At 39.3% G+C, this 72,089-nt stretch overlaps 6 protein-coding genes across 6 annotated transcripts; all 6 read left to right on the top strand.

Annotated features, from left to right (window-relative positions):
* Positions 1-749: 749 nt before the first annotated feature.
* On the top strand, positions 750-1,688 carry LOC110167103 (olfactory receptor 11A1-like). Its single transcript, XM_020932406.2, has one exon. It carries the CDS (start codon positions 762-764, stop codon positions 1,686-1,688), a length of 927 nt encoding a protein of 308 aa, XP_020788065.2. The 5' UTR covers positions 750-761.
* Positions 1,689-6,835: 5,147 nt separating this feature from the next.
* LOC110167104 (olfactory receptor 11A1-like) lies at positions 6,836-7,777 on the top strand. Its single transcript, XM_020932408.2, has one exon. It carries the CDS (start codon positions 6,842-6,844, stop codon positions 7,775-7,777), a length of 936 nt encoding a protein of 311 aa, XP_020788067.1. The 5' UTR covers positions 6,836-6,841.
* A 3,744-nt stretch (positions 7,778-11,521) lies between these two features.
* Positions 11,522-12,460, top strand: LOC110167105 (olfactory receptor 11A1-like). The gene has a single exon (XM_020932409.2). The coding sequence runs from the start codon at positions 11,528-11,530 to the stop codon at positions 12,458-12,460; it is 933 nt and encodes a 310-aa protein (XP_020788068.2). The 5' UTR covers positions 11,522-11,527.
* A 27,193-nt stretch (positions 12,461-39,653) lies between these two features.
* LOC129407242 (serine-aspartate repeat-containing protein C-like) lies at positions 39,654-41,140 on the top strand. The gene is made up of 3 exons (XM_055147836.1): positions 39,654-39,721; positions 39,805-39,838; positions 39,927-41,140. The coding sequence occupies exons 1-3, from the start codon at positions 39,710-39,712 to the stop codon at positions 41,138-41,140; spliced, it is 1,260 nt and encodes a 419-aa protein (XP_055003811.1). The 5' UTR covers positions 39,654-39,709.
* A 17,939-nt stretch (positions 41,141-59,079) lies between these two features.
* LOC110167114 (uncharacterized protein DDB_G0290685-like) lies at positions 59,080-60,292 on the top strand. Its single transcript, XM_020932417.2, has 3 exons — positions 59,080-59,159; positions 59,241-59,274; positions 59,385-60,292. Exons 1-3 carry the CDS (start codon positions 59,148-59,150, stop codon positions 60,023-60,025), a joined length of 687 nt encoding a protein of 228 aa, XP_020788076.2. The 5' UTR covers positions 59,080-59,147; the 3' UTR covers positions 60,026-60,292.
* Positions 60,293-64,422: 4,130 nt separating this feature from the next.
* LOC110160304 (putative olfactory receptor 52L2) lies at positions 64,423-66,355 on the top strand. The gene is given in 3 exon segments (XM_020924932.2): positions 64,423-64,805; positions 65,688-65,963; positions 65,965-66,355. Coding segments are annotated over 3 exon segments (1,050 nt in total).
* Positions 66,356-72,089: the final 5,734 nt, after the last annotated feature.

Below are 72,089 nucleotides of genomic sequence, written 5' to 3'. Positions count from 1 at the left end.
TTGCTTTTATTTGATTTGAATGGTTTTACTGTTTTAGGACTGGTATGACCAAATTTTTGTATTTTACCTTTTTGTTGTTTTTGTTTTATGGTCTCTGTGCAGCACTTTGGAAACTGCTTTGTTTTGTAAAAAAAAAACAAAAAAAACATTAAATCATTTTATAATATTTTTTATAATATTTCATGTATTTGTTGCTTATTTAAGGATATATAATTTAACTTACGAGCAACACTTTGCATTTATTTTATTTTCCCGTTTGTATAATGTTAAAATAAATTGTTAGTTTAATAAAAACACAAATAAACAACAAGAAAATGGTTTTGCATTTTGTTCCCATACTGAACCAAAAATGAACCGAACCGTAACCTCAAAATCAAGGTACGTACCGAACCGTGATTTTTGTGTACCATTACACCTCTAATATTTACGTGAGTGGTTTCTTGATGTATCTGCGCTTTGAGTGAACGTAGAAAAGCGCTGCATAAATGTAAAGAAATAAAAACGTGACTTTATTTATTTATTGTATATTTTATCGTTGAAATGATCCCCAAAGATTTCCCGTTTGTTCAGTAACACAACACTTACGCTGACGTAGCTGCCCCGGCCTCTCTCCGCCCCTCCTGGGAGTCGCACGGAGAGGTTAAAACGCCCGGTCGTCGGCGTCTTGCGTCAGAGCCGGCTGCGGGGGCTCTCTTCACTCCGCTCTGCCGCTCTCTGCTTTTGAGGACATGAGCCGCTGTTCACAAACCAAAAGGAGAGCCATGGTCAACTCCAGTCAGGTTTCCCATTTCACCCTGGGAGCCTACTTTGACACCGGTTCTCTGAGATGGCTGTATTTTCTCATCATATTGTGTGTTTATGCCTCTATACTGTTTTCCAACCTGCTGCTTATAGTTGTCATATGTTTGAACAGGACCCTGCACGAACCTATGTACATTTTCCTCTGCAGTTTGTTTGTGAATGAGCTTTGGGGCAGCGCTGGTTTATTTCCGTTCCTTTTGGTTCAAATGCTTCAGGACGTGCACACGGTCTCGTATACGTTTTGCTTCCTTCAGATTTTTTGTCTCTACGTGTACGCCTCTACGGAGATGTTCACCCTGAGCGCCATGGCGTACGACAGGTATTTAGCCATATGCTTCCCCCTCCAGTACAACGTGCGCATGAACACGTGCAAGATCTCCGGCCTCATCTTCGTGTCGTGGCTGTACCCGCTGTGCGCCATCATCACCGTGCAGATTTTGGCCGCGTCTTTAGACTTATGCGGAAACGCGATCCCGACGGTGTACTGTAATAACTTCTACATCGTGCAGCTGGCGTGTGGTAAAACCGTCGTCCATAACATCTTAGGTTTGGCGAATCTGTTCGTGACCGTTTTCTGTCCCCTGAGCGTGATTTTATTCTCGTACATTTGTATTCTGCGGGTGTGTTTTAACGGATCCAAGCAGGCCCGGCAGAAGGCCCTGAGCACGTGCACGCCTCACATCGCCTCCGTTATAAATTTATGTTTTGGGATGCTTTTTGAGGTCGTTCAGAGCAGGTTCGACATGACCAACGTGCCCAAACTCATGCGTATACTGTTGTCGGTGTATTTTTTGGCCCTTCAGCCGTTATTTAACCCTGCCATGTACGGACTCAAGCTCACCAAAGTCCGAGTGCTGTGCAGAAACACGCTCAGACGCACAAAATGACTTCATCGGGAAAGTTCAGATCATTGCTTATTTAACGTTTCTGTAGTGACATACACCTGTCAGAGTAAACATGTCATTTATTTTGTCGCATACAGTGTTGGGGAGTAACAGATTACATGTACCGGAGTTACGTAATCAGAGTACAAATTATGAGTAACTGTATTCAGTTACAGTTACTGTTTCAGTGAGTGGTAATTGGATTACAGTTACTTTGTTGAAATAAATGGATTACATGGCGGTATTTTCCTGTTTTCACATTTTGGGCTATTCCCTTTTTTTTTTTTTTTTTTTTTTTCTGTTTGGTAATTCCACTTATTGCCGGACACTACACCAGGTCTAAACCAGGACTAAACCAGGTCTAAACCAGGACTAAACCAGGACTAAACCACCAGGACTAAACCAGGTCTAAACCAGGACTAAACCAGGACTAAACACCAGGACTAAACCAGGACTAAAACCAGACTAAACCACCAGGACTAAACCAGGTCTAACACCAGGACTAAACCAGAACTAAACCACAGGACTAAACCAGGGCTAAACCAGATCTAGACCAGGACTAAATCAGGACTAAACTCGGACTAAAACAGGATTTAACGTGTCTCTTCTTCTATCAATAATATGTTTATTTGGTTCAGTAAAGTCTGGGCTTTTCATTGTCAGACAAAACATATTATGTGAAGATTTCCTCGTCTTTGCTTCTCTACAGCGAATCGAGTAATCCAAAGTATTCAGATTACATTACTCACTTTAAGTAATTTAATGGATTACGTTACAAACTACATTTTGGGGTATGTAATCTGTAATCTGTAGGGGATTACATTTTAAAAGTCACCTTCCCAACACTGGTCGCATATGAACTTTTGTGGTTCTGTATCTGTGAACTATACCACCAACCGCTCCACTCTCGTGTTCATTCATAAGCTACGGTCTACCACTTCATTACCACTTTGATTTCAAATGACAAATTTCAGACCTCAAAAGGAGAAAGAACATATTTAACTCTCACTCCAGGGTTTCCAAATCATGGCCCAGGTGTTTTTTTTTTTGTTTGTTTTTTTTTACCTCAATAGCGTCACATTGCAGTGTAACACAGCCCTCAAACTACTGCTCCAAGTCTTATTAAAGGTACGATAGGTCTGTCAAAGTTGAGTAAAATGCACCGCTTCAAATCTACCCATATGGGAAAAAAAACTGGAAAAAAAATATAAGAATTTACCACTGTCTTTGTAGTAAATCTTTATATAAGGTTCATATGTGTCATGTGGTTTACTCCTGAAAGTGGCTCCTTTTACATTTTTCTCATACAACTATATTATGAAAAACTAGTAAAGATAAAGTGAACATTTTGCATGACATTTACAGGTAATGTGCATGATAAACTACATTTTCTTTGTATGTTCCATGTAATGTTTGTATTCTTTAATTATATGTTGTAGTTAAAAAAACAAAACAAAATCTGAGTCAGAAGAGGAATTTGAACCCAGGTCCCCCATGTGAAAGTCCAGTGACTCACCTGTTAAATTACCCAACTGTTACTAGTTGACTGAGAACTACAGCAGATGTTGAGACAGTTACAAGTTAGTATCCTGGTATCCCACAAGTAAATGGCTCCTCAAAGAGGCAACAAGGAAAGGAGCTACAGGATTTTGCCGAGTAAAAATCTTTTTACAGCCTGATGTTTGTTCACTGTGACATCAGTGGAAGAGTGTGTGTCTTATGTGTTTTAAGGTTGTAATATTTGTAATATTTGCATTACTGTGTTTACCCCCATGCCGCCCAACACACACACGCACACACACACACACACACACACACACACACACACACACACACACTGTGATCATTTTCTTTCTCACTCTCATACACACACAACACAGCAATCGAGTTTAAGGAAACAATCATCATTTCACTTGTTTTTCAATGATTCTGTGGTAAAAATGATCTTTGTCCAACACTTGTGAGGAGATTGTGTGTGGGATTGTGGGATGATTTGTCTATACCTTTTCCACATGGGTATTTCTCCATATGGAAAAGATATAGACAAATCATACACCATTTGAACATGTTTTATCTGAATCCTAAAAGATTTGTATATGACAGTGAAAACAGTTACAAGATCTTTGGTAAATATGTGCAGCATGAAACATGTAAAACTTTGTAACCTGCAAGAGCTGAATATGACACTAATCCCAAGGAGCCATTTACTTGTGGGATACCAGGATACTTGTAACTGTCCTCAACATCTGCTGTAGTTCTCACCACTAGTAACAGCTGGGTAGTTTAACAGGTGAGTCACTGGACTTTCACAAGGGGGACCTGGGTTCAAATTCCTTTTCTGACTAAGATTTGGTTTAGTTTTTTAAACTGCAACATATAATTAAAGAATACAAACATTACATGGAACATACAAAGAAGATGTGATGTGTTAATGTCTGGTCTCACTTATAGCTAAGTTTGATAATGATAAATCTGTTCACAGTCTTTGAGGTGACAGATGAACTTGTGCAGTACACAGAGTGTGTTTGCCTGAAATCTTCTGATCCCTGCTGACACAGACAGATTACACGCACTTTCCCGTCTCGGCCTTTTCAGTACTTTAACCACAGGTGTGCCGTATATAATGCACTACAGTACACTTTAAAGTGTCACTTCCACTGTACAGGCATCAAACCTGCACGTGAGCCTGTGAGTCTGTGCACGTCATGACACACTGTCTGTCGATGTCCTCATCATGTGACTCATCATCTGTGATCTAATGTCCCAAATATTTGTATTTGTAACATACAGTCAAAGCATAACCACAATACAAACTTGACATATTTATCATCCTTAGTTCTACATTAGGTGGTTCACTTGAATAAATGCAGTCACACAGCCTGTTGAATTCTTTTGACAAATCCTCCATATACAAACAAAACAAAATAGGAAACTCTTTGCTTGACTCTGTTACTGACACTGAACGAGTCTGACTCATTGTTGTTCCATTTCACCTGCATTTACCTGGTGGCTGTAATAGGCTAAAATTCTCACTATAAACTGAGGCATCTCTGACTCATTTCCAGTGATTGATATGAATGCTTTAGATGCATCAATAAAACACATTACAACACATGATTTTTATGGTTTCTTTTAAAGCAAATATAAAGTGTTTCAAATCTGCTCTGTAGTTGAACTTGAAGAAGACATTATGTATTTAGTATTAAACAATGTAGATCTTTATTTATTTCAGTTTATAGTGAAAATGAACCAAAAAATATAAAATGTCTTAAGTAAAGACATGGATCCACTGACTTTCAGTTGAAAACAGCAGAACTCATAGACAATCTGTTCATAGTTTAATTTCACTTTAGCAAACAGCAGACTTGTCTTTATTTTATAACAGTAAGTGTTGAAAAGTAGAATCAAATGAAATACAACTGAGTAATCTAATCATGTGGGAAACTTGTCATGTGGTTAAAAGCTCATAAAAGTCTATTTGACATAATCTGTCTCCTTTGAAACAACTCCCCATATGGAAAAGGTACAGACAAATCATAAACCATTTGAACATGTTTTATCTGAATCCTAAAAGATTTGTATATGACAGTGAAAACAGTTACAAGATCTTTGGTAAATATGAATGAAACATATAAAACTTTGTAACCTGCAAGAGCTGAATATGACACTAATCCCACACACAATCTCCTCACAAGTGTTGGACAAAGGTCATTTTTACCACAGAATCACAGAAAAACAAGTGAAATGATGATTGTTTCCTTAAACTTGATTGATGTGTTGTGTGTGTATGAGAGTGAGAAAGAAAATGATCACAGTGTGTGTGTGTGTGTGTGTGTGTGTGTGTGTGTGTGTGTGTGTGTGTGTGTGTGTGTGTGTGTGTGTGTGTGTGTGTGTGTGTGTGTGTGTGTCTGTGTGTGTGTGTGTGTGTGTGTGTGTGTGTGTGTGTGTGTGTGTGTGTGTGTGTGTGTGTGTGTGTGTGTGTGTGTGTGTCTGTGTGTGTGTGTGTGTGTGTGTGTGTGTTGAGCGGCATGGGGGTAAACACAGTAATGCAAATATTACAAATATTATGACCTTAAAACACATAAGACACACACTCTTCCACTGATGTCACAGTGAACAAACATCAGGCTGTAAAAAGATTTTTACTCTGCAAAATCCTGTAGCTCCTTTCCTTGTTGCCTCTTCGAGGAGCCATTTACTTGTGGGATACCAGGATACTTGTAACTGTCCTCAACATCTGCTGTAGTTCTCACCACCAGTAACAGTTGGGTAATTTTAACAGGTGAGTCACTGGACTTTCACATGGGGGACCTGGGTTCAAATTCCCTCTTCTGACTCTGATTTTGTTTTGTTTTTTTAACTGCAACATATAATTAAATAATACAAACATTACATGGAACATACAAAGAAAATGTAGTTTATCATGCACATTACCTGTAAATGTCATGCAAAATGTTCACTTTATCTTTACTAGTTTTTCATAATATAGTTGTTTGAGAAAAATGTAAAAGGAGACACTTTCAGGAGTAAACCACATGACACATATGAACCTTATATAAAGATTTACTACAAAGACAGTGGTAAATTCTTCCAGTTTTTTTTTTTTTTTTTCCATATGGGTAGATTTGAAGCGGTGCATTTTACTCAACTTTGACAGACCTATCGTACCGTTAATAAGACTTGGAGCAGTAGTTTGAGGGCTGTGTTACACTGCAATGTGACGCTATTGAGGTTTTTTCCATTTGGATCATCCCAATCAACAGTAATGACGTCTACATTCATGAACACATCTAGTAGAATGTCGAGAGGAGTATCAAAGAATCCTACAAAATGACTAATAAAGTTGATAAAGGTGTGGTTGAACACATGAGGAAATGTTTGAGTCTCTGTGGGCCGGCGTCACTGTTCAGGGAGTTATAGAGTATATATATATGCACATATAGAGAGAGGAGCCAACACATTCTGACTATAGCACATCTGTTTTATGTTTGTTTGTATTTGTACTTTCTTTAACTGAAGACAAAAACTATAATGATATTTGACAACTTTTAAAGAATAACTTCATGAGGGTCTTCTGCTGCACTGATGTGTCCTCATCATAAATCTTCAATGGTTGGATGATCAGGTCCAGATCTATGTCTGCCAAAAGGAGGACCATGGTCAACTCCAGTCACGTTTCCTATTTCACTCTGGGAGCCTACGTGGACACTGGGCCTCTGCGGTGGCTCTATTTTGTCATTCTATTGTCTGTGTATTTTCTAATCGTGCTTTCCAACCTGCTCCTCATCACGATCATCTGTCTGAACAGGACTCTCCATGAACCGATGTACATTTTTCTCTGTAGTTTGTTTATGAACGAGCTTTACGGCAGCACTGCGTTGTTCCCGTTGCTCTTGTATCAGATTCCCGTAGACGTCCACACCGTCTTACCTTCCTTTTGCTTCGTTCAGATCTTCTGCATCTACTCCTATGTTTCTATCGAGTTTCTGACTTTAGCCATCATGTCTTACGATCGTTTCCAGTCCATCTGCTTCCCTCTGCACTACAGCGCTCACATGAACTTCACTAGAGTCTTCCTTCTTGTTGCCTTTTCCTGGTCTTATCCATGCATTTCTATTCTTCTCCTTATTATTTTAAGTATTCCGCTCAAACTGTGCGATAACGTCATTCCTAAAGTCTACTGCGATAACTACTTTATTGTAAAAATGGCTTGTTCTGACACGAAACTCAACAACATATATGGACTCATCATTACCACAGTGATCGTTCTGGGTCCTTTAGGGGTGATTTTCTTCACTTATCTGCGTATTTTAAAGGTTTGTTTCAGGGGTTCCAAGCAGACGCAGCAGAAAGCTCTCAGCACCTGCGCTCCTCACCTGGCCTCCATCGTAAATTTCTCTTTTGGAGTGTGTTTCGAAGTCTTACAGAGCAGGTTCGACCTCAAGAGCGTCCACAAAGTGCTAAAAGTGGTTTTATCGCTGTATTTTCTGGCAGTTCAGCCGCTCTTTAACCCACTGATGTACGGACTCAAACTCCCCAAAATCCGAGTGCTCTGTAGGAATCTCCTGCATTCTGCTCTCAGTCATCGGTAAGACGGCTTCAGTGATACGTAAAGTTTGTAAAAATAAATTACCCTCATTTAAATAAACTGCTTAGGAATCTTTACAGTCAATACAATTTCAATTTCAGTTCAATATATATTTACTGCAATACTGTCATTCATTTTTATTTATATTTTGCGTTTGTTAATAGTACTTACAATGAATCCTCCTACATAGATTTGTTTTTTCTTTAGTTTATTTTGAACTCAACTCTGATTTTCTGAAATGCATTGTACGTCATGAATCTGTGTATCATTAGTTGATTTGTTTTTCAAAATAAAACCAAAAATTTTAAAATGAAAAAACTTTTCTTCACTATTTGACTCCAAATCCAAAATGAAAAAACAGGTAACGATTCAGTTTTTTCAGTTTTGGATTTTGTGTTTAAATGAATAATGGAAAAAATGGATAATAGATAACAGCCGTATCCTGTTTCTGTGGACTAAGGTCTAAAACAGGACTGAACCAGAACTGAACCAGGACTAAACCAAGACTAAAACAGGACCGAACCAGGACTGAACCAGAACTGAACCAGGACTAAACCAAGACTAAAACAGGACCGAACCAGGACTGAACCAGAACTGAACCAGGACTAAACCAAGACTAAAACAGGACTAAACCAGGACTAGAGCAGAACTGAACCAGGACTGAGTGTCGGGACGGGCCCGGAGGTAGACCATCAGGTGGCCACAGGTGAAAGGACGGTGCAGAGCTCAGCGCTCATGGGACAAAGCGCAGTCGTCGCCTGATCATTCTTTGCGGACACCCTGCTCCACAGGGTTGGGATTTTCTCTCTCAAGTCCAAGATGAGTCCTGGTTTAGTCCTGGTTCAGTCCTGGTTTAGTCCTGGTTCAGTCCTGGTTTAGTCCTGGTTTCAGTCCTGGTTTAGTCCTGGTTTCATTCCTGGTTTCAGTTCTGGTTTGTAGTCTAGTTCAATTCTGGTTTACTGGTTTAGACCTGGTTTAGACCTGGTTCAGTCCTGGTTCAGTCCTGTTTTAGACCTGGTTCAGTCCTGGTTCAGTCCTGGTTTAGTCCTGGTTTAGTGTGAGACGCAAAAGTCCGGCATCGCAGGAAAAAAACGTCCGTCACCCGTTTTTTTTCCATTACTCATTTAAACAAATAACAAATAATGAAGAAAACAGTTGTTTTTTCATTTTTTTATTTTTGGTTTTATTTTGAAAAACAAACGACACATGGGTTATTATGTCTACCTTGTATTGTGTATCATATTCTTAATACAGAAATGAAACTTGAATCCTTTTTTGTTGTGTTAGTTTTTGAAATGCAGACTGTAGGCCTTAAATGGAACGGAATAAAGTCCGAGTTACAGTAGAGCCTTGTCTGGGACCCGCCCCGAGCCACTTTTAGTCTCTTTTATTTACCGATTTTATTATTTGTATTCAGTGGTTTTATTATTATTATTTATCTATTGTTTCTATTAGTCCCATTTGTTCAGAACATCATTCTGCTGCCCTTTTAGAGTTAAAAGTTTTACACAGCACTTTGGAAACCGTCTTGTTTATAAATGTGCTACACAAATAAAGTTGGATTGGATTGGAGAGTATAAAAATTGATTTAAAAAGTTATAAATAGCTCAACAAAAGCAAAAACACAGCGTGGGCCTTAAGGGAAAAACACCAGGAGGTATTTAGAGATCAGAGAGGCGGCGTTACAAGCGTTGGGGCGTCTGGACTGATTGAGTTTGATTAATATCGAAGAACGTCCTCGATGACTATGCAGCCGGTTTAGCTTTAATATTTTCACGATTCAGAATTTCACTTAAGACATTTTTGGTCCGTCTTTACATTTGAGCTCAGATCTTCTTTCGTTTTGATGAAGACCTGGTTTTTGTCATTGTCATTTATTCATTTTTATGTTATTAGCCTTCACATTTTGGTAAATTTTTTTATCAACTCTTCATCTTAACAACGCTGCTGCAACTGAATTCAAATTGATGCGTGTTTCAAGTAAAAGACTCGACTCGGAAGTGTTCTTTTATTGTAAATCCGTTGTTGTTCTCTTTGAAAACCAGCGGAAACAAACGAGATTCACTCAAATGTTTTTCTATACGAGTAAACCGCGTGAATGAATTGTTTATATTTCTGTTTATCACAATGGCATTAGACAAGACAGATGCGTTGCTTTGAGTGTTTTAGCACAAGTGGTAGTTTTCAACACCTGTCCATATAAAAATATAAATTACACATATAAAAACAGAGAATACAAGACACATGAGTTACATACAGATAAAATATATACAGTACATTTTCACTGGATGCATTTTTGATTGGAAATAATTTTGATTTCCTTATAAAATTTGTTGTTATTGGTTTGCAATTTTAAATCAGCTGGTAAACCGTTCCACAGACTGTCCCCTTTAAAAGAGAAAGACTGACCAAGAGCCGTCCTGTACATAGGAACAACACAATTACCACGAGTAGCTCCTCTTGTGTCCTGGCAAGTTCTGAGTACAGTGGTGTATCGCAGTTAGACACTTCAAAAATAATTTAAGATTATTAAAATTGGTAAAGTGATCAAAGTTAAAAAGTTGATGTTTCTTTAATATTTCACAGTGGTGCCAGTGTTTGGGTTTTTTGTCAAGGACATTCAGGGTCAGTTTGTCAAATCAACAAAGCGGTTTGAGTGTGGTTGAGGAGCCTGGGACCATGAGGTGATACAATAAGATCAATGAGAGAAGATCATTACGTTCATGAAGAGTTTAGAAGTGTGGAGTGTTACATCTTTACTTATGAACTGAGACTAGTTTTAATCTTCTTTGCCAAGTATTTTGTGTTGGGGAGTAACAGATTACATGTACCAGAGTTACATAATCAGAGTACAAATTATCAGTAAGTGTATTCAGTTACAGTTACTGTTTCAGTGAGTGGTAATTGGATTACAGTTACTTTGTTGAAAGTAATGGATTACATGGTGGTATTTTCCTGTTTTCACATTTTGGGCTGTGTCCCTTTTTTTTTCTTTTTTTTCTCTCTTCTTGGTAATTCCACTCATTGCCCGACACTAAACAAGGTCTAAAACCAGGTCTAAACCAGGACTAAACCAGGACTAAACCAGGTCTAAACCAGGACTAAACCAGGTCTAAAACCAGGTCTAAAACCAGGTCTAAAACCAGGTCTAAACCAGGACTAAAACCAGGTCTAAACCAGGACTAAACCAGGTCTAAAACCAGGTCTAAACCAGGTCTAAAACCAGGTCTAAACCAGGTCTAAAACCAGGACTAAACCAGGTCTAAAACAGGATTTAACAGGACTAAACCAGGACCGTGTCTCCTCCTCTTCTATCAATAATATTTTTAATTTGGTTCAGTAAAGTCTGGGCTTTTTATTTTCTTTTAGCAGATAAAACATCTTATGTGAAGATTTCCTCGTCTTTGCTTCTCTACAGCAAATCAAGTAATCCAAAGTATTCAGATTACATTACTCACTTGAAGTAATTTAATGGATTACGTTACAAACTACATTTTGGGGTATGTAATCTGTAATCTGTAGGGGATTACATTTTAAAAGTCACCTTCCCAACACTGTAAATTTGAACTTTTGGTCTAGAATGAGGCTGAGGTATTTCACTTCACTGACTGCTTGAATTTTCTCATTGTGAATAGTCACTTTAAAGTTTTTTGTTTGCGTACGCACTGAACATAGAGAAACAGTTTTCTGTGACACTCTAAGCCTTTTTGAGACAAGTCGGAAAAAGCGTATGCCTGTTACGAAAAGAAAGACGATGGCGAACTCCAGTCAGGTTTCCCATTTCACCCTGGGAGCCTTCTACGACACCGGCTCTTTGAAATGGCTGTACTTCGTCGTCATATTGTCCGTGTACGTTCTAATGATGCTCTCCAACCTGCTCCTCATCATCGTCATATGTTCGAACAAAACCCTCCACGAGCCTATGTACATTTTCCTCTGCAGTCTCTTCGTGAACGAGCTGTTCGGCAGCACCGCCTTGTTTCCGATGCTTTTGTTTGAGATTATCCGGGACGTCTACACCATTTCGGTTTCTTTTTGCTTCCTGCAGATCTTCCTCGTTCACTCTTACGCTGCGACGGAGTTTATGATTCTGGCCGTCATCTCGTATGACAGATATTTGGCCGTGTGCTACCCCCTGCGGTATAGGACGAGAATGAACGGCAACAAAGTGATGTGTCTTCTTGCTTTTCCCTGGTTCTACGCTTTCGGAATTGTTCTCGTTGTGGTTTTGTTAACGTCGCTTTTACAGCTTTGTGAACAGACCGTCCCTAAAGTCTACTGCAATAACTATTCTATCGTTAAGCTTTCCTGCTCTGACACTTCCGTCAACAACATCTACGGACTCTTCGTAACGATCCTCACAGTCTTTGGGCCTTTGCTCTTAATGATGAGTACGTATATTTGTATTTTAAAGGTGTGCTTCAGGGGCTCCAGGCACACGCGGCAGAAAGCTCTCAGTACCTGTGCTCCTCACCTGGCCTCGCTCTTGAACTTCTCATTCGGAGTGTTTTTCGAAGTCTTAGGGAGCAGATTCGACCTGCAGAACTTGCACAGCGCCGTCGCGTTGGTTTTATCGCTGTATTTTCTGGCAGTTCAGCCACTGTTTAATCCTTTAATCTACGGATTTAAACTGACCAAAGTCCGAGAGCTGTGTAAGAACATGTTACATTGTACTGTCAGTCACTAATACGCTTCAGATTCAATAAAGGCCATTATTTTTAAATATAAATGACTTCTTAATTATTATGTTTTGCGCAGCCAGTCGTCACTTGTGTAATTTTATGTTTGAAAGTGTGAAAGCGAGGGTTTGTCAAGGGGGATTCTCACTGGAGGCAAAAAAAAAAGAATGAACATGACATGTAGTAGACAAAAATCCAACTAAAAATAACTCCCACTTCATAACGAAGCTCAGAGAGAAAGCCGGGAGTTTGCAGAGCTTTGCAGAATTTGTATTTATTTATTTTTTTTAGAGTTGAGTTATTTAAGTTTTTTCTTTTGTAAATAATTCCATATATCTTTCCTCATGTATGTGATGTCTAGTCCATATGTCTAACACAAAGAAAAAACAACATGGAAAGAGAATGTAAATCTAAACTTTTGACTGGTGTTGTATTTTAAAAATGACAAAAACATGAAGATAAATCTGAGGTTAAGTTATATGTGCAAAGAGCATGCTGAGTGTTTTATTCACCTCTTATGTCAGTTACTTTGTGAATAATGCACTGACTGTACACTCCTTAGGTCAGTTTCATATTTTATATTATTTTGTTATTTCATGGAAACAGAGAGAGTCCTAAAATGTGTATGTACTAAGTCAGTTCTTTATGATCAGATTGTGTTAAAACAAAGCTCAGGTTAAAGTCTGATTTGAGTAACAGCTTCAGTCAGAGCAGTGCCTCTAGTTAGTTTGGTGTTGATGCCATCAGCCGCAAAGTATCAGTGAGTTTGTGTTTTGTATGAAATGTCCTTTAACAATAGATAATGGTAAATAAAGATGCCTCGTTTTGTCTTGGATGTTCAGTGTGATAATATTTGAAAGTGAAAGTGAACCCCACCCAGGATGAGCACAGGCTCAGCACAGCTCAGGCAGGAGGCCCATGGGCACAAGGGAAGGCACTGGACAGATGGAGAAACCAGCAGACAGATGGGCCAAGAAGGAGTGGACGAGACCAAGACACAAGAGTGTCAGAGACCTGTTCATAGTGCCATACATGTCTTATGTGTCCAGTGTGGGAATCTGTGGAACAGTTGTCCACTGACACTGACAGAATGTCCTACATACAGCTCTTTTAAAGCTAATTTATATATATATATATATATATATATATATATATATATATATATATATATATATATATATATATATATATATATATATATATATACTACTATATATCTACTTTTACTCTCGGGCTTTTAACAGTGTGTGAGTTGTGTGCTCCTCTGTGTCTTTTATTTATTTGATTGGTTTATTTATTTATTGCTATTCTATGTTTATGCTTTTATTTTATTTTGCTGGTTTTATTGTTTTAAGACTAGTATGATTAAACCTGAACATTTATTTGATCATTATATTATTATTGTTGTTATTACTGTGTATTTGTGCAGCACTCTGTAACTGTTTATGAACTGTTCTATAATAAAGTGGATTGTGCAATGTGTGATTGTTTGGCTCCGTGTGACCCCAGCCCTGTGGGACAACAGATGAAGATGACTCTTTGGCTATAAGCCAGTGTTTTTCCATACATGTTATATCATGTCTGTCCATTAACAATCAAATAAATACATACATAAATAAGGACAAGACAAGGAAATGGATTCTTAACAAAAAAGTTAGGGTTAAGGTGAACATTTTGACTACCAGTCGACTATACTCAGTCCCACTGAGGACAGACAGCTGCAATCTTTTCATCATTGTTTATTGCTCTCACTTTAGCCACACTTGCTGCTCTGCTCCATTTGAAAACAGTGTGACCATAGGGACCAATCAGATACAGCGCTCTGGTCACATGTCCACAGAGGGACAAAATAATGATGTCCCACTGGACCAGTGCGCCACAGCAGGTCATTAACTAACACTTCATCAGGATGGAAACATTTTTAGACATGTATTTTACATTATTTGACATATTGTCTTGTAAGAATCATAAGACAATATGTCTAACCCACACAGACAAAAAGCTCACACACTGGCACCACTGCCAAATTTGAAAGAAACAGCCTGTTCTTAAAGTCTTTTTGAAGTGTCTTAATCGTGATACATCACTGTATTCAGAATTTGCCAGGACCATAAAATGTTCACACAGAGTCAGTACAAGAGCTGTTACTAGTGGGCATTGCCTGGGGGTCCCTCAGGAACATATAACACACAACATAGGTTCCTACCCACATATTACTACATCCCCCTTTCTTATCAGGAACATTTCATTTTATATTCAGAAATATTAAATGCATGAAAGCAACACCGTACTTTTTTTTTTTTTTACTGTTTTTCTGTATCTGCACTTTTTTTTTTTTGAACCACAGATTCTTATAACAACATAAACCTATATTCAGCAAAACACTATAGGCCAGAAAATGGTTTCTTCCAACTATATGGCTTCTTCTTCTTCTTATCTGTATCTGTAACTTATGTGTTTTGTCTTGTCTGTTTTTATGCATGTAGTTTATATTTTTTTATATGGACACGTGTTGAAAACTAACACTTGTGCTAATGTGATTATGATGTCTTTAATAAACATAAATAAATACAAAATTACACTAGTGACCTAATGAGTAAAGTTCACAAACTGCCACTTAACTGATGAAAACTATGATGAATACTGACACAGGCACCGAACCAAACAAAGTAATAGTTTGAAAAAATGTAAAAACCTGTCATGTAAGTGTGAAGGGAAATTTCCAGAAACTCTCCGGTAAGTACTAGAATAAGTTCATGTCAGTCTTACATAACTACATAGTTATGTACTTCCTGATCTTGTATCATAAAAATTATCATATTGTAATAACTGTTGATTTCCTTTTATGAATCCTAAACGATTTTTAGTGTGAAAAATGTGTGAATTTGAGTTACATGGACACCAGATTTTTTTCCTTTTGGTCCTTTTGATCAATAAAGTATTGAATAAAGTATTGATTTGATATTGATTTGAAGCCAAGCAAAACTCAAGATAGACTCCGCCAAAAATGTGATAATTACGACTGCGTCACTGTAGACACCTGTTTGTTTGTGTGACATTTATCTGCTCTCTAATTACGTGTTAATGATAGTGTTAAGGCTCACTCTTTGTGGAAACTTTGTTGACAATTTGTTTAACCTGATTGTGTTCACCGCACTCTGATACACGGCTTAAAAACATTTTTATCCTCTTGAGCTTGCCCATTTTGCTCTCAAAAGGTCACATACTGAGTGTAGCTCTGAGTTATACTTGTACAACAACACACTGTTCATACTTGTACAACAACACACTGTTCATACTTGTACAACAACACACTGTTCATACTTGTACAACAACACACTGTTCATACTTGTACAACAACACACTGTTCATACTTGTGTGCAAACTCACACTGTTCATACTTGTAAAGTTACACCAGTGGTGGGCCTCAGGGCCTGCAAGGCCTTCTCTGCTGGCCTAAAAAAATATCTGAATCACAGACTTTTGTGAATGATATTATTATTATTAAATAATTCCAAACATTCTGTCCTCTTCCTTTTTGTGCTGCTTCCACACATGTATTTTCATATTAAATTATTTGACCAATCACATTTCAGCTGTCACTTGTTGCCAGGCAGAGTCAAAGCCTTCAGAAGCTGTTCTGAAGGCCCTTGAACACAAAATAAATGTCCATGAAACTGTTGCTTCAACTAATCAGATTTTGAGTTGGTGTCACCAGGGTCTTCTAGCAGACGTACGACATCACCAGATTCAGAGCCGCTGATTGGACAGTCAGAGAGCGAACCAGCAAAAACAGCAGCATCTGTAGCGGAACCAGGAATAAACCAGGTCTAAACCAGGTAAACCAGGACTAAAACCAGGTCTAAACCAGGACTAAACCAGGACTAAACCAGGTCTAAACCAGGTCTAAACCAGGACTAAACCAGGTCTAAACCAGGTCTAAACCAGGACTAATCTTGGACTTGAGAGAGAGAGAGAGAGCAAGTGAGAGAGTGTCTGCAAAGTGCGATCAGGCGACAGCTGCACTGAGCCCCGGGCAGTGCGGAGCATCGGCCCCGGCGCAGTCCTTTCGTCTGCAGTCACCTGACAATCTACGCAGGCGCACCTTCAGGCCAGTCCCGACAAACAGTCCTGGTTTAGTTCTGGTTTAGTTCTGGTTTAGTTCCTGGTTTAGTCCTGGTTTAGCACCCCAGCGCCCCTCACTTCTTCTCCGTGCACCGTGCACCCCCCTCTCCTCACTTCTACCTGCACAGAATCTCCACGGCTCTTTATACTGTGTTTAATGTAACCATAAAATAGTTATTGAAGAGGAGTATTGAGGATTGTTTCAGACAAAGCACTACTGAAGGTCTAGATGTGAAATGCACGTTCCAATGCATGCTCCGCCACTGACTGACACACTGTTCATAGTTGTACATCTACACACTGTTCATACTTGTACATCTACACACTGTTCATACTTGTACATGTACACACTGTTCATGCTTGTACATCTACACACTGTTCATACTTGTACATCTACACACTGTTCATAGTTGTACATCTACACACTGTTCATAGTTGTACACTGTGAATTATTGCACTGCTAAACTTTGCTGGGTTTCTTTTGGACACTACTCCATACGAACACTGTTCCCATCATAATCCTCATAGTTTTCTTGCTGTACATCTCTTTTTTTCTTGGGACCCATATTTTAAAAGTCACAAACCATTACTGAACATTAATGAGGCTATTTTATTGTTGACTGAGTGATCGTGTCTCTGAACATTTAGTATTACTCAAGTTTGAAACTATGAAAAACAGTAATTGAAGCAGCAATAAAAGGATCCATAAGTCACCTATTTGGACATTAAATGTAGCCTGTTTCTTTTTCTTTTCAACATTCAATTGAACCAGTAATATTAGAACATGATAGTCAATAAAATAATTACAAAAAGATTAGAAATTATACAAACCATGTCTTAACATTTCAACATTTCTAATGAGATAGTTGGGTATGTCTGCGTTTTTGTAGCACGTTTCAGTTCAGGGTGCAAGAGGAGAGTACAACACGAATATCAAGCAACCAAAAAAAAAAAAAAACTCTTGCGACTCACCTGAGGGTCATGATCCAGTCTTTGGGAAACAATGATCTACGTAACCCCATTATTTTTAATTCATTAATTTCATTGATTTGTTTATTTTGAGCAGATTAATGAACACAAGAAATATATATGTATCTAGTACACTTAACACACATTTCTCCACACACACACACACACACACACACACACACACACACACACACAACACACACACACACACACACACACACACACACACAGGTTTGTTTTTTTGTTTGGAGGGGGGTCTGATTCTTCTTGATTCATGATCGCACTTCAAATGGATATCATACTGATGAAGGAAATCATAGCTCAGGTCCTTTAAATAACAACACTTTGAACTTCTGAACCTGTCGTGAAAATATTCCACTTTTATTTATCATCTCCTTTATGAAGAAGATAGAATCTGTGAACCCACGTCAGGTCACGCCCTCTCCACACCTTCACCTCACAATAAAAGCAAAGTGACTGTTGAATGACATTTCCCTAAACGTGAGACTATAATCAGTGGTTTTGACCGAGACATGTGAGACAGAGGGAGGGGGACGCCCCACGCAGCATCACATGCTCACGATAAAGGCTTAAAATAAACACTGTGCCGTCACTCCGCACATGCACATTACACATGGCACACAGGACACCAAGAGTTTACGGGGCATCATCAAAACATCAGGCTCGTGAATCCTCAAAACTATCCATCCAAAGTGTGTGGAGAGAGACGAGAAGCTGGTGCCAGCGCCAACACAATCCCCCGAAATCTCTCTTTCTCTCTCCCTCTGTGTCTGGATGTCCACACATGCACAAAATAGAGTCTTCAAGGAGAAATTTTCACTTTCAAATTCTTATTTTAAGCTCCTTGATTGCGTAAATTCTATTGTGCAAGTGTTTATACTTCTGTACATTATTTACCTAGAAATGTGCACATTATGACTTACAAGGGTACAGACATATAGTGTTTATAATGTACAGTTCAGTGTTCCGGATGCAGTCACAAATCTTTGTTTATGGTGGTGGTATTTATTTATTTATTAACCTTTTTTAATTTTTTTTAATTTAAACTTTCATGTTTGGTGTATTTGTTTGGGAAATAAAGTGAATTGCTCTGATTAATTGTGAATAATTGTTCATTCTGGACGTGACGGAGAGGGGTGGGGTGGTGGGGCACCACAAATCATTTGCGCTTCGGGCACCCAAATAGCTAACTACAGCCCTGTGAACACACACACGCAAAATAAAAGTAATTACAATGATCTCTTAATTTAAATTAGAAAATGATAGTCTAAATTAGGTGATCATATTGAGGCAGTGCATCTTTGCAGATTGAGCCAATCACTGTTTCAAAGTTTTATATTTTTAAGTGTGCCTATGATGTGTGTGTGGAGACTAAACTATTTACACACATAGATGCATGCACTCCTATAAGGAGGAGGGGGCTGTGAGTGTGTGCAAGAGATTTAGATTCAGACCAAATGTACAAACACATCAGACACATATCATGCCCTATTATTCTGCCAATAAAAGTCCACAAGGAACAACCACTTGCTGCTGTGTGTGTGAGGGTCTCTGACCTCTGTGAGTGTGGGGATCTGAACTGTGTTGTGTGTTGAGACATCTATTGTAAATCTGTCTCCATCAGAGACTATGTTACAGAGCTCCATGTTACACAGAAATGCAGGGGATATTTTGGTCATGTTGGGCCAGTAGACTTTGTGTCGTTGCTTCTAGTACTTCAAAGCTTGGCTCCTGTGCTGCGTCCCAGCAAGGGTTTTTTCTCAGGTCCACTTTTTATTTCATCTTCTGTGTTGGTCACAGCCACAGTGTTTTAACTATAAAAAGTCTGGTAAATGGTCACACCGTGGACTGACCAGTGATGCCCATTGTCTTGCACTCAACGAGATATGTGTGCATTTTCTCATGATTTCTAGATCACACCTTACTCAGACTCTGTTCACTTCTGCCTCTCCATGAGTGTCCTTTCTGCAGACTTTGGGGAGTGCATACGGTAGGGTCCGAGCTGCTGTAGTGATAAGCAAAGCGCTGCATTTAGGAGGAGTTTTGTAATCCCTGGGCGTAGCGCATTGAATGCTTTGTGCGGCAAGTGTAAATGAGGCCCAGGTCTGTACATGAACTTGCAGCTTGATGGCAAATGTAACAATGTTCTGTGTTCTGTCCCTTTTAAATAAAAGAATAAATATTTCAAACTTTGTGCCAGGTTTTGGTTCATGTGGATAAGCCAGACCAGCTACCCTGTTGGGCAAACTCATTTATAAGCGTCATTTATTCTCATTAGTGACTCAAAGTAATTCACATTACAATATTACTGTATTTAATGTAATTACTACACTGTACTTAAGTTAATCTCACCAAAACAACTGAGCGAAGATGCTGAACTTTTCTGCCGGGACCAGGCTGAACCAGGACTGAACCAGGACTAAAGTCTAATCAGGACTGAACAAGGACTAAACCTCTAAACTTAAAACCAGGACTAATTTGGCTAGAACTTGGGCTTTGCAGACAGGGTTTCCGCAAAGAGCGATCGGGCATCAGCTGCGGTTCCCTGTTGAGTGTGGAGTTCTGCGTCTGTCCTTTCGCCCGTGGTCACCTGACGGTCTACACGGACGTGTCTCCAGTGTTTCACCACAGCTGTTATCGTGGTGATTTTAGCGAATTTGTATGAAGAAAAACCCACCACTTCAGTCCAGGTTAAAAATGCACTGTGACACACTTTACTGACATTTGTACCGAGTAAAATATATATTTTTTTATTTTCCTGTAATGCCACATTACTGCGTTGCAGCAAAAAGCAATGCATTACAGTACTTTGTTACTTTTATAACACGTTTCTCCCAAAACTGTAAACTACTGTATGTCCACAAACTTGAGTCTGACATGAAACAACTATTTGCTCTACATTCTAGAATGTTGTGATGTGACATGAACGTATCCTGAGCCTCAAGGTTTTGTACAACATGCTGGAACTCCTAGATTCAAAATGTTATGTTTTGCATTTGACATTATTAGCTTAGTCTGAGAAAAACAAAAAATGCCCTAAATAGATTTCTTTTTATGGGGAAATATGCTAAAATGTATTTAAAAGAATGACTGCTGATGGGACAAAGCTGTTCCTGCCACCAAGTCAAAAGTCAAAGATCTACTCCACCTCATCACTAAAACTGTGATCATTACTAGTGTGTCACCATAGACACGCGTTTGTTTGTGTGCACATTTGTCTGCTGTCTGATCATTTGTTCATAATAGACAATTCATTTTACAGGTAAACACATTCATAATTTGGGACTATGTAAATGTAAAATAAGAGGCAGTGGAGATGTAGGTACTGATCCAGCTAATCAGAAGTAGCTCCTCATCATGACGTAAAGGATTACTACTGTAAAAACATCTCATGTGTTCAAATTAAAATTGTAGGTACATTTTATTCCTTTGTTTTGGCCAAAAATGTAATTCATTCAAAAAGAAAAGAAAAGAATAAAGGTAACCAATATCTTTTGCGAACAGATCATATTTAAATATTTTTATTTGTTTATTTAATGGTATTTCATGATTTTTGGTAGTGAGTCCCTGTCTGATAGCAAATCTAATAGCAGAGAAGTGTGTAGAATGTGAGTGTTCATACCACAGCACACGTGCTCTTGATTTGGTTCATTTAAAGGTTGTTAAAATACACACTACTAATCAATACTAAAACTAGTAACTAGTATTGAAAGCAGATACTACTTGGAGTTTTAGCAGGACTAAATTTGACCTTTCCTGAAGGGTTTTAGAATGATCTTACACTGGATCAGAACTTGTATAGTATATTTACCAGTGCAAGTCCTTCTCTGCTGGCCTAAAACATACCTGAATCACAGACTGATGTTAATAACTTAATAACAGCTTAGTTAATCACTTTCATGGCTTTTTTGGTTTTGCTGCCTCCAGACATGTATTTACTAGGGCTGGGCAAAAATAAAAAATATTAATTGCATCAATCACATGAGTTCGAGTGTGATTAATCGCTTGTTCTTCGCAAAACCAATTCATGAATTAAAAAGTAGAGTATAGTGCACTTTTATTGGAAATGAAAATGAAAGAGTCATACATTTGTTGTGCAAACAGCATTTCTTTTAGAGTTGAACCCTCAGAGTCTTCAAGGTATTCAGTGAAGGCTCAAGGAAAAATATTGAATTAATTTTTGTACTACTAATATATTTTTTCAATATTTTTTATTCAGTGAGTAATAAACACTACACTAGTAATAATTTCTAGATGACTGTTATAAACTTGGACTGATATTTCTTGGGAAACAAAGGGTTAATATAATGGAATGGAAATGGACCAATCACATTTTTTCTTGGAGTGGTCTCTGGGTAAATCAGTGACTCCCCCTGCGGCACTGAACTAAACAAACACCTGCAGGACCTTCGGTGGCTGGAAAGAAGTTTGAGATTGTCAGTTGTTTTAGCCAATCATATTTCACTGAGTTATGGGCGGGATCATAGCACGAAATCTTCCGGGCCTTCGTGAATACCCTGTGAGAGCATTATGTAAGAGAGACCCGCAGGGATGAAAACCACACTGGGGCATCTGTAAGAAGGAGAAGAAAGGGAAAGACCCGTGAACCAGAGCCTGCGGGCTCCTAGCTCCAACCGGGTCTTTCTCTTTCTCAGAAGCTCAGAGCCCACTGCTGGTCCAGCCCGACACGTTGCATCTCACGTGGTCAGAAAAGAGTGAAAAAAAAGTGTAAAGAAAAGACGTCAAACTTAAAGAAACTCTCACGGTGGACTTTTTTCAAATAAAAGCCAGTGAGCAACAGACGTTTACCATAAAAAAATAAATAAACTGCATTAACGGTGTTAAAATAATTGTTGGCAATAATGAATTAATTTGTTAAACCAAAATGAATGTGTTAATGTGCCCGGCCCTAGTATTCACATATGAAAACATTTGGCCAATCACATTTCAGCCATCACTTGTTGCTAGGCAGAGTCAAAGTCAATGAAGTGTGACTGAGACCTTCACAATCCGTTCTGCAGGAACTCAACACAAAATAAATGTCCATGAAACTGTTGCTTCAACCAATCAGATTTTGAGCTGGTGTCACCAGGGCCTTTAGCAGGTGTATGACATCACTGGATTCAGACCCGTCATTGGACAGTCAGAGAGTGAACCAGCCAAAACAGCAAACTGCATCTGTAGCAGCTATGCCAATCCAAATGATTATTACTATCTGTGTATTACTATTATTTTTTTAAGTGGGGGTACGCGATTCGTGACTGAACTAGGATTAAACCAGGTCTAAACCAGGTCTAAATCAGGACTAAACTAGGACTAATCTTGGACTTGAGAGAGAGAGAACCCTGAGCGCATGGAGCAGGGTGTCCACAAAGCGCTGAACTCTGCGCTGGTCCTTTCACCTGCTGTCACTCGACGGTCTGCGGACGCACCTCTGGACCTGTCCGACACTCATCCTGGTTTAGTTCTGGTTTAGACCTGTTTTAGACCTGGTTCAGTCCTGGTTCAGGTCACTATAAGACAGTGGTACAGATTTCATGAGTGTGTGCAGTTTGTTTTCATCATTGCCAGTAGCTCTGGTTTGACATTTAAGTTGCAGCTATTTTATATTTGTTATTTTTTTCATATCTCACGTCGGGAGAAGTGGGTGGACGGTGTACCCCCACGTACCACACCCACTATACCCCTGATTGTGGCTACAGGAGTTATCTATCTGTGATGCAATAGCTCTTTATACTGTATTTTCTGTACAACATATAATAAGATGTCTTTAAGAACCATAAAATAGTTACTGAGGAGTGGATTGTTTCAGACGGAGCACTACTGAATGCCTAAGTGTGAAACGCACGCTCCACCACTGATATTTACAGTAAAAGACCACACGGTAACTTAAAGTACTATTGTTAGTGTTCTAAATTCAGTGTTGGGGAGTAACAGATTACATGTACTGGGATTACGTAATCAGAATACAATTGATGAGTAACTGTATTCAGTTACAGTTACTGTTTCAATGAGTGGTAATTGGATTACAGTTACTTTGTTGAAATAAATGGATTACACAGAGTTATTTTCCTGTTTTCACATTTTGGGCTAAACCAGGTCTAAACCAGGACTAAACCAGGACTAAACAATATGACACTAACAGTAGGTGGACATAATTAAAAGGTGATCTCATATAGAAATAATTTCTCTATGAATAATATTTTTAATATGTTTAAGGAAAGACTGGACTTTTTATTATCTTTTAGTAGACAAAACATCTTCACCTTTGCTTTTCTACAGTAAACAAAAGTCTGTTCATGGAGACTTGGGCTCAACAGACAATTTGAAGAGAACAAACAAAAATGTTCAGGATGTTGGTGCTACATTCATGTAGTTTTAAAAAGCAAGACAATATCAAGTAATCCAAAGTATTCAGATTACATTACTCACTTTAAATAATATAATGGATTCTGTTAGAAACTACATTTTGAGGTATGTAATCTGTAGGGGAATACATTTTAAAAGTAACCCTCCCAACACTGTCTAAATTACATTCTATTGTCTTAAAATAGTTCTTTTTTGTTACTGCATTGCTTTGAGAAGACAGCTGTAGTGTAAAATAGTGAGGCGCATGTTTTTCCCACTCTTCAGCATTGAATTATTTTGTGTATGAATTATGCTATACAAACAAACGTGCCTCGCCTTGGTGTATGTCAGTAATTATGAACATGACATAATATGTGTACTGCAGTATGCATTATTTTTAAAGTACCACTTTCACAGTAATGCAGTTGGGTGTGTTGTCTAATACCCTGCAGAGTTAGATAACATTCTGAAAGTGCACGTGACATTATTCATGGTTTGCAACTTATTTACTGTTAGTAAATACACAGTTACCTCTGGTCCCATTAATTTGTATTAATTTCAAACACACGTACACACACACACACACACACACACACACACACACACACACACACACACACACAACACTGGCAGATAGAAACATGCACTTCCATCCACGAGTCAAAAAGTTTGCCCACCCCTGATTTAACCAATCACTGTTATTTGGTCGTGACGTATGTAATGCACCGCAAATGGGGCTAACTGCTATATTAAGCTTTTCCCAAATCCCGTAGGAAGAAGGACAATAACGTCTTGATAAAATTCACCGAACATTCTTTTTGTTCCGGCTTTAAATCCTCGATCTTGTGAATCGTTGCCAACACAGAATATATGACTCTTCGCTGATTGGCTGGTGCCCGAACTTGCACTCCTGGGGTTCTTGCAAACCGTTTTTCAGCATGCGAGCCACTTACAAAATGACCAAGTCAAAATGATCTACTAATACAAAGCCAAGCAAACTGCACCGAAACGCTCCTTTTTTGGACCCTCACCCACAGTTTGAGAACCTCTTCTTTAAGAGAACTTCCTCTGGCACTTTACACAAAACTGTGAAAAAAGTGAAGGAAGATTTTTAAACCTGTTTTTTAAAGTTCCAAAGTGGAGTTGCATTCTTTTCTGGTTTTGCAGTGATATTTACCAGCCTCTGCACGTTTACCAAACCAAACGCACATCGTGACAAACACAGATGCATTTGTGCACTTTTGTTAGACAAACTTCAGCCAAATGTGGCAGTAGGTCTGTTCTGTAGATCCGCTCTATGCTGTAGACCTGCTTTGTGCCAACACTGGAACACAAATTTAGACTGGTTTTTGCTTCACGTTTGGTCTTGCTCTTCTAATCAGCCGCACTGTGGGAGGGGCTTGTGTTCGCTGTACGCAGGAAGGAGCGAGTGATCGCACTTGTTGAGTGTCAGACCTCGAGTGAGAGACAAGACCGAGTCCAAACGTGAGTCTGAGACGTGTACTAATACACGGCGATCTACCCACACGACCTTAGCGATCGACTGGTAGATCGTGATCGACGTATTGAGCACCGCTGATCTAGTGTATTCTGATTCCTGATCTAGTCGCTGGAGAGAAATGAAATTGAGCGGAGGCACTAGGTGGCACCAGCCTGGCTAACGGTGTGCTGGGTCCAAATACAAAATCTGTGCAAAAGAATAAACAGACCCACACTGTAGTTCTTTGGCAAATTTTTATTTATTTATTTATTTATATTACTTTTTTGTGCACATAAAGCAAATGTCACAGAAGGAAAAAAAAATATTAAAAATTGTGACCATCTTCCCCTTCCTCCTGCCCATTACCCTCCCCCACTGTCTCCAGAGAAAAGAAAGATAAATAATAGTACTTAAATAATAAACTAAATAATAATAAATATGACAAAAACCTCATATATACATGTACGTATATATGCACACGTTTTGATTTTAATGACATCACAGTGTGACGTTTCGGGGTCAAGCGGGCACACACACAGACACAAACACACAAATAAATATCTCTTTTTATATCTATATACTCAAAAACTATAACCACAAAGTCGTCTTAGTCATGCTGAGATTAAGCTTAATGAAGCAAACAGTTCTTTTTTAAGGTGCAGTCCTTTTGTCCAAATTACTGTTTTGTTAGTTCACAGAAAAGATTTTGCTTCTGAATAGAAAAGTGTTTGTCCTATGATTAAGAGATGATTAAACCCGTCACACAGCAGAGACGGACTCCAGACATCTGTCATCTGAAGTACAGCTGACATTTGAAAATAAAATGTTTGGCAATTTATTGATTTGGGGAAAGATGTGCTACAGATGGGTCAGGTCAAGTGGTCAGGGACGGAGGAACGACCTCACAAAAACATCGGATTTCACAAAAAAATCCGAATTGAGCTTTAAGCCCTGCAGTCTGAACATAGTCTAAGTTACACATTCCAAGATCAAAGCAAAGATTTTTTCAACAATGATGGTGCATGGTTAGAAAAGTTAATACAATTAAAATTTTGGACATTTGACTTTTCACAAGTTCAGTCACATACTGCAAATTGAAATCAACACAATCTGATCCCCACACATCCTGGATCTTATTCTTTGCTCTTAGTTCATTTCATAAGGTTTTATAGAAGTATCGGATCGGGACTTTCGGGAATCAAATGACTCGGACTCGGACTCAGACACGGGGGCAAAAAGACGTGATCGGGACATCCCTACTATGAATGGACACACGGAACGTAAAAACTAAAATATACTCTAAACGTTTTTTTAATAACCATCCTTTGCTTGAATCACTGCGTTGCACTTTTGGAATTTCTTAACCAGGACATGGCACATTTGTGAAGTGAAAACCATTTCAGGAAAGTTCATCAAGTAGCTCAGAAAGAAAAGGCCGAGAGTTTGCAGCGCTGTCAACAAAGGGTTTGCATATACACTACCAGTCAAAAGTTTTAGAACACCACACTTTTTTTCTCTTGTTGATTAAAACATATTCTAAACTTTTATCTTTTTGTCAGGATTTACCTTTGTACCATTTCAAGCTCTTCATTGGACTTGAATTGCAATAAATAACTACAAAAATTAGGGTGCTCTAAAACTTTTGACCATTAGTATATCAGTGTTGGGGAGTAACAGATTACATGTACCGGAGTTATGTAATCAGAGTACAAATTATAAGTAACTGTATTCAGTTACAGTTACTGTTTCAGTGTGTGGTAAATGGATTACAGTTACTTTGTTGAAATAAATGGATTACATGGTGGTATTTTCCTGTTTTCACATTTTGGGCTAAACCAGGATTAAACCAGGACTAAAACGAGGTCTAAACCAAGATTAAAACCAGGACTAAACTAGGACTAAAATGAGGTCTAAACCAGGAATAAACCAGGACTAAAACCAGGACTAAACCAGGTATAAACCAGGACTAAAACCAGGACTAAACCAGGTATAAACCAGGGCCAATTTGAAGAGAACAAACATGAATTTACAGGATGCGGTTGGTACATTCATGTAGTTTTAAAAAACATGACAATATCAAGTAATCCAAAGTATTCAGATTACATTTAATTTAATGGATTACGTTACAAACATTTTGGGGTATGTAATCTGTAGGGGAATACATGGTAAAAGTCACCTTCCCAAGTGTGTGTGTGTGTGTGTGTGTGTGTGTGTGTGTGTGTGTGTATATATATATATATATATAAAATGTGTTTCTCACCTTCCACGGTGGTTGGTCTCTCACCCTCATTGAGCTCGGGTCGTCTACCAGAGGCCTGGGAGCTTGAGAGTTCTGCGCAGTATCTTTGCTGTTCCCAGTACTGCACTTTTCTGGACTGAGATGTCCGTTGTTTTTTCCCGGTATCTGTTGTAGCCACTCTTCCAGTTTGGGGGTTACAGCCCCGAGTGTCCGATCACCACAGGCACCACTGATGCCTTTACTTTCCAGGCTCTCTCCAGCTCTTCCTTGAGCCCCTGGTATTTCTCTAGCTTCTCGTGTTCCTTTTTCCTGATATTACCATCGCTTGGTGTTGCGATGTCAACCACCACGGCTCTGCTCTGTTTCTTATCCACCACCACTATGTCTGGTTGGTTCGCCATCACCATTCTGTCAGTCTGTATCTGGAAGTCCCACAGGATCTTGGCTCGGTCATTCTCCACAACCTTTGGAGGTGTTTCCCACCTTGATCCTGGGGTCTCCAGCCCGTACTCTGCACAGATGTTTCTGTACACTATGCCCGCCACTTGGTTATGTCGCTCCATGTATGCTTTCCCTGCCAGCATCTTACACCCTGCAGTTCTGTGCTGGACTGTCTCAGGAGCCTCTTTGCACAGTCTACACCGTGGGTCTTGTCTGGTGTGGTAGATCTGGGCCTCTATTGCTCGAGTGCCCAGGTCCTGCTCCTGAGCAGCCAGGATCAGTGCCTCTGTGCTGTCCTTCAGACCAGCCCTCTCAAGCCATTGGTAGGATTTCTTATCAGCCACTTCAGTTCTGTTCCGGTGGTACGCCCCATGTAGGGGTTTGTCCTGCCATGATGGTCCCTCCAGCACCTCTTCCTCTGGACCCCACTGTCTGAGACATTCTCTGAGCACCTCATCTGTCGGGGCCTTGTCCTTGATGTACTCATGGAGCTTGGATGTTTCATCCTGGACAGTGGTTCCCACACTCACTAGTCCTCGGCCCCCTTCCTTCCGGCCTGCGTACAGTCTCAGGGTGCTGGATATATATATATATATATATATATATATATATATATATATATATATATATATATATATATATATATATATATATATATATATATATAATATATATATATATATATATATATATATATATATATATATATATATATATATATATATTTTTTTTTTTTATTATTATTATTATTAGTTGAGTTACAGTATTTTTTTTTCTTTGTTACATAATTCCACATCTATATATTTTTTATGTGTCTAAAATATACAAAGTACTAACATAAAGAAAAACAACAACACTAAATGGGAGGGTGTGTCCATCCTTTTGTCTGATAGTGTTAAAGAAAACAAAAGTACTACTAAGTTAAAGGGTAAATGAATCTGTTTGGAGCATGTGCTACCTGCTAGACCCTTGACCCGAGACAAATGATTTACAGGGTTGGAGACTTAAGTCCATTATAGTACGTAAAGGTTAAGACCTTTAATTTGCACCGTTTAAACAAACAGACTAGATTCATGTAAGCCTTAATGTCATGAACGAGACACAATAATGAGCAATTTCCTGCCCAACCAGTTTAGACCAATCACGTCAATTACTAGAAACATAAATCGCTAAAACACCATTAAGTATAACTTAATTATAGTTGGTTTTCTAGGAACACGCGGGCTGTGACACATCTGATTTATTTCTTTAATTATTGATTTTGTTAAAATATATTTGATAGATTTTGTATTTAATTTTTGCTCATCATCACTGAACTTAAAATCAGTTTGTCCTTCATTTTTATTTATATAGAGTTGCCGTATAGTGAAAGTCTAAAGGTGCACTATGAGTATGTTTTTGACTGGTGTTATTGTTTTGCTTGGAATACTTCACAGTACGGCATTAAACACGTTACAGGTCAGATCTGTGGAAAGGTTGGAAAATTTGTATAGCGCTTTCTAAATAGCCAAAACTAACTTAAACTCACACGTTTTGTTTCAGGTATCAGTCATACTTTCATAAGAAGGTTTTAATGACTTTAATGAAATCATCTACTTTTTTTTCAAACTTTGTTTATTGAACATTTTTAACATTAACAAACAAACAGAGTACACAGTGTTGAATAGTACCACAGATATGACAGTAAGGACACATCTGAAGGTCAAAATTCCACAACCCCACTGGCCAATCAACCCAAAATAAAATGATAGTAGTAGATAAATGAAAGAAATACACAATGTAAATGAATACAAATGGGTCCGGTCAAGTGGTAACGGAGGGAAACGGGCAGATTTTTGACATTCAAATGTCTCTTATTCAGAAACTAGAGGGACTATTGAAATAAGTAAAGCATCAGAATGTAGGAAAGAGTTACACTCCAACAGGGTCAAGTTAAACCTGTGAGATTCTTTCAAGTTGTTGACAAAAAATTAAAAACTCATGTCGGTAACGGAGGGAATGAAATATGCAGCACTTTTTGGGCAATAAATCCAAACAGTGATAACTCTTGGTTCTCACTTCCATATCCTTAACAAACTGGTTTGAATATTTGCTTCATATAGTTTTCTACCATATGGTACAAGATTAGGTTGAAAAACCTCTTACTTTTTCAGTAATGAGATTTTTTATTAAGAAAGGTCATGGTAACGGAGGGAAAAGTAACGGAGGGAAAATTGTGCAAACAAGTAGAAGGTGCAGGATTTTACATCATTTGTCGCTTTTTTCTTCCGAATACTTTAATATTACTTCAAAATGAAAGGAAACTATTTCTATAAAATATGTCAGTCCTTCCAAGCAAATTTTTATCATTTTAAATACTTTTTTTTTTTTTTTTTTATCATGTACCTTCATCAACAGTTCAAAGATGGAAATTGAAATGAAATACATCCATTTATTGACATGATTTGCAGGTCTGTGAAATTTGGGAAATAATTTTTGTTCCATGTTTCATACATGGTCTGTTTAAAACATATGGAACTTTAGAACCAAAAATGGTACAGAAAAAGGTCAACAGTTTCATAAACTAGAGTACATATGTATCTGTTCAATACATTTTTATATCAGATGCATTAACTTGAATTTTTGGCCTTGCTGTTTACTTCTGCTTGACTGGGCCCAAAGAATAATACTAAAAAATAATAATAATAAAAAGAAGAACTAATTCAAAAATAGATTTAAAAGTAAGAAGTAGGGATGCGAAAGGAGGAAAGGAGCCCATAGAGGTGAAAAGCTTACATGGGATAAGAAGAGGAAAAAAAGAGGGGAAGAAAGGATTATTTCCTTTAGTCATCCTCCAGATCCTGAGGAAGAGTTAAAGAGTCAATGTGGCGTAAAAAGGGGTCCCAGGTAGCATGGAATCATTTAACAGAGCCTCTGAGTGAGAAGAACCTCAGTTTTTTTAAGCGTAAGATTGTAAAGCACTTCACGAACTCAGTGAAGACGTCTCGGGGGATGGGGAAGTTTCCTATAACTGGGTTTCACGTGACGTCACAGGGCGACGTTTGTCAGCACGCAAAATCAGATGGAGGCAGGAAGTGAACTGACTGGAGGAAAATGCCGATGTGTTGTGTAGTTTACGGCTGTGCCAATCGTTCTAACCGAGAGAAGGAAAAGGGATTTTTTTAGAGTACCGAATATAGTCGTCCACAAAGGTCAGAAATGGGAAAAGCCGACAGAACAACACCGTAAAAAGTGGATTACAAACCTGTTTGCGGTCGGGAGGAGCAGAATTCGCTAATGCTCGTGTCTGCAGTGACCACTTCGTTAAAGGTTTGTTACAAAGCTAAATAGTTTTTTGTGGTTTACCTAAACATAAACGAATCATTAACGACTAACGGCTAACGACGTTTGTTGACATTAAATAGCTCAGACAGAGGTTACTGCCGATACACTGCAGTTTTTCCCATAACGTCTATACACATAAAATAAGAGAAACACTCACCCCGGCGAAGACCAAACCATAATCATCATTTAGGCATTTTGCACCAAGGTTGAGGACCCATCCACTGACAAAAAAAGTTCTATGCCTCCAAATTTTTGTACAGCTTCATCTGTTGTCTGGTGTAGAACGATGTCTGAAGAGCTAAATAGTTCGTGATCTCCTCTGCCTCGATTGTCGGCAAATCTTTTACTTCAGTCAAAAATTCTCTCATTTTCAATAAGATCAGGGTCACGCCCAATATATTTGTCGACTAACTGCTCGTACTTTTGCCTTGCTACTGGCTCTAAATCCTGACAATAAGAACTCTTCTCCATATCTGTGTTCTCCAGAGCCGTGTTTGTCGTGTTGGTCTTCACTTCCTGCCCTCCACCTGAAATTCGCGCATCATCGTGATCACGTGACTGAAACCCTCCTATTAAGTCAAATCAGCCTCCGGGCCAGTAAGACTGTAAATGCTATGGCCCGTTTCAGCACATGGGGCACATTTGAAACAGGGAAGGCACCAAAAATCGCAGAGATGGGGTTTGGAGCAATGGGATAACCGTACGCCTCAGCTAATATGCTAAAGATATATGTCCACAGCCAATGATGTTCATTTTGTCTTCTTATATACTTTAACTTCTTAGGTTCTTTTTAAAGACAATGCAGTAAAGTGTGTTTACCTTGTTGACATGTTTCGGCTGCTGCTGCAAACCATCTTCAGAACTGTCACCTCATACAAACACTCAAACAGTGTCAATATCCCAGCTGGGCCATAAACAAAGGCAGACAACAAGCAGTGTTGGGGAGTAACAGATTACATGTACCGGGGGTTACGTAATCAGAGTACAAATTATGAGTAACTGTATTCAGTTACAGTTACAGTTTCAGTGAGTGGTAATTGGATTACAGTTACTTTGTTGAAATAAGTGGATTACATGGCGGGATTTTCCTGTTTTCTCATTTTGGGCTAAATCCCGTTTTTTTTTATTCAATTTTTTATTTTTTTGGTAATTCCACTTATTGCCAGAAACTAAACCAGGTCTAAACTAGATCTAAACCAGGACTAAAACCAGGTCTAAACTAGATTTAAACTAGATCTAAACCAGGACTAAAACCAGGTCTAAACCAGGACTAAAACCAGGTCTAAACCAGGTCTAAACTAGATCTAAACCAGGTCTAAACCAGGACTAAAACCAGGTCTAAACTAGATCTAAACTAGACCTAAACCAGGTCTAAACCAGGTCTAAACTAGATCTAAACCAGGACTAAAACAGGACTAAAACAGGATTTAACAGGACTAAACCAGGACTAACTCATGCTGCTTGGACCGTGTTTCCTCCTCTTCTATCAATAATATTTTTAATTTGGTTCAGTAAAGTCTGGGCTTTTTATTTTCTTTTATCAGACAAAACATCTCATGTTACGATTTCCTCGTCTTTGCTTCTCTACAGCAAATCGAGTAATCCAAAGTATTCAGATTACATTACTCACTTTAAGTAATTTAATGGATTATGTTACAAACTACTTTTTGGTGTGTGTAATCTATAATCTGTAGGGGAATACATTTTAAAAGTCACCTTCCCAACACTGACAACAAGTTATCAATAAAAACAACAAACCCCGGAAAAAGTCACAAAAAACCAACAGAGGGCAGCAGGACCACCAGAACATAGTCACACTACCAAACATCAGAGGAATAACTGAACCCATTCAGAGCCATGAAAAAACACAACATTAGCACTGTAGTAAAACCAGACACAAAACTCCACCAACAGCTCGTACACCCCAAGGACAAAATCCCACAACAACAAAAATGCAATGCCATCTACGAAATTCAATGCAAATCATACAATAAATCATACATAGGGGAAACAGGCCGGGCATTTCACATCCGAAAAAAGGAACACCAAAAGGAATGCGAGAAGGAAACGTCAGGGAGACTCACCAGAACAACAAAAAGACAAAGCAGAACAGGAAAACCTCAAGTCCACCATATCAGACACTGTAAAAGGAACAACCACATTATGGATCGGGACGGGGCTCGGGTCATTGGATCGGAAAACAACAAGTTCAAACGCTGGATCAAGGAGGACATTGAAATCAGGAAACGAGGCACGGACAGCATTAACCGTGATGACGGAGCGTTCCTCCTTTCACACACCTGGGACACCCTCCTCCAGAGACACCGGGCGACGGGAGGCGTGGTCAATCTGAGCCACCTGCCAGGTCCATCAGGCCGACCACACCTACAGGAAGTAACAACAGCTGATATACGACACGTCACCACCAACAGTTCTGAAGATGCAGCAGCAGCAGCCGAAACATGTCAACAAGGTAAACACACTTTACTGCATTGTCTTTAAAAAGAACCCAAGAAGTTAAAATATATGTCCACAGTGGTCTTAGTTTTGGACACGCCCAAAACGTGTGAGTGATTGGCAGGGGAGAACTGGCATCTGCTACAGGCGTCGCTTACAGAAGGATAAATCTTAGCCAGTCTCACATTTGTGTAGTGAACCCTGTAAACAACTTTACACTGAATTAGTCTATGCTAAACTCAGACAAGACTGAAGTCATAGTGTTTGGTCCACAGAAACAAAGGGACAGTGTCAGCAGTCACCTCCAGTCTCTCGCTCTAAAACCTTCAAATCAGGCAAGAAATATCGGGGTAATAATGGACTCAGACTTGAACTTTAACAGCCACATCAAATCAATAACATCTGCAGCCTTTTACCATCTAAAAAAACATCACAAAAATCAAAGGTTTACTGTCTAAAGCAGACTTGGAGAAACTTATCCATGCGTTTGTCTCCAGTAGGTTAGATACTGTAATGTTCTGCTCACTGGTCTCTCCAAACGAGATGTGAGACGCTGCAGAACATCCAGAACATCCAGAACACTGCAGCTCGGGTCCTGACTCGAACTAGGAAGTACGAGCACATGCGTCCTGTGCTCAGGTCTCTGCTCTGGCTCCTGTGGCTCAGAGACTTTAAAGCAGCTCTGCTTGTACAAGTGTCTCCATGGCCGAGCACCAAAGTCCATCTGTGACATGTTAGTGTCATATGAACCATCTGCACTCTGAGGAGCTCAGGGACCGGCCTCCTGCTGGTGCCCAGAGTCACGACTAAACAAGGGGAGTCAGAGTTTCAGGTTCATGCAGCTAAAACCTGGAACAGTCTGAACATGTGAGACAGACTCTTCTGTGACGCTGTTTAAATCCAGACTCAAAACATTTCTGTTTAACTGTGCAAATAACTGAAAGGTTTTCATTCCGCACTCTTCTCTCCAATTTATGTCTCTCTTTAAAGAGAGACAGAAATTGGAGAGAAGAGTTAAATTATGTTTTGATTTGTTTTTATTATGATTTTAATGTATTTCTTATTCTGTAAAGCACTTTGAATTACTTTGTGTACGAATTGTGCTGTACAAATAAACTTGCCTTGCCTATGACGTACGGAAGCCGAGAGGGGTTACAACAAATGCAAACGCCGCAACAAATACAAATGCGACAACACAACAAAAAGCCACAACACACCAAAAAAAGCCACAATGGAAGTGACGGCGGGACTCTATTTTCCGACAGACCGATCAAGCAGCAAGTGAAGAAGAAGAACGTGAAACGAATAATGATAAAACAATAAATTACTTTACTTACGTATCCAACTTCTCCGTTCCTTTACTTTTCACGTTGTAGTTCTTCTTCACTTGTCGCTTGATCAGTCCGTCGGAAAATAGAGTCCCGCAGTCACTTCCGTTGTGGCTTTTTGATGTGTTGCGGCTTTTGCGTTGTGGCGTTTGCATTAAAATAGTGTCATTTCCTTTTTTTGGTGTGTTGTGTCTTTTTTTGGTGTGTTGTGGCTTTTTGTTGTGTTGTCGCATTTGTATTTGTCACGGCGTTTGCGTTTGTTGTGACCCCTCTCGGCTTCCGTAATGACGGGCATAGACAGAAGACAAATAAACCAGAGATAATGCAGAATTCCACTGTTGTTCTGTAACCACAATATTGAGGCTCTCCTCCCAAGCATTTTTAACTGCATTAGAATACGTTAACGTTTCTGACTGAATTAACCTGTACAAAACTGAGATATATCATACAACTTTTTAACATAATCCCGGACCTGAAAATAACGAAAAAGATGATGGTTCGGGAGGAGATATTTCACAGACAGGTGTTTATTTATTTATTTCAGTCATAAAGTATAAAAAGACCAACAGTGTCACAACATCAAACATACAAGAAATGAATGAAAAGGAGCAGAAAGAAAAGTCATCTTTTGTTATCTGCCCCTTCTCCCTTTTCAAGACAAAACATCAACATCGATAGTTACTTTAAAACATTTCAGATCAGTACATTTCACTTCAGTCACAATTATTAATCAGCTGCAAACAGAAATCTTCACTTTTACGCACAACAACTTACTTTCCTTCATACATACACACTGCACTGGATTTGATGTGTTTCCCCATATGGAAAAGGTACAAACAAATCATGCACCGTTTGAACATGTTTTATCTGAATCTTAAAAGATTTGTATATGACAGTGAAAACTGTTACAAGATCTTTGGTAAATATGTGCAGCATGAAACATATAAAACTTTGTAAACCTGCAAGAGCTGAATATGACACTAATCCCACACACAATCTCCTCACAAGTGTTGGACAAAGATCATTTTTACCACAGAATCACAGAAAAACAAGTGAAATGATGATTGTTTCCTTAAACTTGATTGATGTGTTGTGTGTGTATGAGAGTGAGAAAGAAAATGATCACAGTGTGTGTGTGTTTATATGTGTGTGTGTGTGTGTCTGTGTGTGTGTGTGTGTGTGTGTGTCTGTGTGTGTGTGCGTGTGTGTGTTGAGCAGCATGGGGGTAAACACAGTAATACAAATATTACAAATATTACAACCTTAAAACACATAAGACACACACTCTTCCACTGATGTCACAGTGAACAAACATCAGGCTGTAAAAAGATTTTTACTCTGCAAAATCCTGTAGCTCCTTTCCTCGAGGAGCCATTTACTTGTGGGATACCAGGATACTTGTAACTGTCCTCAACATCTGCTGTAGTTCTCACCACCAGTAACAGTTGGGTAATTTAACAGGTGAGTCACTGGACTTTCACATGGGGGACCTGGGTTCCCCTTCTGACTCAGATTTTGTTTTGTTTTTTTAACTGCAACATATAATTAAAGAATACAAACATTACATGGAACATACAAAGAAAATGTAGTTGATCATGCACATTACCTGTAAATGTCATGCAAAAGGTTCACTTTATCTTTACTAGTTTTTCATAATATAGTTGTAAGAGAAAAATTCCAAATTAGCCACTTTCAGGAGTAAACCACATGACACATATTAACCTTATATAAAGATTTACTACAAAGACAGTGATAAATTCTTCTATATTTTTTCCAGTTTTTTTCCATATGGGTTTAAATGCTGTTATTGTACACGATCTTTTGATTTCTTTATCAAGACTCTTCCATAAGTGAACTGATTTCAAGGCAATACTTCACTCCATAACCTTGGTTCTGAATCTTTTTTTTTTTTTAAACATGTAGGTTCCTTTTAAATTGTAGTGGTTTGTTCTCATCTCAAACAGTCTTTGAACATTTACAGGTAACACATTGCACTTTGCCTTATACATGACTTTGAGAAGACTTACAGTACAGTTTTTCGCCATTGGTTTGGCTCATTTCTTGAAACAGAAATGACATTCTTAAAATTATAAGATAATTTGGCCAAACAGTCTGATAGTTCTGCACAACAACACAACATATAGAGAGTCATCAAAATGAGAAAGATCCTTCTCAGTTGCTTTGACTCTTTTGCATTCACTTAGTGCTTTTGTCAAAATGACCTGGATGGTTCAGCACAACACCATGGATCAGCTGCAGAAGCTCAGATCTCTCTCAAAACAGTTTACCCATGTGTCAAAACTACATTCCTCTCCAAAATGCATCATCCTTTTGGCCTTGTGTCACTGCATGTCAAAATGCTTAGATGTTTTGTCACTATGGCACAGGTCTAACTAACATAATACAATTCTGGATAAAACTGGAAAAAAAAAAAAGGATTTCACAGTAAGAGCCTCCAAAGTTTGACGTCATACACACTGCACTCTCACACACACACTGCACTCACACCACCAAGGAAACTGTAACCATTTTATTCACACACATAAAATCACTTCCACACATCAGAGTATATATAAAGAAAATGTATACAGTATGTATGATGTTCCTGGTATCATGTTCCTGACTAATTTTAATTTTGACAATTGAATAGACTATTCTGAATATGAAGACTTAGACAATGAAATCATGATGACATGTTTTGGAGAGAACAATCATTAGACTGAGAATCAACTCATTAGTTTAGCAAGATCGATTTATTTGGAAAATGTGCTAAACGTGGGCTCACTGTGCAAACTGTAAGCGACTTGTACAGAACCATGTGCAAAGATGCACTGAGACACTTGACACATGCACCAAGACATTTAAAATTTGATGAAATCAGTGAGAAATGTGATTCTGTTGTAAACGACTGCAAGGTGGTTTGGAGTTTGTACATGTTTTTTGAGAATGTCATTTCTGTGAACCAGTGGAGAAAAACTGTAAATTGTAGTGGTTTATTCTCATCTCAAACAGTCTCTGAATATTTACAGGTAACACACTGCACTTTACCTTATACATGACTTTGAGGAGACTTAAGTCAACTATATTCTGCATTTTCAACACTTTAAGTTGAACACATAATGGGTTGGGTGGCTAAGCTTCACTGGGAAACTCCATCCATCCTTTTTCGTCTGCTTATCCGGGGCCGGGTTGTGGGGGCAGCAGCCTAAGCAGGGATTCCCAGACTTCCCTCACCCCAGACACTTCTGAACTAAAAGCAGTGCCTGCATCTCCACAAACATGATAGTGTTAATAATATTTCATACTTACGGGGAGGCAGATAAAATGAAAATTGTCGAAATCCAGATATTTGTTATACTATAGTATTATATGTCTAATATATAATATGTAATACAGTGAGTTCATGGTTCTAGTCCACTGGTGGACAAATTACAGCCCAGGGGCCATATGCAGCCCTTTAAACCTTTAAATCCGGCCCGCCGAACTTGAATAAATTATAATAATAAACCTTGTTGATGTTTTAGTTTTCCTGCATTTCCGGCGTTTCCCAGTATAAATACATTGAGATGCAGTGTATTATGTTGGCCGCAATGCTTTATGGGAAAGTGACAGGAGTCATTTTTCGGGCGGCGTTTTCGGACCACGAGTGAAGTAGAGGTAGTGTTCAAGACATAAGGCTGCACTGTTTCCATTTTGAGTGAGTTCAAAGTAAAGTCAAAAGAAAAAATTACAGTTGCTGTGTTACAAATCTTAACACATGGTATGTCTTACAGGTCTGGTTGTACTGCATGTGAGTGTTTGCGTGTGTAATCTTGTGGCTTGGGCTCTGTTTCTCAATGAGAACTAAGCAGTCAGGACTCATGCTCGCTTGTGGTGTGCAGTGGAGTAGACCTCGTTCATTTTGTATGTATTCTACGTGTTATACGCGTCAGAAGTTGTAGTGTGTAGTGCAGAATACGATCTACATGAACGTAAATACAAGTGCAATGGATCCGGGCTCTTAACACGTTATGTCCTGTCTCCTATTCGGCCCTTCAGTCAAATTTTATAACCCTAAGTGGCCCCCGAGCCAAAAAGTTTGCCCACCCCTGGTCTAGTCAGTGATAGAAATGATCAGCTACAACATTTGTGCATTTAATGTTGTCAGTAATACAATCTGACTTTTGCACTGCATAGTTAAGTACGATATCACATTACACACTGGAATATGAAAACCACCAGTGCTCATGCAATCACGCAGAAAACTACCTGCCATTGTTTTAAAATGCCTAAGTGTCACGTAACCGTCTCTCAGCCGTATTCCATGAAAGGCTAAGGTTAAGAATGCTAATTCTAAGAAGCATTCTTACAGTTGTGGGTAATTAATCCACTGTCAAATGGGCGTTCCTTCCTCCATAATACTACCTTGCTTTGTCAAATATATATAAAAGAAGTGGTTCCTCTTCACTAAGAAGCAAAGAGCAGCAAACTCTACACTCTACACACTCTACGACCCAGAGCAGCTGCTGGAAACTCTCCAGGCAAAATGAAGAAACTGGTAAACACTTCCTCTTTATCTTTCTGACATAGAAATATATGTTTTACTCTTCTCTAATTCATCTGTTTTATTTTTACTTTTAGTTTTTAATCCTCCTGTTGGCTGGACTGGCCTGTGGTAAGTGAAATTTAATGTTATCAGTTTAGTTTTCAGTTTGGGTAGTTTTATTGTTTACTAAAATCAGTCCTTGTTCGGCCGCATCCAGAAACTTACCAGAGGGTGATCCGGAGCGCCGAAGATGACCAGGGCGACCAAGGAGGGAACCAAGATGACAATAATGATGAAGAGAGGGAAAACGAAGAAGATGGAAACGACGAAGACAAAGGCAACGATGGCGGTGACGACGACGACGAAGACGACGATGGCGAAGACAAAGACAATGATGACGAAGACGATGATGATGATGAAGACGACGATGGCGAAGACAAAGACAATGATGACGAAGACGACGATGATGATGAAGACGATGATGGCGAAGACAAAGACAATGATGACGAAGACGATGATGATGATGAAGACGACGATGGCGAAGACAAAGACAATGATGACGAAGACGATGATGATGATGAAGACGATGATGGCGGCGACGACGATCACGATGACAAAGACGATGATGGCGGCGACGACGATCACGATGACGAAGACGATGGACACCATGGTGATGGGAGCAGCGACAGCACCTCTGACAGCGGCACAGGTAGCTCCAGCAGAGATAGCGAGCATGGCAGCGACAGCAGTGACGATAGCAGCGAAGAGGGGTCGGACAGCGACAGCAGCGAGGAAGAGTGCTATCATGACACGGACGACGACTCGAGCGAAAGTAACCAGAAGAACGATGAAGAAGATGGCAACAACGGGAAAGACAACCAAGGCAAAAGTTACGGGCCCAATGAGAATTACGACATCAATGAAGAGGAGCACGACAACACCGAGGAGGCACCTGCTGACAGTTCGAGCGATGGAACCAAAGACGAAGAGGGGGATGCCGAGGGGGACACCAACGGGGGATGGAACCAAAGACGAAGAGGGGATGCCGAGGGGACACCAACGGCGGCTCTGATCACGGTTCGCGCGATGGAACCAAAGACGAAGAGGGGGATGCCGAGGGGGACACCAACGGCGGCTCTGATCACGGTTCGCGCGATGGAACCAAAGACGAAGAGGGGGATGCCGAGGGGGACACCAACGGCGGCTCTGATCACGGTTCGCGCGATGGAACCAAAGACGAAGAGGGGGATGCCGAGGGGGACACCAACGGCGGCTCTGATCACGGTTCGAGCGATGGAACCAAAGACGAAGAGGGGGATGCCGAGAGCAACTCAGGTGGCAGTGCGAAGAACCCTGAACCTCCAAGTGACAATGGCAGCGCAAAACCAGCAAAAGGGTCAAGTAAGGCTGGAAAATAAGACATTCAAATGAAACCACATATTTGCAATATAAACATGTGCGCTGTCAGTATATAGTGGGTTCTGTATGGATTAAGCCATTTAATGTTTTTCATTTACATACAAGCTAAATCAAAGATATTACAATGTAGTAGCATATATTCTGTTGCCAATTTAAACATATAAATCAATATTTCAAAATAAAATGGTCTTGTGTGTTCACATTTGAGGCCTGTTCGCTCATGCACCAGGGAGTGTCTTATATTTTTTTCTTGAAATCAGCATAAAACACATGGAAGTGTAGAGGAATGACAGTGGCTCTAGTTCTCGCAGCCTTGCCTTGTATAAATGCCTGTACATGATTGGTTGGTGGTTAGAGGCGCTGATGATGCAGAATGGCAGGTTCTTTAGGTGTCATGACGAGTGCAATGTAACAGATGCCAAGAACTAATACTTCCCCAAGTGTCAGTTTACAACTTACAATGTACAGGTTAGTAGTCTACAAGTGTTGACAAGTTAGAACCATTGGATTAGAGGAAAAGATAGTGAACCTTTCTTCTCTTCTCTAACATATTAAAATATGATATTACATATTACAAATAAAAAGAATACTATACTCTAAACCAGGCAGGTCTGAAGTACGGCCCAGGGCCAAATGCAGCTCTCACACTATTAGTACATGGTCCTCAGGTAAATGAGCTAAAGTTACCATGAGCAGATCTTTTTACTGAAAATTAAAAATATGTCATATCTGCAATATCAAATCATAGGTTGATGCCTGAATAGAATTCTGGTGGTTAAATTTAATTTCATTTAATAATTGGATTATCTAGCGCCTTTCAAGACACCCAAAGTGCTTTACAGAGCATTATCCACACACACACTCTGTGGTGGTAAGGTCCAGACTGACTGTGCCATCAGCTGTAAAACCACCACCAATACTCATGCACGCACACACACACACACACACACACACACACACACACACACACACACACACACACACACACACACACACACACACATATACACACCCCCCCCCATACACACACACACACATATATATACACATACACCCCCCCATACACACACACACATATATACACATACACCCCCCCCACACACACACACATATACACTACATACACCCCCCCATACACACACACACACACACACATATACACATACACCCCCCCATACACACACACACACACATATACACATTACACCCCCCATACACACACACACACACATATACACATACCCCCCCCATACACACACACACACACATATACACATACACCCCCCCCATACACACACACCACACACATACACATACACCCCCCCCCCCCATACACACACACACATATACACATACACCCCCCCCATACACACACACACACATATACACTTATTACCCCCCCCATACACACACACACACACACATATACACTTACACCCCCCCCATACACACACACACACACACACACATATACACTTACACCCCCCCCATACACACACACACGCACACACAGACACACTCACACACGCACACACAGACACACTCACACACGCACGTACACACACACACACTCATATTAGGCAAGGTGGGTGACGTGTCAAAGGACACAACAACAGTTTTCGTTGCTGCTAACCAAATACTTTTTTTTATCCATTTTTAACCTCTTACTCATGATCACTAGTTAGAAAAGTCCTGGACAAAAATACATGATCACTTACTGAATAAATACTCAGAACCCTTCATTTCTCCATGGAGAAGTTGTTTTGTCAGGATGGTCCACAAAATGACATAACTTGTTTTTAGAACAAGTAGATAAGTCCTTCAACTCAGTATGTGTTGATATGTACTCGAGTAGCCAACCTGCTTTGGAAAACATGGCCACAAACTGCTGTTTCTTGTTTATCAATGTACAGCACTAATTTTATAATTATATTTCACAATGTGGACTTCATTACATAAAAATATGTGAAAACACACTGAAGGGGTGCAGAGCAGTGCAACAAACGCAGAAACAGTTTCATGAAGCCGAAGATGTTAAAAACAGGTAGTGGGGACTTCAACTGCAACAGCATAAGAGAAGAGCTCCGTCCAATAAATGTAAATAACCTAACAAAACCTTTATTTTTGGCATAACAACCGAAACTAAACATGGCATCATCTTTAAGAAGCAAAAATACCAATAAACAAGAAGCAACGCAAGAAAGAAATGACAACTTAAAGCAGTTAACCATGCCGCAGGCCATGTCCAGTAACGCTGACGCTAACCTAGCTAGCCCAGCTAACCCAGAAAGCAGAATTCTAGGCCGAACTGGAGAAACTACGGCAAGAAAACAAGGAAGGACATGCCCAAACCATGCAGTCACTGACCAATCTGGAGAACTCACTGGAAGAAATGAAAAATGACATGAAAAAACTTGAAAAGAGAACCGCAGAAGTAGAAGACCGCGTTAGCAACGCCGAAGATACGGCGCAGAGACACGAGAGAGCGATCAGATATTTGCTGCACAGGGAGATTGATTTGACAGCCAGATACCAGGACCTGCAAAACCGCTCACGACGCAACAATTTAAGAATATATGGAGTGCCCGAGGACAGTGAAGGCAAGGACGTGATAGCCTTTGTGAAGGATCTTATTCAAACAACGCTACAGCTACCCACAGAAGCTAACATGCAAATCGAGCGAGCCCATAGAGCGGTCACGGCTAAACCTAAGAGCCACTTCGCACCCCGCTCCATTATCGTAAAGTTTGTGGACTATTCAGTTAAAGACTCGATATTGAGACTGGCTTGGAGCCAGAGACAGGTGCTCTACAAAGACAGCCCTATTTTCTTTGACCATGACTATTCCCCAGAACTTCAGAAGAGGCGTTCTCAGGTACGAGAAGCTATTAAACAGCTGAAGCAGAAAAACATTAGAGCCAAATGCATCTATCCAGCGCAACTCAAAGTTTTGTCAGAGGGAGGAGATAAGACCTACTCATCGCTTACAGAGGCTGCGCCGACGCTGCGGGAGCTTGGAATTCTGGTACGCCTGGACGAGAGAGAGAAGATGGAACACGAACTCGCCCGCTATCGATGGAGCACGGCGGGACGCACGAGAAACATGGCTAAACTATCCAACGCGGATGCTCATTCGTTCTTTGACAGCGATGCGTAACAGCTGAAGGTTGATTATGCCTACTGTGTGGTTTGATTTCTACATTAATAATGTTAGGTTAACAACATGATACGTGAAGATATCAGACGGAATCTGAAGACTATTGTGAGCAATTGAGCCGCATTCGGAGCTACAGCACCCGCTCTGCGAGATGGATGCATGCAGCCGCGCACAGGCTGTGCCCACCAAGGAGGAGAAGTCACCACCCCCCGGTGGGACCATGGGACCGGTAACTTGTAAAAGTGTATTTCAGTTCCAATGGGTTATGTGGAAGGTTTTACCATTTGTTATGTTCTGTATTATTTCATGTTCGTTCAATGTCGGGATTGGCTCTGGGTTACTGCATTATGCTACTTTATACAGACAAGTAAAGTTTTTATTTTATTTTTCAGTCATATACAGAACAGGGAGGTTGAAACAATACAAACAGGTAATGCTTATTACATGAGTAACCTAAACTGTATCAGCTACAATGTTAAGGGCATAAGCACTTCAATAAAAAGGAAAGGCATTCTTAAATTAAAAAATGGCAAATCACCGGGGGTAGATGGGCTATCAGGGGAATATTATAAAGCTTTTGTCAGTGTTTTGGTACCCGTGTTAAGTAAAGTATATAATTACCTTGGCTGAGGGAGACCCGCCAGGGTCATGGTCAGAGGCAGTGATTAGTGTAATACCAAAAGAGAATAAGGACCTAACATTGTGTGCCTCTTACCGCCCAATAAGCCTCCTGTGTGTAGATATGAAAATTCTTACCTCAATTATTGCAAATAGAATCCAGAAATGTATTAAGACTCTTATAAAGCCTGATCAGACAGGTTTCATAGCTAATAGACAAGGATGTGACAATGTTAGGAGAGCCTTAAACTTACAAGTGATAGCAATGAGAAGGAACACCCTGGCAATGCTTCTTGGCTTAGACGCCGAGAAAGCATTTGACCGGGTGGACTGGTCATTTTTGGAACATTCCCTTAAACATATGGGTTTTAATGAAAAATTTAATAAATGGTTAAAAATTTTCACCAGAGATCCCAAATCCAGAGTTCGAGTCAACGGCCACTGCTCAAACTTCTTTCCTCTTGGGCGCGGGACACGTCAGGGCGATGGGCTTTCTCCATGTCTGTTTGCTCTTAGCATTGAGCCGCTGGCAGAGCTCATTAGGATGGATCCTCGTATACAGGGTATAAGAGATGAGGCTAACATACAACACAAATTAGCACTTTTTGCTGATGACATTTTATTATTTCTGGAAAACCCGCTTACCTCCATCCCACCTCTGCTACAGCGACTCAGTGAATACAGTGCTGTATCTGGATATAAGGTTAATACAAGTAAATCAGAGGCAATGATGGTTGTTGGTGAATGGCCTACTGAATTAAATGATCTGGTTACATTTAAAAAATCAACCAGGGGATTTCGGTACCTTGGAATCAATCTCACACCTAAAATTTCACAACTATTTACTTGTAATTATGAAAAATTTATTAATGATGTTAAAAAAGACTTAAACAAATGGGATGCTCTACCTTTATCATTCCTGGGCAGAATAGAATCTATTAGAATGAATATTCTACCAAAATTCGTATTCTTATTTCAATCTCTCCCTACATCAGTACCACAATCTACATTTAAAACACTTGAAAAATTGATATCCAAATTTATCTGGCAAAATCGAAAACCAAGGATACGACTGAAAATATTAATGACAAAGAAAGAAAAAGGAGGGCTTGGACTCCCTGACTTAAAACTTCATTACTGGGCATCTCAACTTCGAATATTGTCATCTTGGGTGGTCAATGATCCCGAGATCTTATGGATTTCTATAGAACAGAACTCTATACCAGGATTGTTAATCCATTCTCTTCCATTTATGGGCCAGCACTTATTGAAAAAGGTTAAAATTGATAATCCTTGGATTTTGCAAACACTAAGGATATGGAATGTAATTCAAAAACAAACTAGAGGTGTGCCAGGGCTTTCTAGGGCTATGCCCATTGTAGGTAATATAGAATTTCTACCATCCATGTCAGATGGTGTTTTTAAAAGGTGGGCAGACAGTGGTCTGGTAGTTATTCACCATTTATTTAGTGGACAAACATTTAAATCTTTCTCACAACTACAAGAGCAATTTTCCTTGCCCCAGAATGACATGTATAGATAGGTATTTGCAGATTAGAGATTATTTGACAAAACATCCACAGTGGGATGTTGTAATGAGAGAGCCCACTAATATAGAAATGTATTTTGTTAAACTGTTTGAAAAAGAAACCAGAATGAAAAAAATCATATCCTTAATGTATAAAAACCTATCTGAAAACATATCAGATAATACGCTCCATGTTAAACATCAATGGGAACTTGAGATGAATGTGATTATAACAGATGAGCAGTGGGAAGATATGTGTTTATACTGTCACAAAGGAATTGGAAGTCAAAACTGGAGAGAGTTTGACTGGAAAACAAAAATCAGATTTTTCAGAACTCCACTAAGGACATTCATGATTAAGACTACCACCACCAGTAAGTGCTGGAGAGGATGTGGTTTGGTTGGAGACCACACCCACATCTTTTGGGATTGCCCAAAGAGAAGAACATTTTGGGAAAGTATCAAAAAGAAGACTGAAGATACAATTAGATCAGATATTCCAATAGACCCTCTACTATTTTTGCTTGACTTATATCCCAACTCACTCACTGACGACCAACAGTACATTTTACATGTACTTTTACTAGTGGCAAGAAAAATAGTGACCCTGAACTGGCTCAAGCCAATCCCACCAACGATTGCTCAATGGACACAAAAATTGAAGTACGTTTATCAGATGGAGTGTCTGACTGCCCAGCTTCAACTCAAAATGGATATTTTCCTAAGGCGATGGTCACGTGTACCATCTGTATTTGACTGAGTAGTTTCTTTTCTTTTCTTTTTTTTAATGCCCTACCTGACTACTGTACTTAACTACATATGACTAGAGTTATGAGCCAAATCTCGACACTTGTTTTTGTTTGTTCTAATGTAAATTGCCTGTTATTTTGTACTTTTGGCAATAAAGTTAAAAAAAACCCCCAAAAAACAGGTATTGATGACACTTTTAAAGCTTGTGATTTTAAAGGAGGAGGAGAAATGTAACTCTCTTTGAGACCTGGACACTGAGTCGCCCTGAGAGTGTGGATCCAGTTGGACTCTCTCAGTTGTAGTATTTTCAGTCTTTTTTTAAAACATATACAACGTGTTGGAGAGTAACAGATTACATGTACCGGGATTACGTAATCAGAGTACAAATTATGAGTAACTGTATTCACTTACAGTTACTTTGTTGAAATAATGGATTACATGGTGGTATTTTCCTGTTTTCACATTTTGGGCTAAACCAGGACTAAAACAGGACTAAACCAGGTCTAAAACCAGGACTAAAACCAGGACTAAACCAGGACTAAAACCAGGACTAAACCAGGACTAAAAGCAGGACTAAACCAGGACTCAACAATATGACACCTAACAGTAGAGTGGACATAATTAAAGGCAGCAGTGATCTCATATATAAATCATTTCTCTATCAATAATATTTTGTATATGCTCAAGTAAAGACTGGGCTTTTTATTGTCTTTTAGCAGACAAAACAAAACATCTTATGTTAAGATTTCCTGGTCTTTTCTTCTCTACAGTAAACAGTTGTCTGTTCATGGAGACTTGGGCTCAACTGAGAATTTGAAGAGAATAAACAAGAATTTCCAGGATGTGGTTGTTACATTCATGTATTTTTAAAAAGCATGACAATATCAAATAATCCAAAGTATTCAGATTACGTTATTCACATTAAGTAACTTCATGGATTATGTTACAAACTACATTTTGGGGTATGTAATCTGTAATCTGTAGGGGAATACATTTTCAAAGTAACCTTCCCAACACTGTCTATTCCACAGTGTTAAATGTGTAATCAGTCATCTTCATGAAATTGTTTAAGATTAGTCCTCTAGTAAATTATACACATCTAGATTATACACATTAAATTATACACATCATAGTAAATTATACACATTATACATATTGTATCTGTAGCACTTTTTTGTTCTGTTGCACTATGTATTTATGTACTGGTTGTTGGGAATTGTACTATTTATATTAAGGTGTACATGGATCATATTCAAACATGTCCCATCATGCACCAGGTGACTGTGTGCCAAACCACTTTGAACCTGTGACACATGACTTTACATCTGCACTGTGATAGATAAAGGTATTTCATTATTTTGAGTGCCTCAGCTGTTTCAACTTTGTATCTGAGCCTGGTCCCTGCACTGAAGAGCACCAAAAGGACAATTTTGCACAATCTCTGTACGTCCAAATAACACTCCTGCCCCCTACAGGTTTGAAAAGAGCACAACACATCCATGAGTGTTCATTTAGCTCTACTGTACCTGGTAGCAGACAAGTGAAGTCACAAAGTGCTTCAGAGCATCAAGGAAGTAATAAATAAATTAAATTACACTAACTAACTACACTAACTAAAAATAAGTACCTTGAAGAATTAAAGCGACAGTATAGCAGTCTTTAGCCCTTTGTCAAGACAGAGCTATTATTTAGAGGAAAAGCTTAGGCACTTGTTCATGCTGGGGAGACCTTAATTGTGTGCTCAGCTGATGTGTGGATGTATTGTCTACCAAACAGACAATATAAAGTCCTAAAAACACAGAAAGTGCTGCTGTCAATTAAATTCAGAAAATGGAGTGCACGAGAAAAGTACTCTGCCTTTACTTAAGTTGTATCTTTACACAGATGAGATGGAATCAACTGTTTTTAGTCACAAATGTACAAAGTGTTGTGTAAGAATATGCTGCATTCTGCTGCCATGTGCTTCAATAAAAGGAAAAACACCAGTTAATTATTTTAAAGCATGAAGTACTTTTTATTTCCTGTTTTTTTAAGCTGGCTGTCAGTTATGTAATTATGTGTATGTATGCAATTGTGATAAGAAAGGAGTGGTTTGAGAATCTAAAAATACAATAAATAAATAAATAAATAAAACATACATATATCAATCTGAGATGAAGTAAGATGGGCAAGAAAGACAAAGAGAGTGTTATCTGTTTTGTATAAAATGCCCTTTAAATCCAAAATAAAGATGCCTTGCTTTGCCTTGCATGTTCAGTGTGATAATATTTGAATTTGTATTTATTACTTCAGTTTGCTGCGTAATGCATGTATTTAGTTTGCAGTTTGGAGTTTTATGGCTGTTGGCAAACCCTAACCCTTACTTAAGTTGTGGGTACGGCAGTTTCACACCTGCACAAAGTAGGCAGGCGCAAAAGTGAAAGTGGGGCAAACAAAAGACCACAAAAGACAAGAGACTCTACCCAGGATGATGCTCAGGCAGGAGGAAAGGCACTGGGCAGACGGAGAAACCAGCAGACACATTGAACGAGAACGAGTGGACGAGACTGTTCATAGTGGCGCACACATGAGGGGGTGTACAGTGTTATATAATGACAGGAACAGTCATTTCATCAACTTCTATAAATGTCTAGAGTCATTTAAAGACTGTTTTCATCTTCTTTTTCTTAAAGTTGCATTGTCCAATTCAGACAAAGCAGTAACATCTCAGACCAGCAGATGCCACCTGACTCCACACTACACAATTCTTCTGTATCATTTGACTAACAGCTAATGTCGAACTATTCACTGGAGCGTAGATAGCTGCAAATATAGGATCTCAAAATGTTCGTTCAAATAACTACAAGTCACTTCTATGAGCGAGGTCAAAGGTGACTTTTAATGAAAACACATAACCCATATGGAAAAGATATAAACAAATCATACACCATTTGAACATGTTTTATCTGAATCCTAAAAGATTTGTATATGACAGTGAAAACACTTACAAGATCTTTGGTAAATATGTGCAGCATGAAACATAAAACTTTGTAAACTGCAAGAGCTGAATATGACACTAATCCCACACACAATCTCCTCACAAGTGTTGGACAAAGATCATTTTTACCACAGAATCACAGAAAAACAAGTGAAATGATGATTGTTTCCTTAAACTCGATTGCTGTGTTGTGTGTGTATGAGAGTGAGAAAGAAAATGATCACAGTGTGTGAGTGTGTGTGTGTGTGTGTGTGTGTTGGGCAGCATGGGGGTAAACACAGTAATACAAATATTGCATTAAACCTTAAAACACATAAGACACACACTCTTCCACTGATGTCACAGTGAACAAACATCAGGCTGTAAAAAGATTTTTACTCTGCAAAATCCTGTAGCTCCTTTCCTTGTTGCCTCTTCGAGGAGCCATTTACTTGTGGGATACCAGGATACTTGTAACTGTCCTCAACATCTGCTGTAGTCGTCACCTCCAGTAACAGCTGGGTAATTTAACAGGTGAGTCACTGGACTTTCACATGGGGGACCTGGGTTCAAATTCCCCTTCTGACTCAGATTTTGTTTTGGTTTTTTATAACTGCAACATATAATTAAAGAATACAAACATTACATGGAACATTTCAAAGAAAATGTAGTTTATCATGCACATTACCTGTAAATGTCATGCAAAATGTTCACTTTATCTTTACTAGTTTTACATAATATAGTTGTATGAGAAAAATGTAAAAGGAGCCAACAACACATGACACATATGAACCTTATATAAAGATTTACTACAAAGACAGTGGTAAATTCTTATATATTTTTTCCATTTTTTTTCCATATGGGAACACAGTTATGTTCCCAGAATTAACTGGAAAAACTCAAATTGTAATTTCTCTCTGACAAGCCTGTACTTGCAATTTGCCATTTATTGGATTAAGACGACCATAGTTCTTTTATAGAATAATTATATTATTATAGAATACTGTAATTATCATTGTATTATTTTATTAGGCCTGAGCTCCAGAATCTGGCCTATAAGTACTGCAAAGCCCTCACCATGACAGAGAAACATGCGAGTGCTTTGGTTCATGATAAATGGTCACATTTTTATACAGAGCTTTTCCACGTTCGAGTCTCTCAAAGCACTTTACAACAAAGAACTATTCACCCATTCACACACACATTATTTATTATTATTTTTCAGCCAGTGAACAGTAGTGAATACTCAATTTACAAATTTGCCCAAGATTAAAACTCACACTTTTCTAACTTTTGGTTATTTCCAGTTTACAAAAATCATGAGCACCCCCAAATAAGAAGAAGTTGAGCAGTTAACCAACTGAGCTAGTACTGCCCCAGTACTAACTTTAGAAACTCCTCCTAGGGCGTTCACATCTCAAATGTATTTAGTACACGATGTCTCAAAGGGTGGGGCATCAAAAGTTATTACAATTTTTGACAAAGGTCTTATGGTCTCTGAGCAGTGAAACGACATAAATTACACACATTTTTGGAACTTTATTTATTTTTTTACAAATCGCTCCCATTTGCACAAATAAAAATTTCATATTTATTTATTTACATTAGCTCCCCTAAAGATTGAAATACAATATAAACTGGGGGGAAAATATTCAGTCAAATTTTAGCATCTCCATCGAAAAACTCATTGACACCCATGCCACATTTTTATAGTGTTGCCATAACGATGACATAAACTCTCCATGTTATTCTACGCTAAAATCACCAAACTGCACAAACATTGGCCTGTTTCACTCAAACTTGATTCGTGGACACCTCGACCCTGAACCGATTGATATAAAAAATACAAATGGGTGCAATAGTGCCCCCTAGGCGATTTGTATGGAACAATAACATTTTATTTGTCGTAGATATATAAAATATGTGTGACATACTCTTGATCAAAAATTCAATGACACCCACACACATGGCAACAAGCTAAAATTCTGTCCTGGCCAATGGAAAGTCCTGACAAAAACTTTTGTGTAGCCAAACCAAAGTTAGTAACCAGATGCATCATGGCAATAGGAACAAAAAAATATATTGTGACCATCCCCCTTTACAGACCAGAAGTCCACCATGTTTTTTGTTTTTTTTAAATCAATACACACACATTTTTTTTTAAAATGGCAATCTTAGGTTAGTACTTGGGTTAGGATTAGGGCTAGGATTAGGGTTTAGGTTTTCAGGGTGTTCAGGGGTTAGGGTCGTGGTTTACGGTTCGCAGGGTTAGTGCAGGGCACAGCATTTGCAGGGCATGGATTGAGGCTATCTTTTAGACTTAGACTTAAACTTTTTTGATCCACAAGGGAAATGATTTGGACACAGCAGCTCACACATCACAATATAATATAATAATTAATATTATTATAAATAAGTAGCAAAAAATACAGGTGTCAGATAAGACATAATTATATACATGTAAAATGTACAAGTTTATACAAGTACAGCTTCATACAAGAGATCAAAGGAAGACAGTGCAACAATGATGATGATTGACAGGACATATAGTTATTTGTTACATAAGGGTGAGTTGTTGTACAGTTGTAGGGAGTATTATCTGTCCCTCTATAGAAGTATCCATGATGGAGAGCAGTTTGTCCATTGTCCTCGTGTCCCTCACTGTGACAAATGTCTCCAGCTCACAGTCGATCACGGGAGCAGATTTACGGATCAGATCTGCCCAATGTCCCTTTTCCTGGAGCTGCTCCCCCAGCAGAGCACAGACCAGTACAGGACACTGGCCCCACAGACTGGGACAACATCTCCAGTAACTTGCTGCACACAGTGAAAGACGTCAGTCTTCTCATGCCCTTCTTGTACACAGCATTATAGTTATTTATTTTATATTATTATAATATAATTATTATAGTATATTTATATTTGTATTGATTGTCTTTATAGTATAATTTATAGTTGTTTTTTATGAGTTGTATTTCACAAATACAACTAAATTACAATGCAATACATCTTTATTTTGTTTAATTCAACAGAATTCCTTTTGTTCCTTCCTTGTGTGTGTTGTTTTGTTTGTGTATTGATGACAGAGATAAAAGGAGTCCTTTTTCAAATTCAGGGCTACTCCTGTTGCTCCTCCTGTCATGTGCACTTTAACTCTAAATGTGAAGGCAAATTCAGAAACTCTTTAGTAAGTAGCATAATGAAGTAGTATAATGACCTCATCTCAGTTTTCCTTCCTTCTTCAGGTGTATTTGCAGTACAAAGTTATGTCACATTGTTATGTACTTCCTGAGCTTGTTTCTTAACTCTTTCCTTATTATGTTTCAAGCCAACACAACTCTTTCTCCAAATATTTTGTTACCACACTTCTGCCAACATAGATCTTTGCCAACATAGATCTGTTACCTCCTACAGCATTGTTTCCCAAAAATGGAGTCTTTGGAGAGATTAAGAGATAATTTTTGGGTCTCCTTATCACGATCTGCATGAACTATATTTTTCGGACTATAAAGCACATTTAAAATCCTTTAATTTTCTCAAAAATCTGTTTCCTGTTGCCTATGTAAATTGTGGTGGATTTGCTCACCTCGAACCAATTTTATGTGGTACACAGCGCTCAAAAATCTGGCAAAATGTTTTAGCACGACTTTGATAAATTATGAAGCTGCACCGCTCGATGGATTGTCGCAGCATTGTGGCTACTGTAGTCAGGAGCCTCGCAGAGTAATACACATTCACCAAGACAGAGAGGCAAAGCCGGGCGAGTTACACGTCTGGGCTAGAGCATGAAAACCCGACCGGAGTCAGATGGGTGGTCATCAGGACTCTGGCTCTCATCCAGAAGCTACAGCAAAGTAGCACTGGAAATGTATCCTACGCTGAGCCCTCAAGACCTACCCAAAGGGAGTGCTTTGTTGTTTTTAACACTTTAATTGTTTCACATTACATAAATTGGTTCTGTGTTGTGATAGCTCTGTGAAGGGAGGAGTGTCTTCGCAAAGGGTTTACAAAGTTGTTTTTGGCAAATATAGCATTTTCAAAACAATAAAAGGTGACATGATGATCTAAATATGTTATGTTTTACAGTTAATACCCCATAGAAGTTAAATACCCTCTGTTTAAGAAACTGTAACTCCACCCTCATCCTGGCCCTAACCATCAATTTTTAAACCAAACCCTAACCCTAATCTGTAATAATTGAACTGTTTGATTAAATGTTTAACTCTAAATGGATATCATGCTGACCAAAAGAATCTTAACTGAAGTCCTTTCAACTGAAAACAATCTTATATTTCTGAAGATATTGTGAAAAAAATTATTCCACTTTTGTTTCTTTATGCTGCTGTAGTATTACAGATTGACCTATGAAACTGTGAGAGGCAACCACTTTACAGTTGCCATGGTTATGGACCTAAAAAGGAAATAAGGAAATATTTGAATGTTTAGCTACAAAAGATGCATCCCACCCCCATCACACCAGAGTTCTATTGTAAGATTTATGGATGTTCAAAGTTGAAATTTCTCTTAAAAGATCCACAAAGTTTCAACAAGAACAGAACTACTGACAACCTCTTTAATGAAAGAAAGAAGCTTTAGAGTGAAGTCTAAACATTGTCTATGAAGACATGGTTATTTGATTCAATCTCATCCCATCAATGACTTTCTCCACAGAAGCAGAAGAAGAGGAACGATGTAAATCCAAAAAATTGGCTCCCTGGAGCTGCAGTAGCTGAACCCATTTAAACTCAACACATAACCTGAGATAACTCAAGTTTGATCTAATCTCCAGTCTTTAGACACCAGTGTAGAGTGGCCTACACACTTTGCCAATTTCATATTGAAATGCTGTCTCTTCAACTTGGTCAGTGATGTTCATAAACCACAGTTTGCTTTGGTGAAGAGTCATGTTATTTCCAGATATGGGTCAATGATATGGTACAAGAATTTACAAACCTTCAAAGCATTACTTAATTCATTATTCATTCATTTAGATAATGATTATATTGGATTGGTAAAGTTTCTCAGTGTTTGTTAAGTGGGGCCTCAAACTCTTCTTTTTGTCAAAACTAAACATTTCTGCTTCAATTTAGACCTAAACTTTATCCAGTTATTATTATGATTATTATGATGATTATTATTACTATTACTTCACATAATCCCACCTCCATTTCACCAGAGAAGGACAATGGAAAGGGAGTTCTGAATGAGATTTACATGAGCCATGGCGTGTGTGTGTCTTCTGCCCGCTCAAACACACCGTGTGACGTGAAGCTGGGTAGAGGAGAGGAGGAGGAGTGAGTCAGGGGAGGGAGTGGCAGAGCCCCGCTGCCCCACTGAACTGTGAAAATGTGTGATAATGTGTGATAATGTGTGATAATGTGTGATAATGTGTGATAATGTGTGTGGGGTCTGTGCAGATGACAGCGGCGCCAGCTGAATGTTTCCTTTATTAACTTAATATTCAGTGATTATGGCATCAGCTTCTCCTTATATAAAACAAGACAGTGCCTTGAATACAAACCACTGTATTTATGAACTCCACAGACAGTTGTGAGTGATTCAGTGAGTAATATTACTTGATATTTCTTGGAAAAATAAAGCTAAGGTTTCTATGCCCATTGTGTATTGAACATAAACTTCCTTAAACTGGCTCCTTTCTCTTGTCTGAGTGCAGGTCACCTTTGCCTTGTCTCCAAAAACTCAGAGAGTACAATCCCACATCAAACCATTCCAAATTTCATATGAAACATCACAACATTTAGAGCCCCATTTTCTGCCTCTTGGCCAGGTCATCATCATGACTTGCTTGGTAAAATATTGAATAAATAAAAAATCAAAATTAATTTTTGTCATCGGGCCCCCAGGCCCCCACCACCATGCATACACCACTTTTATTATGCAATGTGTGTCTTGCTTAAGGATGCAAAAATTCTACAATTATGTGGTGCAACATAAACAAGCCTAATTTTGAAATGTACAATATATTTGAAATCCTGACATTACTGACTTACTTAAAAACTTACAAACAAGTTTTAAAAAATACAGTAAATATTTCTTAATAGTGTTAAAAGAATGACTGCTGATGGGACAAATCTGTTCGTGCCAAGTCAAAATTCATGATAAGACTCCACCTCATCACCAAAAATCTGGTAATTACTGCTGCTGCGTCACTGTAGCTACATGTTTGTTTGTGTGCCCATTTATCTGCTCTCTAATGATCTAATGATCGAATGATCTAATGATCGAATATTTAAAATAGCCAATTGATTTTGCAAGTAAACACATTCATAATTTGGAGTTATGTAAATGCCATTACAGGTCCTAAATTCTAAATAAAGGGGCACCTCTGTAATCAGATCACTTTTATAAGTAAAGGTTGAGTTTCTCTTGACTTTATTGGTACTTGCAGGTAGATTTGTTTTGCAGAGTTAAAACATGTATATAACTATTTGTTAAGAGCCGTGAGGAGGGACAAAACTGTTCCTATATCCTTTAGCTCTTCTTTTGGGGACCTGGAACTTTCGGTCTAAAAGGAGCAGGTGGAACTCCTGTGAGAGCGTTCATTAGTGTGAATTAGTGTTCTAAATTACATTTACTCTAAAAATGTGTATGTGTGAATAAATAAATGAACGAGAAACTAGTGAGGTCATGTTTTTCCCACTCTTCAGTATTGAATAACTTGTGTTATGCAAATAAACGTGCCTTGCCTTATTGTATGTTATAATTATGAACATGACATTATGTGTACCACAGTGTGCACTGCTTTTAAAGTACCACTTTCACAGTAATGCAGGTGGGTGTGTTGTGTAATACCCTTGGTAATGTTTTAATAGTACATGACATTATTCATGGTTTGCAACTTATTTACACAGTTATTGTTTTGTTAAGGTGCAGCTCCTTTGTCCGTGGATCAAGATTGTTGTTTTTTAAGCTCACAAGGTTTTGTTTTTCAATGGTGTGTGTCAGTCTGAATAGAAAAGTTTTCTTTAATGTAAGTCCTATGATTAACAGGTGACTGAACTCACCTTACAGCAGAGACAGACTCCGGACGTCTGTGATTTGAAATTCATTTGAAATTTGAAAATGAAATGGCATTTTTTTATATTTATAATAATATGAATACTACTAATAATAATACTAATACATAATATAATCACATATTTATTATTAAACTTATACTGAAGTTTTCTTCTGTCAGATCAATTTATTTGTCTTAACATGTTTGGAAAAATCACAAGTAAATGAACTGCAAATACACTTCCAGTCCAAAGTTTGGGTACACTTTTTCATTTATTTTTCTAGCTTTATTTCCATCATAGATTCTCATGGAATGTATCAAAACTATGAATGGACACATACGGAATGTAAAAACAAAAATATACTTAAAATAACTCAAAACATAGTCGCCCTTTGCTTGGACCACTGCTGGATTCATCAAGAAGCTCATGGAGAGAAGGCCAAGGGGCTACAGAACTGTCAACAAAGCAAAGGGTGGCTGCTGAGGATTTGAATGTAAAATATACAGAATTGTATGTCTTTCATATGTATCTAAAATGTAGAAAGTAAGAAAACCTAAATAAAAAATGGGAGGGTATATCCAAACTTTTGTCTGGTAGTGTAGAACTAAAGTAAAGTACCAAAAACTACTAAGTGAAAGAGTAAATGAATGTCTCTGGAGCGTGTGTTAACTCTGCTATGCCCTTTGGCAAATGATTATAGGTTTGGAGACTTTAGCCCATTATAGTAGGTGAAGGTTAAGCCCTTTAATTTGCCCTTGTTTAAACAAATTGCATTCATGTAAGTGTTTCATTAAGACGTAATGTCATGAACGAAACAATGATGAGCCATTTCCTGCTCAACCAGTTCCGACAAATCACGTCAATTACTACAATTTACAAGTAATGGAAACATAAATAACTAAAATACCCTTCAAAAGATATCTTAATTATAGTCTTTGTGTTCTCAAAATGAATTAAATGTGTTAATTTATTTGGTTTGTTACAATATATTTAAGATTTTGTATACGTATTCTTGCTCATTCATTTAGAATGATTGAACTTAGAAACACTTTGTTTTTATTTTTATAACATTAATATTAGAGCTGCTATATCATAAAGAACCAAACCTAAAGGTGTTTTATATGTATGTTTTTTGAAGGAAAGTCTGCCACCTTCTTCTCTTCACTGAGATGTTATTCATTTGCCTGGAAAACTCCACAGTATGACATTAAACATATGTATCTCCATGGAAACATGCTACAGGTCAGATCTGTGGAAAGTTACTCTGTAACTCTGCCGATATATTTGTATAGCACTTTCCAACAGACAAAACACACACATTTTGTTGAAATGATTAGACCTACTTTCATCAGAAAGTCCTACTTTTAAAACCACACTGTGGTGTGCATGACACATGTAGAAAAACATGTGTCCTGTGAGCTGCAGCTCCACAAACGCAATAGTATTAATAATGTTTAATGCAGATGAGGGGCAAAATGTCAAAATGATGATTTTTGTTGTAATGTTGTAAATTGTAAATGTTCTGGTTCATGATTCTAGTCAAAAGTAGAAATTCTCAGCTTCAACAGTTGCGCATTTACCTTTTAAATATATAAACATCACATACTGAAATCTGAAATCCACCACCGCTCATGGAATCAAGGAGAAAGTTACCCAATGTTCTTTTAAATTGTCAGATTGTTACTGGTTTCCCAGCCCTAACGTGCATCAGTCATATTTCATCAAAGAATGTTAATTATCAGTGTATTTGCTGTTAAAAAAAACTTGGGCGGTGATTCTCATAGTTGTTGGTAATTAAACCACTGTTGTGTTTTGTTTTGTTTTTACGTGAAATGGGTGTTCCCTTTGACTGCGTAATACCTTCTTTGCTTTGTCAAACGTATATAAAGAAGTGGCTCCTCTCATTTCACTCAGAAGCAAAGAGAAACAAACTCTACACTTCATCCTGACCGACCCAGAGCACCTGCTTGAAACACTTCACTCCAGGCAAAATGAAGAACCTGGTACAGACCTCTTCATCTTTTTAACATATAAATTATATTTTCAACTGTTCTCTAATTTGTCTGTTTTATCTTAACTTTTAGCTTTTACTCCTCTTGTTGGCTGGACTGGCCTGTGGTAAGTGAAATGTTAAAAAAATTTGTCAATTTGCACAGTTTAATTTTCATACCATTTCAGTTTGGTTAGTTTTATTGTTTGCTAAAATTATTCATTGTTTTTCAATCCAGAAACTTACCAGAGGGTGATTCGTAGTGTTGATGGCGAGGGTGGAACAAGCGGTAACACCAATCCGGAGGATGGCAACAACAGTGGTGATGAGGAGGTCAACGACGGTGGTAGCAAGGCCGATGAGGAGGTCAACGACGGTGGTAGCAAGGCCGATGAGGAGGTCAACGACGGTGGTAGCAAGGCCGATGGCGAGGGCAGCAACAGTGGTAGCGACAACAATGAAGATGGCAAAGGCAGCACCTCTGACAACTCTGGAGGGGACGGCAGCAACAGTGGTGATGATGACTCGAGTAAAAGTGAAGAGGGGTCTGACAGCTACTCCGATGAATGGTGCTCAGAGGAAGACTCAAGTGAAAGTGTTGAGGACAGCGGCAGTGAAGGTAGTAACAGCAAGGACGAAGAGAGCCAGAGTGGAAGTAATGAGTCCGATGGCAAAGAGGGGGATCCTGAAGTACCATCAAATGAAAGCAACAGCGGAGGAGATGAACCTAAGGTTGCCAGCCCTCCGGAGCCTGAGCCAGAGTCAACTGGAAGCAACGACGAAGAAGATAAAAACTCTGGGGATGCCAGCCCTCAGGTGCCTGACGCAGAGTCACCTGAAGACCCTGCGAGTGCTGAGAGCAACGAAGCTGTGGCGTAAAACGTAAATTAGCATTATGAGAAGGATCAATAAGCTGCATTTATATTAATAATCATAATTTATTACTTTATTAGCACATCTTTGCAAGATTTTGATATGGGATGTCTATATGTAGTGGGTTCTGTATGTATTAACCCAGGCACACGTGTTATTCTGTCAATATGGAGTGAGTGTTTCTGAATACCTAAAACAAAGATATTGCACTGTAGTAGCATATATTCTGTTGCAGACTTTAATAAATAAATAAATCCGTAATTAAAAATATAATGGTCTTGTGTGTTCAAGTTTGAAACAAAATGTGTGTAAATGATTGGTGGTGGTTGGAGGGGCAGATGTGAAGTTCTTTGGGTGTCACGATGGGTGCAAGGCAACAGATGACAAGAACTAATACTTACATACTTAAGTGTCAAGTGTTTTTTTTTTTTTTTTACAAATTACAAAGTACAGGTTAGCAGTCTACAGATTGTTAAATTAGAACCATTAGATTAGAGGAAAAGATAAAACCTTTCTTCTCTTTCACCACAAATAAAATAAAACTAATAAATACACAAATAAAAATAATACTAAACGCAGCCCTCACACTATTTTTACGTGGTTCTCAGGTAAATGGGACAAAGTTACCATAAGCCAGTGCTTCTCGATTATTTTCTGTCCCCTCATCACTCCACCAATCTTGTACAAACTGTGCCCTCGCCTTCAGTCGCCTACATACGAGAGCAAACGTTTTAGTCGCATGTCCAAAGCGACTCCCGGGACACACGCAGCACGTGTCTCTACGTATTCCTGCGTCATGAGGTGATCCACACCCGCACTCCTCGTCTTTAAAGTTGATGTCCGTGTTATAGTTCGGCAGCATCAGCTCCTCTGCTGTTTGGTACGCCACCTTGTATGATGTTAAGAGTGCTCGCTGGTTTATTGAAGCAGCATTTACAAAGCAGGAAGATTGTTGCAATATTCGGCACATTTTCACTGAGAAAACTCAAGCGGCTTATCAGCGTGATTGGGGTGTAATGTCTTTCATTTATTTGGCTTCATGCTGTCTGCTGCCAACATTTTTAGACACAGTAAACACAGCGATCTTTCCTCGTTTCCCACCGTAGTCACAGTGAGGCCAAGCGCTACAAACACATCACATACAGTCAGAGTACAAATTATGAGTAACTGTATTCAGTTACAGTTACTGTTTTAATGAGTGGTAATTGGATTACAGTTACTTTGTTGAAATAAATGGATTACATGGCGGGATTTTCCTGTTTTCACATTTGGGGCTTTATCCCCCTTTTTTTTTTCCGGTAATTCCACTCATGGCCGGACACTAAACCAGGTCTAAAACCAGGTCCAAACCAAGACTAAACCAGGTCTAAACCAGGTCTAAAACCAGGTCCAAACCAAGACTAAACCAAGACTAAACCAGGTCTAAACCAGACAAAAACCAGGTCTAAACCAGGTCTAAAGCAGGCCTAAATCAGGTCTAAACCAGGTCTAAACCAGGACTAAACAAGGACTAAAACCAGGTCTAACCAGGTCTAAAACAGGTCTAATTTAACAGGACTAAATCCTGCTGTGTGGACGTGTCTCCTCCTCTTCTATCAATAATGTTTTTAGTACGGTTCAGTAAAGTCTGGGCTTTTCATTTTCTTTTAGATAAAACTTCTTATGTGAAGATTTCCTCGTCTTTGCTTCTTTACAGCAAATCAAGTAATCCAAAGTATTCAGATTACTTTACTCACTTTAAGTAATTTAATGGATTACATTACAAACTACATTTTGGGGTATGTAATCTGTAATCTGTAGGGGAATACATTTTAAAAGTCACCTTCCCAACACTGCATACAGTTTGTTCAGATCTCCTGCTCTGAACTGTGGGTGTGTTTGCTCAGTGCACTTACACTTTATTCTAGGACAGCAAAAAAAAAACCAAAAACCCCAAGGTCACAGATGCCCCCTTTCATCGCACCACCACACTATTTGAGAAGGACTGCCATAAGAAGATCTTTTTACTGTAACTTAAAAATATATCATACCTCCAATATCAAACCATGTTCAGTCTAACCTGTGCTGAATACACCCATTTTAATTACTGGGTTTTAGGGCGTTTCATTTCATTTAATGTAATAATTTGATTATATAGCACCACTAGGCATGTTGAGCAGCTGTCTACGGCCCTAGATCAGGCTATCCCACAGAAAAATATCATATGATAGACTGATTGACAGACAGAAACGGCCCCCGTTATACCCCCTGACTCCTCCCACTGAGCAATATATAAAAAACACTACAGAGACAAACTATTTCACAATAAACTGACCTTGTCTATTCTACATTGAGCAAACAGTGATAATGTACATTTAATGTCAAAAATAATGGCTTAATAACGTGCAGAAAAGCATTTTACATAAATGGTCAGCACCACGGCGTGAACAGCTCCTATTTCAACTAACAGGAAATGGTGGTTTGGTTTGGCAGAGACGCGTCGCATCGGAGGAGAGAGAGACGGTGTCATGGGACAGGTAGGAGCTGGAATGTACGAAATAAAGTATTCTAAGGTGCTCAAGTGTGCACACTTGGTGAATTAGTAGCCCACGGTTATGTGTAGGGGGAAAACTCCACCTAAAACTATAGACGGACTAACTCCATCACACTCCTGTAAGTTTATTAGAGCTGCCAGAGCAGCTTGAAATGAAAATGATCTGACATATTTGTTTCTGTGTACTGTATGTATGAGAGTTTTGCGTCTTTGTCAGTGTAGATGAAAACGCTACAGCAGAGTGTGTTCAACTATTCCACTCTGGAGGGTGGTTTCAGATTTTGCGTTATTAAGCCCCAAAAACGCCGTCACCGTTGGAACGAAAGGCACTTCTGATAAAATATTTTGTCATTTTTACCCACAAGTGTTCTTGTGTAAACAGACCCTGAGATCCTTCTTTTTCAGGGGAGTCCTGGCCACACAGAGAACCAGACTGTACATGTTTATAGTGGGAGGGGAATCTGAAGCACCCAGAGGAAAACCTGCACAGACAAGGGGAGATGCAAACTCCACGCAGAAAAGCCCCATAACACTTCAGAATCCACTAACCGTTTTGTCACCGTGCCGCTGATAATGAGGTTGGGATTCCCTCAGTCGGCTGATGGGAGCGTGGGGGGGTGAGGGGAGCATTAATTATGTGAGACACTAACAAACTCTACCTCTGAGGAAATCACCCGCAGCACAGGGACAATTAGAGCCGACACAGGGGGCAGCAGGGAGTGTAAAGAGCACCAGACCAAAGCAGGGGTCTAAACTCTAAAATCAAATCTAAAATCAGCATCCTACGATCTAATGGATGTAAAAATATTATGCTAAAAAGTTTTTCTTGTAATAAACTAAAATTTCATCTAATACATTTAAATCTTGTGTGCTGCCTGCATCTAATTATTCTCCATGAACCAGGAAGTGGCACTGTTAGCATGCTAGTTGTTGTTGGCACAGTAACAGCAAAAAATGTAGAAAAGAGCTCAGAAAGTCATCGGGGTGAATCATTGGGTTGTTATGAATGTGCAAGGAGAGCGAGGAATACGTTTGGATCACTGCAAACAGCAGACAGGAGCAGACAGGAGCAGACAGGAGCAGACAGGAGCAGACAGGAGCAGACAGGAGCAGAGCCAGAGGAGCAGAGCCAGAGAGCAGAGCCAGAGGAGCAGACATAAGCAGACAGGAGCCAGAGGAGCAGAGCTGTTCTCTTTCTTTTTAACAGTAATGATCATTAGAGCAGCTCATTTAGATGTTGTGAAGTAAAAGTTTGATTTTCCAAACCCAACCCTTAGGACACAGACACAGTTAAAAAACCTTTAACATAATGAACTTGTGTCCAATCAGAGAGCAGGATTCTCCCAGGACCACGAAGGAAAAGTGTTTAAATACGACTGAAGGCAGGATCATTAAAGAAGACCACACGCCTATGAGAATATTAGCAGTTTATTTTACAAACAAGATCCACACTGAACAGGTGAGGCTTTATTCAGTTGAGTTGTAAATGTGTAACAACTTTTTTTTTTTTTATATCATGTTGTGTTGATGTTATTATGTTGGTGTGTGGAAATTCATATACTTGATTTTGCTCCTGGTTTTGGGACAGTACTAGGTTCAGTGAAAACTTTACTCTGAATGATATAAATATAAATATATATATATTCCTCTAGTGTTTTCTACTGTATACATGTGTTTTTCTCTTTTGCTTAACGTGTATTTCTGTATTTCCTGTGTCTCTGATTTCATTTCTCATCACATGTACAGTATGTTTGCGTGTGCAGTGTGCATAACCCTTGTACTCTTCTTCTCAGTTTCTCTTCTGTCAGAACATTCTGTGCAAGATGCTGACCTCAAAGCAGTACCCCTCCAGGCCTGTAGGAGCAGCAGCATGTTGAACCAGTCAGACTTCCACTTCCTGGCGTTCCCGTTCCCGCTGTGGAAGTGCGGCCTGATCGCTCTGCCGCTGGCCTTGGTCTTTGGACTGGTGATAGTAGCAAATGGCTGTCTCCTGCTGGTTCTCCTCTGTGTGGAGGCTCTGTGGAGTCCCATGTACGTCCTGGTGGGGGCGCTGTGTCTGGTGGACCTTCTCTCTGCTCTGGTCATCGTTCCAAACGCGCTCCTGGTCCTGCTCAACCCCAACCACAGCGTCTCACTGACCGAGTGTCTGACACAGATGTTCTTGACACACTTCCTGTCGTCACTGGAGTCTACACTGCTCCTCGCCATGGCGCTGGACCGCTACGTGGCCATCTGCCACCCGCTCAAGTACAGGTGAGCCCTGCCAGCTCAGGGACAGGTGAGCCCTGCCAGCTCAGGGACAGGTGAGCCCTGTCAGTTCCGGGACAGGTACATTTTCTCCATTTGAGAGGAACATGAGCACATTACAGTAAATCAACAGTGGATACAATAATGTGTGTGAATGGCTCAGCTTCAGATTTCATTCTAGTTTTATAGCTGCTGTTTGCCACAATGATATTTGTATATTTTATACAGAGGATATCAGTTTGGTCACCACTCCCTCCATTGCAACTTGAGCCACATTCAGACAGTATTGTGTGATCAGATTTGCATATTGCGCATGTGAAACGATCTTAATCAGAACTCAGAGTGTTGTGCCTCCCTCACTGATTCCACAGAAATCTAATGTTTTTCAGTCCTTGTGATACTTTTTTGTTTTCTTTGTAAAAAACATGTTTCTTTTACCCGTGCATAATGATGTTTTACTCTTGTCATGTGCTTTACACTGCACATTATAACTGCACATTATCCATTCTCTCCACACTGGTGGCAAGCTGCTTTTGTAGCTACAGTTGTCCTGACGTGGTGAAGTGTCTTGTCTAAGGACACAGAGACAGAACTTGGTTCGTGTGGGAATAGCTCGTTTAGCCCTCGAGTTGGGAAACTCTGCTCTAACCACTGAGCCACTGTTGTGTTATTATTATTATTATTGTTATTATTATGTTTCTTTTGCCCATGCATGTCTCTGATTGGCTAATCCACCTGTCAATCACACCCATCTGAACTTTAGAAGATGCACCAGAGACCAGACTCACATCCTCTTAAAATATGACAGAAGTGTGTGTTGTGGATCTCTGATAATGCTGTTGTTGTAGTGAACACATTGTAACTCCATACTCCGTGGTGTGTTCTCAGACAGGTGGTGGACCGCTCCTTCTTCCTGGCCCTGGCCCTCTTCACTCTGCTCCGGAGCGGCTCTGTCATGGCGGTCCTGGTGGGGCTGGCTGCCTCTCTGGACTTCTGTGGCAGTCGTGTGATCGAGCACCTGTACTGTGACCACATGGCTGTGGTGCGTCTGGGCTGTGGAGACACTGGGCCCAGTCAGAGGGCAGGCGTGGCTGTGATCGTGTGCTTCGTAGGCCTGGACATCCCCGTTATCATTCTGTCGTACTTGCAGATCTTAATTGTAGTTCACCGTGCGCGGGGAGGACAGGTGGAAGGCCCTGCACACCTGCGGGACTCACCTGATGGTTCTGTTGGTGTTTTACCTGGTGGGCACTGTGGCGTTCCTCTCCCACACGCTGCACCTGAGCCTCTCCTCAGACCTGAACACCGTCATGGGCCTGGTCTACATCCTGCTGCCCGCTGCCTTCAACCCCATCATCTACGGCGTACGCACCACCGAGATACAACAAGGGTTCAACCAGGTCTTTGGTCGGGCGTACGGGGTCTGGACCAGGACTCAGATAGTCTCAAGCATCAAAGTATGTCCCTGGACTGTTCCCACCCGCAAAGACTCAAGCTCCACCCATAGAAACTCATGCCCCGCCCACAAAGGGTCAGCACCCCCGTCAATCAAATAGATGTGAACTGGATGCCTTGAAGAATCACCTTCAAAGGTACATCATACTCACTTACATTTACTTACTTTAAACTGTACTTTTGTAATTGTACTTTTCAGCAGCATACTTTTACTCCTATTTCATTTATTTATGGTTTATTGAAGTATCTGTACTCTTACTTGACTAAAATATTTGCTTCGTCTTCTACAATGACAAAAGAAAAAACGTTGACAGTATGAAATTATTTAGTTTATCTCATTTTTGATTCTGTCATTTGAAAATATTACATTTTGTGCAATATTTTTGTACTTATATTTTTGCACTTAAATTAGCTTCAAATTATAAATCAGATGTTATGTCCGTACAATTACTCTTGAGTCATTTTTTGGACTACTACTTTGTACGTAATGTTACTTTTACTTTTGGCTGCTCTACCCACATCTGGTTGTCTTCACTGTATTTTGCTGAAATTTCTTGGCTGAAAAAGACAAATGAAAAGAAGTCTCCAGTATACTGCAATAGACGCATGTGTCTCAGATTTCTCCTTTGTTTTAAAGGAATAGTTCGGGTTTTTTGACATGAATCTGTATGGAACCTCGTGAGCAGTGTCGTGCATCCACACTGACTTACCCCCGACAGCGTCCGGTGAGCCTAGATACTGGCCGTTTTCGGTGCTGACAAAAGTAGTCCGGCAAGTTGGCTGGGGACTTTAAAATGAAGCGTTTTTCTTCTCAAAACAATATGTGTTCAAAAGAGTGATACATTTGCATCACAAAACCTTCGTCCTCAAAAAAGTCAGAGCTCATAATCGCTTGGCACTATTTTCTAATTACATAGCCCATGATCCTTTGCTCTGTTTCAGGGCAGACTGCATGAAGAAATAAATGCAACAAGCACTTTTAAATCTTAGTTCTTGGGATTTAGTTTTATCAAGGTATTTTTAGAGGAAAAAGTTGCGTATTCACAGTTGTTTGCCTCCACAAAATACACAATAACACACAATAACTATCGTACCATGAGGTGTATATCATGAAAATATCGAACTGAGAGATTTGGGCATCGTTTAGCTCTTTTAAAGAAAAGGTCCATACGTTCGGAAATAATCGTAATAGCCTAATGAGAACGTTACGTGAAAGAGATACTAAAATTCCATGACTTTTCCAGGTCTGGGAAGTGACATTTTCAATTTCCATGACTTTTCCAGGATTTCTATGACCGTGGAAACCCTGCGTGTTATGATGCTGATACCACCTCAAAAGTTTGTGTTTTGTTCCATTCACGTATGTTTTGAGTCATCAAAAGGTCCAAATGCTCTTTTCCACCGTGTGATGTCATAACGTGGAAGTTTTCATTTTAACAGCTACTTTTTACCTTTAGTTCAGTAGAGATTGAGACAACATTATAAAAATAGATCAGAAAACAGTGTAATAGTGTAGCGCCCTTTAATTTGTCTTAATAAAGCATCAAGAAAGACACAAGGTTTTAGGCAGGGTTGTCCCGATCCGATCACGTGACTGTGGACTCGATCCGGACTCGGCCATTTAGTCCGGTTCCTTATATACTTTTGTGGGAATTTTTGGGGGATTTGCTAACCTATATATTTTTGGAAAGGTTATAGTATATGGAGTCAGATAATCAATGTTTGCATTTGCCCACATGTCTTTATGGCGGCCATATTGGATTTTTTTTTAAATGGCCGCCAAAAAACACTTTTTGGAATATCTCAGCCTCTGAATAAGTTGAAATGTTGATTTTAACTGCTAAACCCACATTTTCAGGGTCAGGGAATCAAATGGTGCTAGTTACAAACCTGTAAGACCTACACAAATTAACCCTTAGATGAATAAGTGGGTCAAAAATGACCCGGTTTGGTTGTTTTCTTGCAATTTCACTGTAATATTCACATGTAATACTCCATGTTCCTCCAAAAACATGTTTGTTTGTTTGTTTTTTTTATTATCCTGCTGAAATACATCAACAATATGGGTAAAACAAATTATAAACATCACATGCAGCTGGTCAGATAACTCAAAGAGTTTAAAAGTAGCTAACATTAAATTTGGATGTTGGATGTAAACAAACACATTTAGACACAATATGATTACACAACTTTTTTATGAGACATTTTCTATACATCATCATTATCATCATCACTTTCATACAACCATAGACTGTATATATGAGTGGACAGATCTAACGCTGTAGCCGCCATGTGCCAAATAGGAAGTTCTCCAGGAGGCTCTTCTGGCTCCTTCTGACTCTGGCTCCAATGGACTTACATTAGGATCTTGTGGCTCCTCTCTCTGTACCTGCTGCAGTGAGCCTTGACATTTTGGTCTTAAAATGTTTGTGTTAACCCACGACACATGATCCTATTCATAATATAGAGTCTGGCTCCAGATTGGCTCCTGTAACCGTGAACATCACAAGCCTCATCTGAGTGGTACTGAACTCTGTGGGTCACACTCACTTAGACCACTTCTTTTCTATGCAACAACATGGCTTCGGAATCATCATCATTCTGGCACTGGCTGCTGCACTGACACATGTCGGTACAGGATAAACCTTTAGTTTCTGGTGTGCAGTTCTGCAGTCGCCTTTGTACTTGGCAGTGGTGAACCGTGGACCTGGACCCTGAGCCTTCATTATTACCAACTGCTGCTATCATGACATCATTTATTTAAAGAAAACTAAATGAAGAAAATTGCGCATGCACTTATTGCATATATTTGCTTAATAAACATTAGCTACTGTTCAACAAGATGGATAGATCCACGGCCGGCCGGGCTCCGAGCTCTGGTCTGGCCGTGGGCTCCGAGCTCCAGTTCTTCTGCTTGTTTTTTGACACTGCGGTCTCGCTTATATTTGCTATCACAGGGTATTCACAAGATGTTGTGGTATGTGTGTGTGTGTGTGTGTGTGTGTGTGTGTATATATATATATATATATATATATATATATATATATATATAGATATATATATATATATATATATATATATAGATAGATAGATAGATAGATATAGATATGCAGGGAATGCGGCTACGGTCAAATACTTGCAAAGAGTGAGGCAAGTCATAAGAAGCAGCTCAATGGCAAGAAGAAGGCACAGGCAATCAACAGCTCTGCCCTGCCAGTGATCAGATACCCTGCAGGGATTGTAAGCTGGCCAAAGGAGGAGATATACACCACAGATGGTAAGACACGAAAGCTCCTGACCATGCATGGAGGGTTCCATCCCAATGGCTTGAGAGGGTCTGAAGGACACACAGAGGCTCATTCTGGAGGTCAGGAGCAGGCCCTGGGCACTTGAGTAATAGAGGCCCAGATCTACCACACCAAACAAGAGCCACGGTGTTGGCTGTGCAAAGAGGCTCCTGAGACAGTCCAGCACAGAACTGCGGGGTGTAAGATGCTGGCAGGGAAACAAACATGGAGCGACATAACCAAGTGGCGGGCATAGTGTACAGAAACATCTGTGCAGAGTACGAGCTGGAAACCCCAGGATCAAGGAGGGAAACACCTCCAAAGGTTGTGGAGAACGACCGAGCCAAGATCCTGTGGGACTTCCAGATACAGACTGACAGGATGGTGATGGACCAAACAGACATAGTGGTGGTGGATAAGAAACAGAGCAGAGCCGTGGTGGTGGACATCACAATACCAAGCGATGGTAATATCAGGAAAAAGGAACCGCCTGACAATCTCACGTTCCGTCCTCCCCTCACTCATGGACAAGACCCCGAGATACTTGAACTCCTCCACTTGAGGCAGGGACTCTCCACCCACTCGGAGAGGGCAAGACGCCTTTTTCCGGTCGAGAACCATGGCCTTGGATTTGGAGGAGATGATCTTCATCCCAGCCGCTTCACACACGGGTCAAACTGCCCCAGTGCTGCTGGTCCTGGTTTGATGAAGCCAACAGGACAACATCATCTGTGAACAGCAGAGATGATCCTGTGGTCCCCGCCCCAGACTGTTCGGCCCCTGACTGCACCGAGAAATTCTGTCCATAAATAGAATGAACAGAACCGGTGACAGTTGCGGCCCTGGTGGAGTCCAACATGCACCGGGAACAGGTCTGACTTACTGCTGGCAATGAACACAGCTCCTGCTCCGGTCATACAGGGACCAGAGGTACTGTCCCCGAGCGCCACACGATGTTGAAGAGGCGTGTCAGCCAAGACCCACAACATCCAGAGACTTAAGTTACTCAGGATGGATCTCATCCAGCCATGGGCTTTATATTATGAATAGGATTTTTTTGATGGACAAAATAGCAAAAAAAGAAAAAAAAAAAAAGAAAAGAGGATCATGTAGAGCAGGTTCATACAAACATTTTAAGACCAAAATGTCAAGACTCACTGCAGCAGGTACAGAGAGAGGAGCCACAAGATCCTAATGTAAGTCCATTGGAGCCAGAGTCAGAAGGAGCCAGAAGAGCCTCCTGGAGAACTTCCTATTTGGCACACAGCGGCTCCAGTGTTAGATCTGTCCACTCATATATACAGTCTATGGTTGTATGAAAGTGATGATGATAATGATGATGTATAGAAAATGTCTCATAAAAAAGTTGTGTAATCATATTGTGTCTAAATGTGTTTGTTTACATCCAACATCCAAATTTAATGTTAGCTACTTTTAAACTCTTTGAGTTATCTGACCAGCTGCATGTGATGTTTATAATTTGTTTTACCCATATTGTTGATGTATTTCAGCAGGATAAAAAAAAAAAAAAAAGAAAAACATGTTTTTGGAGGAACATGGAGTATTACATGTGAATATTACAGTGAAAATGCAAGAAAACAACCAAACCGGGTCATTTTTGACCCACTTATTCATCTAAGGGTTAATTTGTGTAGGTCTTACAGGTTTGTAACTAGCACCATTTGATTCCCTGACCCTGAAAATGTGGGTTTAGCAGTTAAAATCAACATTTCAACTTATTCAGAGGCTGAGATATTCCAAAAAGGGTTTTTTGGCGGCCATTTTAAAAAAAATCCAATATGGCCACCATAAAGACATGTGGGCAAATGCAAACATTGATTTTCTGACTCCATATACTATAACCTTTCCAAAAATATATAGGTTAGCAAATCCCCAAAAACTTCCCACTAAGGTCAAAAAATGACAATAAGGAACCGGACTAATTATGTTCCGATCAGGTATCGGATAAATAAGATATGTATATAACCACTGTTGGGAAGGTGACTTTTAAAATGTATTCCCCTACAGATTACAGATTACACACACCAAAATGTAGTTTGTAATGTAATCCATTAAATTACTTAAAGTGAGTAACGTAATCTGAATACTTTGGATTACTTGATTTGCTGTAGAGAAACAAAGACTAAGATATCGTAACATAAGATGTTTTGTCTGATAAAAGAAAATAAAAAACCCAGACTTTACTGAACCAAATTAAAAATATTATTGATAGAAGAGGAGGAAACACGTCCACGCAGCATGATTTAGTCCTGTTAAATCCTGGTTTAGTCCTGGTTTAGTCCTGGTTTAGACCTGTTTTAAACCTGGTTTAGTCCTGTTTTAGTCCTGTTTTAGTCCTGGTTTAGTCCTGGTTTAGACCTGATTTAGTCCTGGTTTAGTCCTGGTTTTGACCTGGTTTAGTCCTGTTTTAGACCTGGTTTTAGTCCTGGTTTAGTCCTGTTTTAGACCTGGTTTTAGTCCTGGTTTAGACCTGGTTAAGATCTAGTTTAGACCTGGTTTAGCTTCCGGCAATGAGTAGAATTACCAA

Source organism: Boleophthalmus pectinirostris, unplaced genomic scaffold (genome assembly GCF_026225935.1).
Source record: "Boleophthalmus pectinirostris isolate CB_2022bp ecotype Guang Dong unplaced genomic scaffold, ASM2622593v1 HiC_scaffold_9, whole genome shotgun sequence".
Lineage (NCBI taxonomy): Eukaryota > Metazoa > Chordata > Actinopteri > Gobiiformes > Gobiidae > Boleophthalmus > Boleophthalmus pectinirostris.
This window is presented reverse-complemented; position numbering and strand designations above follow the sequence as displayed.

Coding starts and splice junctions, on each gene's coding strand:
- LOC110167114 (XM_020932417.2), top strand. Junction 59,275..59,384: donor GTTGGCTGGACTGGCCTGTG/GTAAGTGAAATG, acceptor TTTTCAATCCAG/AAACTTACCAGAGGGTGATT.
- LOC129407242 (XM_055147836.1), top strand. Junction 39,839..39,926: donor GTTGGCTGGACTGGCCTGTG/GTAAGTGAAATT, acceptor GGCCGCATCCAG/AAACTTACCAGAGGGTGATC.
- LOC110167105 (XM_020932409.2), top strand. CDS start 11,528: ATGGCGAACTCCAGTCAGGTTTCCCATTTCACCCTGGGAGCCTTCTAC.
- LOC110167103 (XM_020932406.2), top strand. CDS start 762: ATGGTCAACTCCAGTCAGGTTTCCCATTTCACCCTGGGAGCCTACTTT.
- LOC110167104 (XM_020932408.2), top strand. CDS start 6,842: ATGGTCAACTCCAGTCACGTTTCCTATTTCACTCTGGGAGCCTACGTG.